We start from the raw sequence: 72,089 nt of genomic DNA on the forward strand, positions 1-72,089 counted from the left end.
TGAGCAGTGTGGATCTGATGAACAGTTCTTAGCTTTCCCCCTATCATCCAGCATAGCTATAATAGAGCTTTGTCCTAAATATGTGGTAAACCTATAGTAGCATAACTATTTATTGAGATATTTATATCCTGCTTTTCACCCCAATGGGGGCCTACAATAGTTTACAACATCATTCTCCCCTCCTTGATCTTAGTCTCACTTACGGTTGCCAACCTCCAGGTTGGGACCTGGAGATCTCCTGGAATTACAACTGATCTCCAGACCAGAGAGATCCGTTTCCCTGGAGAAAATGGCTGCTTTGGACTCTTTGTTTTGTTTTTTGTTTTGTTTTTTTATTTGTAGTTTTTTTTAAAAAAATTTAACTCGCACATAGAAACAAACAAATACAAAATATAACTATTTAACATCACACATTATGATGAATTGGATCAAGAGGTAATGACTTTGAGGATGGTAGGTTAAACCTTTACCCATTGGAACGTATTGAGTAGTTAAAACAGGTATTTAAAATCGGGAAAAGCCAACATATCAAATTTTTCTATGATTGGAAACCATGTTTCTAAGAAAAGTGACTCGTGGTTGAGGTTTTCCATTTGCTGTACTTTTTCTGATATTTTTTCCATAATCAGGAAGTCTTTAATACGATTCAGCCATATTGCAACTGTGGGAGGATTTTTGTTTCTCCATTGTGATGCTATTGTTATTTTTGCTGTAGAAATAAGAATTTGTATGAGCTGAATTCTAATCTTGGGAATTTGGGGATCATATCCTTGATTTAGTAGTATGAGTTCTGGTTGTTTTGGTATGGAATAACCTGTGAGTAAGAGGATTTCTCTTAGAATGTCATCCCAAAAAGAATTAATATGCTTGCATGACCACCAACAGTGTATGTAGGTACCCAGACTACCACATTTTTTCCAACACTTTGGAGAGGAGTTATTAATATGATTTAATTTCACAGGAGTTAGATACCACCTTGTCAACAGTTTCACCATTTCCATCTTGACAGAAACTATTCTTGATGTATAGCTGTATGATTTCCAGGTTTGTAACCAATGTTTGTCTAAAATTATTTTTCCACAATCATTGTTCCACTTAGTTAAGTAGGTAATAACTCCTTTTTCTAATGTTTTCCCCAGTAAAATATGATAAAGTTTTGAGATTAGGCCTTTTTGTCTATTGGTATGTAATTTAACCAGAGTTTCAAAATCAGTTAGGGGTTTTTTAAAAGCTTGTATAAATTGTTTGTTGTTACATAAATGTTTTACTTGGAAATATTCAAACCAGGGTAACTTAGAGCTAGTACCAGCTTCAATTCTGGATTTATCTAATAGATGTCCTGCTTTGATGATGACTTCAAAAGTAATTTTTCCATTTGTCTTCCACCAAGTAAAGTCATTAGTGCTTAAAGCTGGCTTAAACCATTTTTGTCCTTTAAAGGGGGATATTCTAGATGGATGGGGCGCTAAAGTTTGTTGATATTTGTCCCAGATCTTTATACTCAAATTAAGAAAGGAATTCTGAGTTGTTCTTTTTGGTCTATCAGTGGGATTATTCCAGAGGAATTCAAATATTGCGATTTGTGTTCCCCCAGAGAATTCCAAGTCTAACCAGTCTGGGGCAGGCTTATCTTTCATTAATACTATTATATTTTTGAGGTGAATAGCCTCAAGGTAGAGGCGGATATCCGGGACATCTAGGCCTCCTTTCGCGGATGGAGACCGAAGTGTATTTAGTGAGATTCTTGGTTTGTGATTATTCCAAATGAACCTTTGGATCTTATTTTGCCAATACTTCCAACAGGAGTAAGAAAACATTGATGGGAGAGATCTAAATAAGAATATAAAGTGGGGAAGAATTAAACTTTTAATAAGGTTAATTCTTTCTAATAGGGAAAGTTGTATTCTTTGCCATTTGCTTTGGACTCTTTGGCATTCTACCCCACGGAGGTCCATTCCCTCCCCATATCCCTCCCTCCCCAGGCCCCAACCCCAAATCTCCAGGAATTTCACAACCTGGAGTTGGTAACCCTGTTCTCAGAGCAATACTCCTGTGTGGTAGGTTAGGCAGAGAAGAGAGTGAGTTACTACCCTGAGGTCACCCAGCAAACTTCTATGGCAGGGTAAGAATTTGAATGAGGGGGTCCCAGATCCACTACACCACCCAGGCCTTCACAGAATATCATTCCTGTGTCATAATGCTTTCACTGCATGATCCCTCATCCTCTGGATCTTTCTGGGAAGTGAATTTCACTGAGCTCCATAGAACATACTCCCTAGATTGGAGCTGAATGATGTTATTTGGAGCTGAATGATGTTCTTAGAAATAAAAGTTCTAATCTGTTCTTGGAATAATTCCCAGTGTGTCCTCGGCATTTCTTATAATAATCTTAATATAGCGTAGGATAGATGAACCATGTGTTTACATATAGTGCCTGTGCAGTAGCAGAACTGTGAAAAGATATTATACACACTTACATCAGTTGATTTTGTGTGTGTGTGTGTAATATGTAATGCAGGACTCTAGTTTCTGTATGATTATTGGAGCCCAGACTAGAAAACTGCTGGGTTCTGAAACAACTCTATGTGGTAAAGCCTGTATGCCTCAGTGTTTTAATTATTTGTTTTTTGGTGCTTATGACAGAAATATTTTTTGCTGGCATTTCGTTTTTCTCATGTACATTAAGGGGAGGCCCAGTGGGAAATAGGGAAAACCCTTAATGAGGTTCATGCTTCCTGCCAGGTCTCAAGGTAATTCAGGCCTCCCTGTTTCCCTACACGGCTTTCGTAACGCAACAAAAAGATTTGTATAATGACCATTGCATCCATTCAAGGGCCACCATGAATTTCCACCCGGAGAAGGGAGAAGTTTCAGCGTAGCACTTAAAATAATTAAAATGTTTATTTGAAAGTCAAAACAGCACCAGCCATAAATAATGATTTTTTCTTTCAATTGACTGTGCTGAGTCCCCACTGAACACTCCTGGGATGAGCTTTATTTGTTCCCTGTTGGGATTAATCCATAAATGCCGCTTCCACATGGAACTCATCCAGTCTTCGCTTTCCCTTCATTGGTCTCCCTGGAATTGTAGCACAGCCTGAAGATCAAAATTAGAATAATACCTTTTTTTTTCCCCAAGGGAAAGGGCTTAGGGGTTTTAATTGGTTGTTCAGAATTTTATATTGTCAACATTGCTCTGATTATGCATCCAGTTCCTCAGACTTATGAAAGATAGGGAAGCACATGTATATGTATACTTGTTGCTTTTTCCAAAACAAAAACAAAAAACTGGATAATAATTCTTCAAAACCAAATACAAAAAATCATGTAATTCAGCTTGAATCATCTTTGTTATAGTTTCTAATTAATTCTTGCTGATCCATTTAGCTCAGAATAGCTACCGGTAAAGTAAGAGCCTGAATGGTAGACTCTAGTTCGAATCCACGCTCCGCCATGGAAGCTTGCTGGGTGACCTCAGGCCAGTCACACTTACCTGCCTCACAGGGTTGTTGTGAGGATAAAATTAATGAGAGGAGAATGATGTAAGTCACTCTGGGTCCCCGTTGGGGAGAAAGGCAGGATAAAAATTAAATACAGTTGCCTGCATGACAGTCAAGTAGATGCGGTATCAACTGCCGGCCACAGCTGCTGGCGAAACGTCAGGAAAGAAAATACCAAGACCACGGTTACACAGCCCGGATAACCTACAAGAACCAATGAACTCTGACCGTGAAAGCCTTCGACAATATTTTGAACTGCAGCTATTGTTTGTTTGACACGGAAGTTAATAAAAATGTTCTTTTTCAAACCTACAAACAATGGTGCAGAAAGCCTGGTTTTGATTAATAGAACATAAGAAAGGCCCTGCTGGATCAGACCAAGGCCCATCAAGTCCAGCAGTCTGTTCACACAGTGGCCAACCAGGTGGGGGTTAAATCCCCCTTTCCCTTTCCTGTCATAAATAGGGGATGCAGCCAATGAAGATTCTATTGCCACAGTGTCACTTGGGAAAAAAATGGGTGGGTTTTTAGTTAGTTGCTAGATGCTGGCTTGAGGTACCCAGGGTTGGGTTAGAGCCTTTATCCTCTTCAAGGAGAGGGTGGGTGTTAGAATAGTAACAGACATACAATTAAAGACATTGGTGTTTAATTCTGTTGTGTCCTAAATTTCTGTCGGGTTTTTTTCTGCTCGTTTCCATGTGGAGTTTGTCGTGCCTGGTTGTTTGGGTATATTATCAGGCGCAACCTCTCTATAGAAAGAGGGAGACAAAAGAAGTGGGGGTCCTTCTGGCTCCATCAAAGTCAGTATTGTCTTCTCAGACCGGCAGAGGCTCTCCGGGGTCTCAGGTAGAAGTCCTTCACATCACCTACTTGCCTAGTCCTTTTAACTGGAGATGCTGGGGATTGGACCTAGGACCTTCTGCATGCCGAGTAGATGCTCTACCACTGAGCCGCAGCCCCTCCCCTTCTTCTCATGTTAGTGGGCTTCCTAGAGGCCCCTGGTTGGCCACTGTGTGAACAGACTGCTGGACTTGATGGGCCTTGGTCTGATCCAGCAGGGCCTTTCTTATGTTCTTATGTTCTTCTCCTGGTTCCCCAAAGGATCTAGTGAAACTAGCCCATGTACCATGATGCCATACGAATTTCCCAACAGGCTTTGGCAGGGGAACTTATGACATGATGACATCATGTCCTGCAGAGAGTTCCTCTAATATTATGGGGAGAGGACTGACCGTATGGATTTCATTTTCAGTGAACCCTGTGCCATCGATACTCTTCAGCTCCACCCACAGGCGTTATCTCAAATCTTTTAACTGGAGATGCCATGGAATTGAACCTCCTGCATGTAAAGAATGTGCTCTGTCACTGAGCCATGGGCCCCTTTATACAGATCACAATAGCATGGCAGGAAAACTGTGCAGAGTCTGTTTGCTGGCTGGGGAATTACCAAGGAGTCACCATGTTCCATCTACCATGTTGTGTAGGGATTATAATTGCGCTTGTTCCTCAAGTGTTTTCTACCATCTCCAGAAAGAATATCTGATGTAACGCAGCTAGTATTCCTAAAATCATGGCGCTTCACTGCAGTGTGAGGTTAAAAGGTCTTTTTACCATTAGGGTTCTGGCTTTAAGCGCTTGTTTTCGTGCGTGCAAAGGATTTTTATGCACCCCCTGGCTGGCCAGTTCACTGTTTGGGACTTTACAGCTGTATTGAGAAGCAAACCCTTTCTCTCTTCATGCTCCAGCCTCTCCGAGATGTTTGTCTTGTGCAGATTGTCACATCACATGGACCCTGGAGTAATTTCACACCCTTCTCTAATAAAGTCCTCTGGGGCTGTCGTGTACTTCCCCCATTATCCCTCCCTGCTTGAGCCTCACAGATAATTGATGATGCTTTCGTTAATCATCTCCCCCGTTTCTTTTGTTCACCAGGTAGCTCGGCCTGAAAAAGATCCTTTTCATGTGGAATCTGTGTCTTCTCCTAGGTAATTGATCGCCGCACGCCCAGGGACGACCCCTCCCCCGCCCACCGCTTCCCGATTCTCAGCTGAGTGGGAGCAAGTGTCATGAATAATCAAAAAATGGTGGCCGTCCTGTTGCAGGAATGCAAGCAAGAGCTGGATCGGCTCTCCCTGGAGGTGGCGGACCAATCCGAGGGAGTCGCAAGCAGGCATCAGCAGAATGGAGGTGAGGGCCCCGCGAAAGGGTACCAGGTGCCAGAGAGCCAATTGCACAGAGCTTCCGCCATCCCCACCATGCCCTATTTTTTTTTTGTCTCCCAGCAGACAAGTGTCAAAAGATTACTGGATTTCTAGGACATGAATGGGATGTGAGCTAGAAGGCAGGCAGGGGTAGGAAGCCTACTTTGTACCAGTGAATTGCTGTCACTTCTCATTTAAAGCTTCAGTAAACATGAGGCTGTAAGGAGCGGTTTTCGTTTGAGAAAAACAATGTGCCCAAAGTTTGGCGATGCACATAAATTTCAATTATAACAAAAATTAATGCAACTTCTGAATGCTGGCTGTTATTTGTTTTCCTTTCGCTGAAGTCCATCCATCCCCATCCCTGAAGTTTTTGACAGCTTCTCCCAACACAGTTTTTTGCTGGTACAAGATGGAGAATTCAAATCTTTTAGCACCTTCAAAACGTGGTTTTTGAAACGAAAATACATTGTGCATATTGAAGGAACATTCTCTGACATCTGATATTTTGAACAAAAGTATGTAAATGCCAGGAGTGTGATAGAAAGAATCTGGTTTTTGACCATGCTTATTTTTAAAAAATAAGAAAATTAACTTGTGTCATCTGACTAAATAGGTGCTTGCCAATAAAAGGTCATTACACAATAAATATATTAATTGTTATGGGGCTGCAAGACTCTTTGACTTGAAGAGTTCCATGGCTGCGATTTTGGAATTTATTACTCAACAATGGTAAAATTTTCACGTGTTAATAGTGACATGAAACAGTTTCATTATTTCTGCAAGATGTTTTTGAGTTCAGTGGGTTGGATCCCAAGGATCCAGCCCACGAATGGGGGCACTTGCCCTCTTGCATCTGCAAAAGACATGGAAGGAAAGTATTGCCCTTATCGCAAGTGGTCCATAGGATCTGTAATAACTCCACAGCACCCAATACCAAAACAGGACAGAACCTTATTAGAACATAAGCTAGGTCTGGGCCCTGCTAGGCCGTAACCAGCCGCAGCCAGCAACCAACGACACAAGTGAGACATGAAACTAAAGCAAAGACTTTTACCTTAAGAGATCATGTTAAAATAACTATAACCATACAATAAGGGAACATCAACAAATTCACAACTGTCCACAATATATCAGGCTCCGACCCACAATCTTGTGCTGTCAAAATTTTGAATGTGTGACATATTAGGTTGCCAGTGCTTTCAACCATTTCCCCCTCCACCCTTTACTGCCTGAGTAGAATAATTCTTTGTTAAGAAGATTATTATATATTAAACCAATCCATCTGAATGTTACTCTCTAACTTGCTGAGAGCCAGTCTGAGAAACCTGGATTTTCCTTCCTGTCAGACAAAGTGCATGATACACCCAGCCTGGTTCTCTTGCTGGTTTGAATCGCAACTGCCTGTTTCTGTGGGTATATAAATCCTGTGAGACATGGGCATCTTCTGCTTATGTTCTGTTCATTTGGGCTCCAGCCTTCTCTGTCTGTGGCACTCTGACATTTGTGAATATAGTTTATGTGTGAAGGCGGGTGTGTGTCTCTTTTAGATGTCCTTTCATTTCACCCCACAAAGAGCACTTTTGTTTCCTTGTCACAAATTCCTTTCAGCTTTATTATCACTCTTTAGAATGGGCTATTGAGCTTCTAATCAGGTAGCCCTTTCTTCTGCTTCAGTTTCTCCTATTAAACGCTGCAGAGCATGATAAATAATCGGTTTAGTTCCAGATAAGGTACATCAGTGCCCTAATAATCACTAGATTAGCCATGGCCCTTCAGGTAAACTGCTTCAGGAAGTAAAGGATCAGCGGCTCAGGGTTTTCCTAGGATCCACCGCCCTTAGACTGCTCTGCTTTTAGACTGCCCATAACATTAATAACATCACAGTCCATGTAAAATTCCACAATCTGGGATTATTCTGTAGGAGGTTAAGAGAGTACACCAATATGTCTTTTTTCCTGGCTGGTTCTTTTTTAAAAGCCTATCAAATTCACCAAAGCCACATGCGCTTATGACAGTGTACCAGGAGGACAGGAGTTTAAACCAAAGGAATTTTTGGTCTTGAAGCCCTGAAGGTTGTCTTGTTTCCCAGACAATATTGTCATCAAATTATAGTGTATTTTTCATGGATGGATGGATGGATGGATGGATGGATGGATGGATGGATGGATGGATGGAAGGAAGGAAGGAAGGAAGGAAGGAAGGAAGGAAGGAAGGAAGGAAGGAAGGAAGGAAGGAAGTAATTATGTTTGTTCATCCCTGCTATGTCTGCATCTCAAGGTCATTCTTACCATCCTGATTTAATAAATGACTTTGCACACTTCCTCTTTGCAGAATGTATTTTAACATCAGGAGTACACATCTGTTCTCCTTAATACTCTTTTAACATTACTAATATGTACTACAGTGACATGTAGAAGAAGAAGAGTTAGTTTTCATATGCCGACTTTCTCTAGCACTTAAGGGAGAATCAAACCGGCTTACAATCTTCTTCCCTTCCCCTCCCCACAACAAACACCCTGTGAGGAAGGGGTGGCTGAGAGAGCTCTTAATAGAACTGTGACTAGCCCGAGGCCACCCAGCTGGCTTCGTGTGTAGGAGTGGGGAAACCAACCCGGTTCACCAGATTAGCCTCCGTCGCTCATGTGGAGGAGTGGGGGAATCAAACCCGTTCTCCAGATCAGACTCCACCACTCCAAACCATTGCTCTTAACCACTACACCACGCTGGCTTTCTCACTACTTACTACTCAGCCATGAAGTTCACTTGATGGTCTTGGTCTAGTGCTATAGGACCATAAGGACAAATCCTTCTGGATTAGAGCAGAGGTCCATCTAGTTTTGTATTCTGTTTCCAACAGTATCCAGATAACTCTGGGCAACTTACAAGAAGGGCAACAAGACAAGGGGTTGGATCCATCCAGCTGTTCTACTCAATTTCCCTCCTTACTACAGCCCCCGTCTCACATGGCTTTTGTCCATTCAGATCTCATAACTCTCAGCATAGCATTTTTGGTGGTCAAAGGGGACTCCCCACCTCCCCATTTCACCAGCGGAAAAGCTGCTTGGATCTGAGTGATCCTGAGCCCAGCTTTTTTTTGCTGGGGCGGGTGGGATATAAGTTTAATAAAATAATAAAAATAAAATAATAATCAAACCCGGTAACCCTTCCTTGCTGTTTGCCTCCAGCATCTGCTATTCAAAGGTATACTGCCTCTGGACTTGGAGGTTCTGATTAGATCCCATGACTAAAGGCCACAGGATAGACTCATTACCTCTGGCCTTAACCTACTTCACAAGGGTATCGTGATGCCAAAATACTTCTAAGGGTTCCTAAGAAAAAGGCTGGAATGCAGATATAAGAAATAAAGTTCTCAGCATTTATTTAGTGCCAAGAATCAAGCTATTAAGTTGCTACTTTTGCACACTCAGCCCAAATTTCTAGGGAATGCCTTTCTTCTGTTCCTTTCTGTCTCCTGTTTTTCTCAAAGCAGTTGCCGTATGTGTTTCTCTTCCTGATAAACTCCTTCTTTTCATGGCAGACAGCTTCAGTTTACCTGCAGGGCAGAGCAGAGGAAATTACCTGATGACAGCCTACCATTATTACTCAAACCTTGGGAGAAACAACAGATTGTAGCCACTGAGAAGCAAGGCGGGGAAGAGAATGCTGCAGGGGAGGGGGCAGGTTGGGGGTGCCACCTTGTAACCTTAGTGACCCAATCACTTTATCTGCACTTTGACCTTTGCAGCTTTTCTCCCTGATGATCTGAAGACCCTAATCGAAGAGGCAAAGGAAATGAAGTGGCCCTTCGTGCCAGAAAGATGGCAATACAAACAAGCCATCGACCACGAAGACAAAACAAACCTAAAAGATGTGATCATTGCAAGACTGCATGAGTTACTGGTATGCCGTGCTAGACACCTACCCCTTAAAACCTGCACTGGGATGGGCAGTGAGCTAACCAAGGGCAGGCTTCCCTGTTACCCAAATGACCCCCATTCTTCAACTGTTGCTTCTGCCAAAGGACAACTGCGTTCCTGGTTGCACTGAGGTCAGTGGCTGCATTCTCCTCGCCCTCAACAGAACTGAGGTTAAGGCTGCTTCCACAGGGGCCTTCGGCTCCACATTCTACCCTCACCCCAACTGCAGCAGGTTCTTTTTTCTTTTTTAAGCTTTCACACAACATTCTCATGCAATTGTCCATAAGAACATAAGAAAGGCCCTGCTGGATCAGACCAAGGCCCATCAAGTCCAGCAGTCTGTTCACACAGTGGCCAACCAGGTGCCTCTAGGAAGCCACAAACAAGACGACTGCAGCAGCACCATCCTGCCTGTGTTCCACCGCACCCAAAATAATAGGCATGCTCCTCTGATACTAGAGAGAATAGGTATGCAGCATGACTAGTATCCATTCTAATAGCCATGAATACCCCTCTCCTCCATGAATATGTCCACTCCCCTCTTAAAGCCCTCCAGGCTGGCAGCCATCACCACATCGTGGGGCAGGTTTTCCCTTTCTTCATAATATTTTTTTCTTTAACTCAATTCTGGTCACTGTATCTCAAAAAGGATATTACAGAGTTGGGTAAAATACAAAAGAGGGCAACCAAGATGGTTAGGGAGGTGGAGCACCTTCCTTATGAGGAAAGGCTGGAGAGTCTGGGACTTGTCAGTGTAGAAAGAAGGCAGATAAGAAGAGACAAGATAGAGGTTTATAAAATTGCACATGGGGATAGAGGGAGCTATCCCCCCTCTTCCATAATACTAGAACTAAGAGCATGCAATGAAATTGTTGGGAAACAGGTTCAGGACAAACAAAAGGAAATTGTTCTTTACTCAATGACTACTTCAACTGTGGAATTCTCTGCCAATAGAGGTAGTGGTAGCCATGAGCATAGATAGCTTTAAAAGGGAATTAGACAGATTCATGGAGGAGAGGTCCATCACACCATGTTCCAAATGAGGCCTCATTATAGGTTTATACAGGTTTATACAGGTGCATTAGAATTTTAGGTGTTGTATTTTCAATCCCTTTCCTAATAATCCCCATCATAGACTTTGCCTTTTTCACTGCTACTGCACACTTGGTTAACATTTTCATTGAGCTACCCACTACGACACCAAGGTCTCTTTCCCTCTTGATCTCAGCAAGTTCAGGCTATATTAGCATATACTTGTAGTTGGGATTTTTTGTTCCAATGTTGGCACGTTGTTTCTCACTTACCCAATTTGTGGAGAACCTCCTGGAGCGCTTCACAGTTGACCTTGGTTTTCACCATCCTGTATAATTTTGTGTCATCTGCAAACCTGGCCACTACATTGTTCATCCCCAGTTCCAGATCATTTATGAACAAATTAAATAGCACCGGCCCCAATACTGATCCTTGTGGGACCCCACTGCTTACTTCCCTCCATTGAGAGAACAGTCCATTTATTTCTACTCCCTGCTTTCTTTCATTTAGCCAGTTTTTAATCTATGAAAGAACCCGTCCTCTTACCCCATGACCCAGGAGTCTTTGTTGAGTTAACTTGTCAAAAGCTTTTTGAAAGGCCACATACATAACGTCTACCAGGTCACCGTTATCTACATGTTTCTCTAACCAAATATTTCATAGTAGCTTTTGATGTTCACCTTTAATTTTGCTGGATGTCGAGCAACTGCATGCATGCATGGTATTTTTGCTGTGCATAGGGATCAATGGATGGAATCTTTATGTCCAGGAGGGGCCGTGGCTCAGCGGTAGAGCATCTGCTTTGCTTGCAGAAGGTCCCAGGTTCAATCCCCGGCATCTTCAATTAAAGGGACTAGGCAAGTAGGTGATGTGAAAGACCTCTGCCTGAGACCCTGGAGAGCTGCTGCCAGTCTGAGTAGACAATACTGACTTTGATGGACCAAGGGTCTGATTCAGTAAAAGGCAGCTTCATGTGTTTCAAGAGCAGTATCCCATTGATCCATTTGCAGACACAGAATTGCCTGCCTTCCCCTTTTTTCCAGCTGGAATAAACACAGAAGTTCTTTCATGTGTGCATAGGAACTCAAACACTACCAGAAATAGCTGGAACAGCGCAACAGGTAGAGTGTGTGTAAGAGAGAGAAGTTGTGGTCTGTAGGATGAATTGACAGCAGGGGCAGATTGACCATCAAGGCCACCGGGGAAATTCTTGGTGGGCTGATGACTGTACACTGCCAGAGACAGCCTAGCCCCAAAAGAGGGGCAGCCCTTTTGCCTGTTTGGTTGACTCAAAAGAACATAAGAAAGGCCATGCTGGACCAAGGCCCATCAAGTCTAGCAGTCTGTTCACACAGTGGCCAACCAGGTGCCTCTAGGAAGCCCACAAACAAGACAATTGCAGCAGCATTGTCCTGCCTGGGTTCCAAAGCACCTAATATAATAGGCATGCTCCTCTGAGAATAGGAGAGAATAGGCATGCATCATGGCTACTGTCCATTTTGACTAGTAGCCATGAATAGCCCTCCGTGAACATGTCCACTCCCCTCTTAAAGCTTTCCAAGTTGGCAGCCAACACCACATCCTGGGGCAGGGTGTCCCACCATTTAACTATGTGTTGTGTGAAGAAATACTTCCTTTTATCTGTTTTGAATCTCTTACCCTCCAGCCCCCTGTGGAGCAGGCAAGCCACTGCCACAAACCCACACAGGGCCAGGGCAGGGGGGTGGCTCACCATGGGGGTTCATTGCCCCACAAAAGGCCAGAGCATCTGGCTCACTCACTGCAGCAGTATGAGAGCTGTTTGTTGCTCCTCCCCCCACACACACACACGCACCATTGATGGGGTGGGTGGGGCCTTTCCAGAGCCCTTTTTCTTGCCAATCCACCTCTGATTCATAGTAAGAATGCTTCTGAATTTCCTAACAATTTGTAAGATGTAGTTTCTTTAACAGATTCTCAGTGCTCAAGGCACAAGTGAGGTTGTCTTTTTCCTCCATCCAAAAATAATGAAATTTGGAAATAAAATTGGTGCTAAAATAAGAGGCCAGTTTTTTGCATATCAATGGTGTGAATTGTGCTTCATAATACATAAATGTTTCGAAACGGTGTCGAGTGTAAAACCTATCTATCTAGGGCATTTTTTAATCCCACTCTTTCTTTGAGGAGCTCAGCAATCATCCCCATTTTATCCTCTCAAGAACCCTGTGAGATATGTAAGACTGGGAGTAAGTGACTGGCCTGGGGCTACCCAGCAAGCTTCATTGCTGAGGAGGGATTCAAATCCAGGCCTCCCAGACCTTTGTCCAACACACTGAACACTTGCCCAAACCAACAGCCCTCTGTAAAAATGTTGCCAAAGAAACAAGCAGAAATGAGAAAACTAAGGAAGAAAACAGGAATAGTACAGAAAAAGCTCACAAGGAATTCATTCAAACACTAAAATAAATTCAAGGGGCATAATAACGTCAGAAAAGCCATGCTGGATCAAACCAAGGCCCATCAAGTCCAGCAGTCTGTTCACACAGCGGCCAAACAGGTGCCTCTATTTGGACATCCGTAGTTAATAGGTGACAGCCTGGGTTACTGCCAGATGTCATTTGCCCCGAATGCAAAATGGCTTAAAGAGATCTGCCCTACTGGAGCTTTGTAAGAAAGCCCTTCTTTTCTACTTCCTTGTGTACCCCTAGATAAAGTGGGCGGGTTTGTTTTTACACAAATTCCAGCACTAAGTGGAGTTTTATTGTAATTCTGAATTTGTTTTGGTGTATTTTCTTCCTCCTCCCCTTCCCCCCTTCCCCCCCTTCCCTTTCCTTTTTGGTGTGTGTGGCCTCAGACGGAAATTTATGGTGGAGGTTGACCCTTTTACAATGCCCACAAAGCGTTCAGACCAGAGCGCATTTGTCTGCTCTCTCCCAGGATAAACACCTGCAGTAAACTCCCCAAGAAACCTGGATAGATGGGAGATTAATGCGGCTGTAATAGCGGAGCAGTGCTTGCAGGCATTATCCTCTCACCCCAGGTAGATGAGCCTTCTCTGCAATGATACCAATTATTTATTGCCGAAACATCTGTTGATAACTGCAGCTGCCCCGGCCAAACAAAGCATATCATGGGGTCATAGACTATAGGGCCCTACAATCCTACCTCATGCTAGTTTGAGACTATTCAGCAACGCACCCCAAAGTCCATGGGGTTACCCTCATCTTCAATGTTTCATCCCGCCTTAAAAATACTTTCTAACGATGGCACTCCCTTTTCCCTACGGGCTTTGAAGTATTATTTCATCTTCCTTGGTAATTTATATTCCAGCGCTATTGTATTGTGGGGAAAAAGGGATACCACTTGTTTTGTTTCCCATTTAATTGTGGATTGACTGGCACTTTGACCCATATTATTAGTATTAGTCAAGAAAAGGGTTACCCCTGTTCTCTTTCGTTCCCTTTTTTAAAAAACTAAAATTTCAAGGCACAGTAAAAAGTTTCTTCAGAACTTTGATCGAGCTGGTGAAGGGGAAATTATGCTGAAGAGTGTGCAGATTGATGGGGGAGGATAAAATTCTGAATGTTCTCTTTTCACCAGGGGAGGGGGGGTGTTGAAAGACTTATTTTAATTCCCTCTGAAAGAGAAATAAGCCTTTGTTGATATTGTTTAGGGGGAACTTTTAACATGTTTCATCTGAGTTTATTCTAAAGTGGTGAGATGAGAATAAGCTCTCCAGAGGAATGAGCCGGTGTTTGTAAAGTGCTTTGGGATCCTTTAATGGAGTGTTTATTATTCGGGCAGGCCAGATTTTTGTGATCCTTATTCACAGTGTGCAGCATCTTTCTTATGGAGTAGTTTCACTGATCTCCAAGTATCTCTACGAGAGCACTTGGGTGCCCGGTCTGGAAGTTTGACTTAGTCTCTCATTGTTACAAGCCGTGCTTTGTTTGCAGGCTGTTGCTCTGTTGAGTATGCAAAGCAACCGATGCTGCTGACATCATCCTTTTAAACAGCTCAGCTAGGCATTGGCTGCAGGAACCTATTGTGCAAAACAGCCAAAAGCGAAAAATGCTCATAAAAGGAAGTCTGGGGTGGGGGTGGGGGGAAGAAATCCAAATCTGCCAGATGTAATGGGAAACAGTCATCTCACAGCAATGTGAAATATTCGCCTTGAATAACAACAACAACAACAATAATAATAGCAATAATAATAGCAATAATAATAATAGCAATAATGTGTGTGTTATATGCCGTCAGTTTGCTTCTGACTTATGGCAACCCTATGAATTAATAACCTCCCAATCGTTCTATTGTTAACATCCTTGCTCGGGTCTTGCAAACTGAGGGCTGTGGCTTCCTTTATTTATTTCCTTCATTAGCTATTTATTTATTTATAGTCATAGAATCATAGAGTTGGAAGGGACCACCAGGGTCATCTAGTCCAACCCCCTGCACAATGCAGGAAACTCACAACTACCTCCCACACAAACCCCCAGTGACCCCTAGAAGATGGCCAAGAGATGCCCTCCCTCCCATGAACTGCCCAAGGTCATAGAATCACATGAACACATGCTACCATGAACACATGAAGCTGCCTTATACTGAACCAGACCCTTGGTCCATCTGTCAGTATTGTCAACTCAGACCGGCCACGGCTCTCCAGGGTCTCAGGCAGGGGTCTTTCACATCACCTACTTGCCTAGTCCCTTTAACTGGAGATGCCGGGGATTGAACCTGGGACATTCTGCATGCCATGTGTTCATGGTTACCAACTCTGGATTGGGAAAGACCTGGAAATTTTGGAGGTGGAGCCTAGGGAAGGGGGGTTTTTGGGGTGGGGCAAGATCTCACTGGGGTATAATGTCATAGTGTCCACCCTCCAAAGCAGCTGTTTTTTCCAGGGGAACTGATCTCTGTCACCTGGAGATCAGTTCTACTTTTACCTGGAGACCAGCATCTCACAGTTCAAAAGAAACAGAAGATGAAGGGAAAGTTAGGGGAAAGGGACAAGGAAGAGTCTAGAGAGTCTGTCAGGGAATGGGAACGAAAGAACCCTGAATGAATCAAAAAGGTGGGGTATAGCTGCTTACTTGAGGGTTGGAATTTTCCTGTATCGGTACTGACTGGGTTTTTCTTTTAGTCTTCCAAGTGTATTGGGAGAGGGGGAGTTAACTCACAATTCACAATGCTTCCCTGCTCCTCCTGGGAGGATAGAGAAAACCAAGCATTGAGAGTCAGCCCTTCAGGAGATTCCAGCCTCCTCTGCCTGTTGGGATGGTTGTAGGGGGGTGAGCTCCAGATTCCAGACAGTTGGCTTCTTCACACCTGAGCAGCTGTAATGCGAAACTCTAAAGGGAGAAGAAAAACTAGGAGAGGGGGCATGACAGAGGTGAGGAAGCACAGATTGGTTGGAAAGATCCACCAAGACCTTTGACTGCTGATCTACTTTGCTAGTAACTACAGCTGAGTTTTCCCCCACATATGAAAACAGCAAAAAGACAGGGTCTGACTCAGAGCCACATGAGAACATCTCTCTCAGCAGATGGTGGCATTGTCAGTTTGGACAGTACTGCTCACCCTTCCCCATACAAAGGAATGCTTCCAATTTATACCAGCACTCTTGACCTTTTGCTTCAGAGGTGTATGGGGAGGCTCAACCAAATAACCTGCCAGTCCCACTCTGCGTGGCAACCTTTTGCACGAGCAGATCCTTTTCTGCACCGAATAAGACATATTTGTCTACCTTGTGTATCCATTGGATCTGGATTTGTTCCTTACTCACATTTCAAGGAACAGTATTGGACTTAAGCATATCATAAGATCGCAAGCCACGCTGTTTGCAGAAAAAAGCAGCCGCCCATCCCCTGACTAGTTCATCCCTCATGTGGTATTGTGAACCAGTTTAGTACTGTTTCTGTGGGTAGCTGCATTGATTAGCAGTATAGGAGCTCAGTTGAAGTCTGGTAGGCCCTTAGAGACTGACAAGATTTTTGGGGTATGAGCTTTTGAGAGTGAAAGCACCCTTCATCAGACATTTGACAAAGGAGGTTTGACTCAAAAGCTCATACTTCAAAAATCTTGTTGGCCTCTAAGGTGCTGCTGGACTCAAACCTAGCTCAGTTTAGTGTAGGTTACAGGGCTGAACTAGGAATGGGAGAACCAAGTTCAAATACCCTCACTGCTATGATATTCATGGGTAACCTTGAGCCAGTCATCTGCTCTCAGCCTTACCTGCTTAACAGGGTTGTTGTGAGAATAAAAGGGGAAGAGAAAACCATGTAGCTGAACTCATTGGAGAAAGGGAGGGATTAGATAGATAGATAGATAGATAGATAGATAGGCAGGCAGACAGACAGACAGGCAGGCAGGCAGGCAGGTTTTTATATGCAGACTTTCTCTACCACTTAAGAAAGAATCAAATCGTCTTACAATCACCTTATCTTCCCCTCCCAACAACAGACACCCTGTGAGGTAGGTGGGGCTGAGAGAGCTCTAAGAGAGCTGTAACTAGCCCAAGGTCACCCAATTGGCTTCATGTGTAGGAGTGGGGAAACAAATCCAGTTCACCAGATTAGCCTCTGCCGCTCATATGGAGGAGTGGGGAATCAAACCCGGTTCTCCAGATTAGACTCCACCACTCCAAACCACCACTCTTAACCACTATACCATGCTGGGTATAGACAGGCAGGCAGGCAGGCAGGCAGACAGATAGATACTGCATTCTGATTCTGTTTCTTTGAAGGCCAAGGACTTTCCAAAATATTTTCCCCACTGGTATGTCGAACTGACTCCTCATTCCTGTTACCTAGCAAAATATGCTATCTCAAATATCAAAAATCATAATTGATTTTGTTTAAATATTGACTTGCTCTTAAAGTGGCACACGTGAGCCACTCTCATTGAGTTAGTTTCCAAGGAATAGGCAACAAAGCATACTTAAGGGAATCCAGCTGAGATGCTCAGAAAGGGACCGCCTGTGTCAGCTTCTCCTCTCTCTGTTCAAGCAAACTTACTCCGGAGTCAGAAATCTTGCACAGGCTGTTACCCCATTTATTGCTTTGCAGCACCCACTCAACAATATGCACAGTATATTAGAAGTAGTAGTCACCCAGGAAAATATCGAGAATCAGATCCAGTTGGCTGTTCTCTCAGGAGACGCCAAGGAGTCCATAGTCTCATTTACTGATCATCCTAATTCTGGCTCATTGCAAATTCCTTCACCGCCTTCTGTTTTGGTCATCTTCCTAAGTGGATGTGTGCAAGAAACTTCCTATTTGCACATTTCCTATCAAACTCCAGCGGCAGATGGCTTCAGTAAAAAGTGTTTGCTCTCTTCCTGGGAGCAGCTGCAGTTGTCGGCAAATCAAGGTGTCCTGGCATTGAACCTAACGTTAGCACCCAAATGAAAGGTGTAATACTGGGAGGAGCTAGATCACTAATGCGGGAAACCATGAAAACAGCACACCCATCCACTCAGCCCTTCTAAGCAAAGGCCCTTCAATAAAAGCTACTTTGCATCCCATCACCCCCCTGCACTCCCACCACCCTTTAATTGGTGTATAGAAATCCATCGCAAATCTAATTCTGTCTCCACCTGACTCTCCTTCCCAGCCGTGCAGTTCCTTTTGTGCCCCTAAACTCAATTACACATACAGATTTGACAGCGCGGAAACAGATGTTCAGGCAAAGTACAATTCTTCTGTCTCTCTCCTTCTTTCAAGACATAGATATCTCCTGAAACTATGTCCACTGCAGAGGGGGGTTTTTTTGGGGGGAAGGGGTTTGCAGATTTTTATTTTTTGGTTAGACGAGGCTTGATCCGTGCTTTCCCTCATCGTCCCTGGTTGTGCTTCATGCCTTTACATTACATATGTACATTTCTCTCTCCAGATTGTCAGTTTTGGTTGCTTTATTGTAAATGATGGTAACTTGGGGCCAGTGCACCTATGCACACTTATAGAGACAGATAGCTTTTATGTGGGGTGCACAAAACCTTGGGACACTGGAGAAACTGCAGTTGTACAAGGCTTATTAGTTGCCTTGAGCCCGGCCCCAGCCAGTGGATTGAAGGCGGGGTATAAGTTGAAACATAAATAAATAAATAAATAAATAAAATATTCATAGTATCTCAAAAATGAAAATCAGCAGAAGAATCATGAGATTCTCTAATAGATAATAGCAAATTCAATTTTACAAAATTAAAGAAAAAGAACTATAACATTAAAAAGGAGGGATGGCCCTTTGGCAGACACTGTCCAAATGCAAGGGACAAGAAATACTATCTGTAGCACAAAGAAATTTGGAGGTGAATCAGGAGGAGGGGGAGGAGGCGAAGAAGAAGAAGAGTTGGTTTTTATATGCTGACTTTCTCTGCCACTTATGGGAGAATCAAACTGGCTTACAACCACCTTCTCCTCCCCTCCCCACAACAGACACCCTGTGAGGTAGATGGGGCTGAGAGAGCTCTAAGAGTGCTGTGACTTGCCCAAGGTCACCCAGCTGGCTTCGTGTGTAGGAGTGGGGAAACAAATCCACTTCACCAGATTAGCCTCCGCCGCTCATGTGGAGGAGTGGGGAATCAAACCCGGTTCTCCAGATCAGAGTCCACCGCTCCAAACCACCACTGTTAACCACTACACCAAGCTGATTGCTTGATGATGTGTGGATATGATCGTGGTGACACCAAGTACAGCTCACCCAGAAATTAGCCAGTCTAACCAAATCTGCCACACGGGAGAGACTGTAGCAATCCTTTATTTTGATTGAAGACCACAGGAGTAGTATATATTTTTGAGACCAGAACTTCTAGTTGATCTTGAAGTGCGTTGGTGCTCCACAAGGCTAGCCTTAACCATGGGCATCAGGGGCAGCTGCCCCAGGCCACATACTGAGGGGGGCCTGACTACCCATGCCCACCAATGGAGGGGACAGCCAGCTTGGCGGCTGCAGCCGCTCACACCACTCCCATCCAAGGTTCTAGCAGCTGGCTTCCAGTGGCAGAAGCCAGCATGGTGGTTAAGAGCAGTGGTGGTTAAGAGCAGTGGTTAAGAGCAGTGGAGAACCAGATTTGATTCCCCACTCCTCCACATGAATGGCGGACTCTAATCTGGTGAACCAGGTTAGTTTCCCCACCCACCCCCACATGAAGGCTGCTGGGTGACCTCGGGCTAGTCACAGTTCTCTCCAAACTCTCTCAGTCCCACCTACCTCACAGGATGCCTGTTGTGGGGAGAGGAAGGGAAGGCAATTGTAAGCTGCTTTGAGACTCCTTAAAGGTAGAGAAAATCAGGGTATAAAAACCAACTTCTTCTCCCACTGCCTCCCTCTCTGGGGCACCTCTTGCTTGAACTCCAGTGGCAAGGGGTAGACACAGCAGGAGGGTGATAGGGAGTGGCAGTGATTCTGGGGCCCCAGAATCACTAAGATCACCTGTTGCGCCCCAGACTGTATTTTTTGTTCCACCTACACATGCAGAGGTGGTGCATATTGGCAGTACGTTCGCACACTTCCAAATTCATCATGGTTCTATATACAACAGTACCAGCAGTGCCACTTTCAGGCAAAATGGATTTGGAAGCATGCTTTGGACTTGCATACTATTTATCACTGTGTACATGTGTACAACATGTTAAGGCTGGTCAGGCAGGGTTTGCAAGACTGTAACAGAGTAGAAGACCTGAAGACTAGTAGTAGTAGTAGTGGTAGTAGTGGCGAACAGTGGCAACAATAGCTCTTTCCTATTGCCTTCATCCCTGCTGGATGGAAAGGGTTTTGAAGTAATTCTCACATCTTGGAGAATCAAACAGGAGTCCAGTGGCACCTTAAAGGCTAACAAAATTTGTTTCAGCATCATCTTTTGTGAGTTGGAGCTCACTTTATCAGATATATGAAGTGTGCATCCATAGGAGCTATATTTATGCTTAAAGTCACAAACAACATATATCTTCCATGCACCTAATGAAATGACCTCTGAGTCATGGAGCTTACACTGGAATAAACTGTTAGTCTTTAAGGTACCACTAAACTTCTGTTTGATTTTGCTGCAACAGACTAACAGTGATGCCCCTTTCGCATTATGATTATACCTTGGAGCATCTGGGATTTTATTCCACAGCTACAGAAATTATGCAACCTTCTTGTAGTAAAACATGTTGTTGTAAAACATGAGGACATAGTTTTTGGACCATTTGATATGAACGCAGCAGTATTTTTGTGGGCTAATAACCGTTGTTCTACTTGGCAGCCAGTGAAATGTCTCGGGTATTATTTCTCAGAATACTGTTAGAAAGAAAGAAAAAACAGGGTTGCAGCAGGATCAATTGACACCAAGTTAAATTTATGAGTGCATGGCACAGCATGCCGTCTTCTTTTAAGGAGAAGGAGGGGGGAGGAAGATGATATTCTTGCCCTGTCTTGACTTTTCTCCATTTTGTGTCCATTTGGTTTTGGAGAGGGACACAAGAGGTTTCGGCATTGAGCGGAGAGTTAAATTATGCAGCTGCCAGGCCCTCCAGAATAGGATACTTGGTTTAGATTTTTTCACAATGCTATTGAAGTGCTTATTTTCCTCCTGAAGAGACACAAACAGATGCAAACTTCTGTAAACACTTTAGAAATGAATTCAGTGAGTTTGGCCTCTCAGCGGTGCTCAATGGCTGACAGAAAAATGTCTAATTAGTGCAAGTGGAAATAATAGGGCCACTTGGATTCTTTCCATCCTCCTCCAAGTCTACTTTTCCGAGGAACTCAAAGGGTCTTTTGTTCGATGGGTCACCCTCTCTCATGTTTTTGTGTTCCAGTCTCTTAAGGGAAGACGAAGCAGAGGGGAGGGGGGAAGATTAGGCAATGGCTCAGTGCTTAAATATATGGTGGCTTCAGGAGTAGCGAGAAGAATTTGTAGCCGGCAGCAGTAGTTCTCAGGTCCTTAAAGATGAGGATTCCTCCATTGTTGAGAGGCGCACAGAGAATAGGAATGCCTTTCAGCTGCTGTCCTTTCCAAAACAGCATCCTTCCGCCAAAAATGAAGGCATTTTTCAACCACGTGTCAACCGAGGAATATTATGCCAGCAATTGATGATACCCTGGTCTTGTGTGGTTAACCGTATATTTCAAATTGCCATCCGCTGAGTAGGGCTACTTCTGTTCCTGAGGGAGGCAGACCAAGCTGTGATGGTTTGAAACAAGACCTACTGCAGAAATCTTTTAGTTCCTCTCTGATGTTGTGATTAATTATCTTCAGAATGTTTTCACACATTTATTAGTTAAATCTTGATCACTTTTCACTTTCTGGGAGAAATCTGAGTGACAGCTCAGTGATCAACCATGAGCTGTATATGGAATCCTGGATTTGTAGTGCCATCTTAAACAGAGTTACACCCTTCTAAGTCCTTTGAAGTCAGTGGGTTTAGAAGGCTGGAACTCTGTTTAGGGTTACACTGCTAATTCCTGGCATGCACAGTTTAAAGGATTTCAAGTAGCAAAAGTTCCAGTCAGTATAGAGATAAGCCAGGCCTAGGCCTACTTATCTAAGTAGATACAACACAGTTCCTAACACTTTATTATCACGATATCAGAGATTTGATGTGTCATGTCTGTGATCCACCACCTGCTTATCCTGAGGGAGGGGGGGTACAAACAATCAGTTGACAGAAGTTCAGTTTGACGTGACTGGCGTTATCTCATGGCTTAATGGCTACTTCCAACCCCACAGAACAATGGTTTCCAATATATAAGGCAATCTCAGGGACTTGTTGACAGGGAATGCCTAACTCTTCAGTACAGGTTTTGATTGGCCTAAAGACAAAGTGCTGATTACTCTTTCTTGATAAGTGTATTACCAGGTGTGCGCCCCACACTTTGGGAAGGGGTTGGTGCTCAGGGGCAGAGCACATGCTTGGCCTACTAAAGTTCCCAGGCTCAGTCCCTTGCATCTCCAGAATCAGGGCTTCAGAATTTGAAACAAGACATTTCTCACGAGGAGGCCTATCCTTATGTTACACGATGACTCCTGCCTTAGAAAACACTTTGGGGATTATTTAGAAAATGTTAAATGGGCAGACTCAGTATATTAACACAGGTTGAAGACCTGACAAAGTAGTGATGGAAACACTCCCGTATGGAGGTCGGGATGAGAACATAGTCCCCTTTGTTCATGTATAATAGTATGTTCTGTGTAAGGCTGTTGCAATATCTGTACTGTTATAGCTGAGAAGCTGTTGTGTTGAAATCAGTTGAGTTACCCTGGAATGAAATCCATTTTCTGGATTTGATTCACACAACAACAGAGAAGTTGAAAGAGAGACTATAGATAAAAAAGTAACTGCCCAACCCTTTCTTTTTTCATTTCTTTTCTTATGTCTGGATATTACTTCAGTTTCAGATCATTCTTTCTGTTTACCGCTGGTTTATACATTCATTTATGCCTAAGGATGCCAACCTCCAGGTGGGGCCTGGAGATCTTCTGTAATTGCAACTAATCTCCAAACTATAGAAATCAGTGTCCCTGGAGAAAATGGCTGCTTTCAAGGATGCATTTTATGGCATTATACCCCACTGAGGTTCACCCTCTTCCCCAAACCCTGCCTTTTCCAGATACCATCTCCAAATTTCCAGGAATTTTCCACCCTGGAGTTGGCAACACACCTTTTATATTGCTGCTGGTTTCAAGAGGCATGCATATCTCCTAATTCAAGCTACTGTGTCATCAAGAACTCTGATGAGATTTTTGGCTTCTTATAAAAGTTTATTGTAAAAAAAATCATCTCTAGACCAGCCCTAATAGAGTTGATACAGTGATTTATAAAAACAGACATTGCAGTTTGCAGCACAAAAGATAGAAGAGAAGTGTTTCAAGAAATGAATAAGTAAATCAATGCTCTGTGTAAAGGTGATGAGAGGATGGGTAGGGGTTTCACAGGCCAGACTGTGAGTCTGGTGGGCTTTCAGGTCCAGAGCGGTAGAGTGCCAGGCTGCTCCTCTTTGAGGGCTGTAGGCCGGCCCTCTGGTCTGTAATTCTGCAAGATGCTCAGGGCCGTTGCCCAGGTTCAGCACTGTCATTTCTAGAATCCCAATAGACAGCTCCTTGTTCTGCTCTGAGGATTTCGGAGAGTGTTGCTGGTCTGAGGGACTATTCACACCTCACATGGCAAGAGCGGATATGTAACTAACTAATCTATGATGAGACCACACTTGGAATACTGTGTACGGTTCTGGTCACCACACCAAAAAAAGGATATTGCAGAGCTTGAAAAGGTGCAGAAAAGAGCAACCAAAATGATCAGGGGACTAGAGCAAGTGTCCTATGAGGAGTGGTTAAATCGCTTAGGGCTGTTTAGCTTGGAAAGAAGGCAGTTAAGGGGAGACATGATAGAGGTCTATACAATGCTGCATGGTATGGAGAGAGTGGACAGGAAGAAGCTCTTCTCCCTCTCTCACAATACAAGAATTCAGGGTCATCTGCTGAAGCTGGTGAGAGATTCAAAACAGATAAAAGTATTTCTTCATGCAACACATAGTTAAATTGTGGAACTCCCTGCCCCAGGATGTGAGGATGGCTGCCAACTTGGAAGGCTTGAAGAGGGGAGTGGACATGTTCATGGAGGAGAGGGGTATTCATGGCTAGTAGTAAAAAGGGATACTAGTCATGATGCATACCTATTCTCTCCAGGATCAGATGAGCATGCCTATTATGTTAGGTGTTGCTGCAGTTGTCCTGTTTGTGGGCTTCCTAGAGGCACCTGGTTGGCCACTGTGTGGACAGACTGCTGGACTTGATGGACCTTGGTCTGATCCAGCAAGGCCTTTATGTTCTTAACTACTCAGGAGACATTGAGAAAAGGTATAGCATAGACACAGGCCTGTATGCAAATACTAATACTGCTTTGGACACAGAAACAAAACCTTGCAGAAAACATGAGTTTTCAAATGCAAAAAATCAATTTTGTGGCCAACTAACTCCACCCACATTCCTGTTTAAATCCCCCAGCTTCCTATCCCTCCCTTACAACTGACTTGCCTCACTGGAGAACCTTCGGTGATTGCTGATGTTACATTTGAGAGAGCATTTCAACACGTGCATGTGAACCATTCATGTTCAGAAGGGGAGGATTAAGCATCTTCTCCCTATGTGCCATGGTCCTGATCTGAACTGGGGCCCCAATTCACATCTATTTTATGGCGACCCATAGGGTTTTCAAAGCAAGAGATGTTTAGAGATGGTTTGCCATTGCCTGCCTCCGCCTCACAACCCTGGTATTCCTTGGAGGTCATCCATCCAAATACTTGCCAGGGTCGACCCTGCTTAGCTTCTAGCCTGGGCTATCCAGGTCAGGGCTGAACTGGGCCCTGAAAAAAGATTTTCAAAAATTGCTGGGGGTTTCACGCTTAGAGCAGTTTATTTGACCGGACCCAGGGTGGACTGACAGCACTATCATGTTCAATGAGGCCCTTTGTGTGCACGGAAACTGTGCCATCCACTGAGAGGACTGGGAAGATCTGCTTATACCGGAGCTTCCCCGTAGTGCATGCTGTGGTCTTAGAAACTCTCCTGCTAAAACCACAAATCATGAAAATGAACATTTCCTCCATGAAGTACAGTTACGGAACCCATGTAAAGGATTTAGCAAAGAATATCTTGGATTCTGGCCTGGAGAATTTTCATTTTCATTTCTCCCTTCAATGAGAAGGAGAGGAAATCTGGCAACCAGTCACCCATTTCCCCCAAGGTAAAGACAAGGCATTTAGACAGATGTCACAGCTTCTGCAGGGATTTCTGGATACCCAGGAAGGCTCCGTTCTTCTACTGAGCTAACCTGCTGGCTCCTAACTATGTGTTCCTTCATAAACTCTGCTTATTCTCCATGCCAGTGAGAGGGATCAGCCAGCGAGGGGGATACCCAGGGAGTTAATACCATTTTTTAAATCATTAAAGGCCACCTGCAAAGAGAAAACATTGGATTGCTGACCTAGTTGCTTCTCTGTGATGTACAAAGACATGTTTGATCTGGTCTCCTTACTGTTATATTAATGCAACTTGTTGATGTTTAGGGCTTGACTGACCCCAGGGAAGTCTTGGACTCCTTTGGGAATTAGAAGAGAAAGGACAATAATAACATGTCTACATTCCTTTTTAACCTAAAAAAAAAAAAATCTGAATGTTTATAATGTTTATTCTGAAAATAGAAGGAGTACTGATGTGCTTTTCAGAAATGTCTATAGCAGGTAAATTTCACTTTGCTTTTTTTAATCAGACAGACAGATAGATAGATGTGTACATGCATAATAATAATTGGATGGGACCAATTCAGTGGACATTTGCAGCTCTCTAGTGAATGGAATCAGCAGATCTAGGAACTTGGCTGCATATTACAACACAACCAGATTATAACAGATCTATAGCGCCATAGATGTATGTCTAGCGGGTCACTCGTCCTTCAACATGCAGCTGATGGAAAGCCGATCACTGAGCTTTGGATTATGCACACAGCCTCACTGACAACATTGGATTAAAAATGAATGGCCCCAAACCAAGCTAAGTAAAATTGCTGCTAACTACTGAAGATAATAAATTATTTTTGAGAATGTGTTTCACACTAAACAACAAATCATCACTGTGATATGAATCAGAAATTCATCAAGAAGCACAATTCCTATAATGCAGCTGTTTTTTTCTTCTTCTCTATAATGGCGTAGAGTTGTTTTAGCATGGCTTGATTTGAGCCAGGGCCTTAACCTGGAGTTCAGGGAAAGAACATGAGAGGGCCTGTGGAAAGAACGAGAGTATGTGTGAGAGAGAGCCCATCCCCACCAAATGCCATGAAACCAGACCAACTGACACATAACAGCAGTTAGACGAAGGGCTTTCATGCCAGAGAGCACAAGAGGATTTATGAGTAGCATCTTGCAATACAATCTTCAGCCCCAGAACGACTCTGTTTAGAAACTGAGCATGAGCAAAAACAAAGAGAGGTAGGGAAATGTTGCTCATTGCATAGCAGGCTAAAACACCGGGCAGAATGTATCAACCTAGGGCTCATCCATAAACTATGTCACACTTTTAAAAGACTGTTTTAAATCCCAACCCCTGTCCACCCACATCACATGCTGCCCCATTTTTCACAGATGCCGCCTCCCTCCTTTGCCCCGACTTTGCTATTTCCTCCCTCCTTCCTTTTGACAAGCAGCGTACTTTATGGATGGTCCCTTAGAAGCAGCCACGATTTGGGGACTGCCTGTTCCTCATCCTCACGTGTTTACGGTATTCTTTCCAGGTTTCTTTGAAAAGCTCCATCACTGCCAGGGACTACGCGACAGCCGCTGCTATTGTGTTCCTCATTGACCGCTTCGTGTATTGGGTGGATGGCTCCAGCCAGCTCCTTCAGATTGCCAAAAGGCTGCACAAGCTACACCCTACAACACCAATTGCCCCTCAGCTGGTGATTCGCCAGGCCCGCGTCTCTGTCAACGGAGGTAATGAAAAACTCGTCACGAGGCCTCTCTGCTGAGTTCCAATTAGGCGCTACTTGACTTTCAAGAGGATACTTTGTCCTGTTCCAGAGATGACATTCTTGTGATCCTGCTACCATCTTTCTGAACTGACACCCTTGTCTTGCCCTCCCTGAGCTTTCTCCCCACCCACCTCCTCAACAACATCCCTCCCACCTCTTCTTCCCTGCACAAAGTGCCTGGCATAAAAGGTTTCTGGGGGGAAAGCAGGGGAGAAAATTGTGAAGGGGTGTGGAAAATACTAATTGGTGCTTTTGTCTCTTAACAAATCTGCCCTGCTGTTTCAAACAGGGATATGTGAATTGCTGTACTTCCAAAGCAAGAGCCTCTAAACAGTAGCTTACAATCCTGGCATTTTCTATGCACAGTCCCATTTTTTGTAAAAAAACAAAAACAAAAAACCGAAACCCTCCGGCCACTTGACTATGCAAAGAATACATCTGACAGACCTAAAGGTTTTTTCCCCCTTTTGTTTTATTTCATCTTTCTTCTCATTATATGAAAAGCATGGTTAGAATTGGACTATTTTAAAGTCCAATATTCTATATTTCTGATCATTTAGGAATGACAAGTTAAATGTAAATTGATATTAAAGTACAGTTTACATTGTGGGGGTGGGGGCGCAAATAAACTAAATGAAATTACCATCTACCTTCAATAAGTATGTCTCAGAAATGATAGGCAGGTGTAATGTTCTCATCCTCATATGTGAGCACTAATACCTGATCTTGCAATTACTTGTTAAATCTTATAAAAACGGAAATTGGTCCCAGGTTGTTCACTCCCTTACATAACTCCAAAGTCTCTGGATGCCTAAAACATTTGGAAGTAGCTTTATCTTTTGGCTCATGAGTCCCTGGGCCAGAGAAGTAACATATGTCCATTAAATTCCTCTCAAGGCCTCTTTGGGTAACTATCATCCTGGAATTCAGAGCAAAAGCAGCAGGTCAAGGAGATGGATCCCAGCCTCCCTAGACCTGCCTTTTTAGAGTAGCTATGGTAAACTGCAGTACTGCAGTCCAAGGTGTGCTCACGACCTGAGTTCAATCCCGACAGAAGTTGGTTTCAGGTAGCCGGGTCAAGGTTGACTCAGCCTTCCATCCTTCCGAGGTCAGTAAAATGAGTACCCAGCTTGCTGGGGGAAAGGGAAGATGACTGGGGAAGGCATTGGCAAACCACCCAGTAAACAAAGTCTGCCTAGTAAACGTCGGGATGTGACGTCACCCCATGGGTCAGGAATGACCCGGTGCTTGCACAGGGGACCTTTAGCTTTTTTTATGTATAACTCCCCAAGTTGTACTAACTCTATAAATGTTTTTTCTACCTGACATCATTGGAAGTAAGGAATATTGGGAATGAGGAACAAAAGCTACAGTAGAGCCTTTCGGTTTTGTGAAGTCTCGTTTGCATAGCTCTTTTTATTTTAAAATGTCTTTTTTCCTATTTCCAGGTAAACTATTAAAGGCTGAATACATCCTTAGCAGCCTTATTAATGACAACGGCGCAACAGGTATCTGTCAGTTAAGGTTTTTATTCTCCTTTGAACTATAACAATTAAATGTACTAACTGTCTCATTCAGCCTTCCAGCAATAAAATAATAGCAAAGTGTCTCGAACTAACTTCAGTTAGATGTATTCAACGAGTCTTTTCCTTTTATATTTCAGGAGTGTGGAAGTATGTTCAGGAAAGTGATCAGATCCTTGTTCAGTCAGTCTGTATGCAAATCAGAGGACAAATTCTGCAGAAGCTGGGTAGGGTTTTTCATCTGACTCATGTAGTGGTTTCTGTGGTTTCACCTAATCTGTCAGTGGCACATGTTGCTTTTTAACTGTGTTTTACGGACATCAAACATTCCTTATCAGTAAAAAAAACTTTCCCATGTAGATATATGCCTAGCTTGTGTATATCCAGGTAGTACATATTGTCAAAAAAATCCAAATGCTGAACCTATTTATCTCAAATACTCTGTCCTGTGCTAATTCAATATACTTGCCTTAAAAAGCTTGCCTTACATAATTTATTCTACTTTCTAAAAATAAGATTTGAAAACCACATTTGCCAAGAAAGGCAGAGAGTGGAGTGAGAAAATAGCATGGAGATTGTAGCTGGGTGGGTACCAGAAAGCAGGCTACAGAGATGACCATGAGAATCCCATCTGGTTTCAGCTCCTTCTCCTGATATAACCCACATAGTTCTGAACTTTCTACCAGAGCCATGAATGCAATAAATTGCTTTAAAAAAACAAAGAAGGAAGGCAGCCTGAGATTCTCAGAAAAATGACAAATTCCTTCCCCCCCCCCTTTTTTTTGGCTGTCAAGTCACAGCTGATTTATGGTGACACCGTAGGGTTTCAAGGCAAGAGATGTTCGGAGGTGGTTTGCCTCCACATCACACCCCTGGTATTACTTGGAGGTCTCCCATCCAAGTACCAACCAGTATCAGGGCTGAGAGTGTGTGACTGGCCCAAGGTCACCCAGCAAGCTTCCATGGCTCGAGTGGGGATTTGAACCTGGGTTTCCAGGTCCTAGTCCTAGGTCCACTACACCACTCTAGCTCTCAAATTCTGTACTAGAATCCTTGAAAGATTTTCTGTAGCAGATTATGTGACAATTGCTACTCTGGATAAATCCATATTGTCAGCTCATCAAGAACAGAAATAGGCAGTCTGGATAGTGACGGTTAGTCCGTTTCAAACAGATAAGTAATCACATGATAGCTATAGTTTGCATCATAAAAAAACTTGATTCCTATTATTACTTGATCTTGTGAACTGTCCTTAAAATATGTCCCTGACAGATATCCTCTCTTTTTAAAAAATATTTAAAAAGTTATCATGAAACCAAAGAATATTCATGAATAGTTCCTATACCTAAAAATCACAAATCTGTTATTTGATCCTGAAATCTGCTTATCAAATCAGATGAAATCTACTGGATTAAAGAAGTGTATAAGAACATGTATTTGTTTTTTGAATACTGTTGACCTTCTCTTCCCCCCCCCCTGCCCCCCAATAATTCAGGAATGTGGTATGAAGCAGCAGAGCTGATTTGGGCCTCGATTGTAGGTTTTTTCACACTTCCAAAGCCAGATCAAAAGGTAATGATTTCACTTTTTAAAACTAATCTCCTTTTGCTCATGTACTGTCTATAGAATTCATTTTGAGTGCAACCTTAAACTCAGGTCTATTAAATGGGGCTCACATCTCTGGAAAGATGTACAAAATCCATGTAACACTATTTATCAACACCACCCAAAATAATGCAAAACAAGTAGAAGCTTTTGAGTTCTCCAAGACTGTTTGTCAGGCTGGATGTTAAAAAACAAAAGGGAAGAGGCTATTTCAGGCCATCATCTTAACGCCTTTTTGACTCTGCATGTCTGGAGAGTCCTGCAAGACTTGGGAAATGTGGGACACAGGGTAGAGATGGTAGGGACACGCATTCAGGTACAGCCAGAGTGAAGCTGAATACACATTAGAGAATCTCCCAACAAAGATGGTTAGCCCGAACCTGAATACCCACCCAAAAAAGTCAGGTTTATTCAGGATTTCAGGATAGAAGAAGAAGAATTGGTTTTTATATGCCTACTTTCTCTACCACTTAAGGAAGAATCAAACCAGCTTACAATCACCCTCCCTTCCCCTCCCCACAACAGATAGCTGCTGGTAAAGGTCTTCAGGCTTGTTTCTCCCACCCCTCCTTTGAAGGTTTCCCAGGCAGTAGGATGGAGGGGGAAGAAACAGTTGCTTGAGATTGTTTTGCTGGGCTTCTGGGGACTGCCATAGGTTCTGTTGTGCATGAAAAAGTGCCCCCCCCCCCAAACCTATCTTAATCTGCTGGTCTTTTCTGAGTTGACATTTGTTCTTCTGGGCATGCAAAAGTGCCCCCCTTGCTTGAGATTATTCTGATGGGCTTCTGGGGATTGCCATAGCTTCTGATGCTCTTGCAAAAGTGTCCCCCCCCCCCCCGCTTAAGATTGTTCTCCTGGGCTTCTGTGGATCACTCTCAGATCTTTTGGGCTTGCAAAAGTGGCCCCCTTTTCTTAAGATTCTTCTGCTGGGTTTCTCTGGTTTCGCATTAGTTCTATTGGGCTTGCCACATTGACTTGTGGTTGTTGTGGTATTCCTGAGTTCTGCATTGGTTCTGTTGGGCTTGTTGTTGGTTCTTGCATGGGAGGCATTGACCAGTGATTGCTGCAGGCATGCCTGTTTCCTTTTGCCTTGGAGAAAGCAAGACTTTTCCCCCCATTGGAAACAATGCAGGATGGATGGAGGAACCTTTGGGGGTAGGAGTCCATAGAACTGGACCCTTGACTCAGTCTTCTTAAGACTTGGGGGTTCTTCTGTGGACAGGGACCAGCAGCTGCAGAGCAATTTTGGTGCATCTAGCTTCAATAACAGTCCCCCACCCCCAGAGATATTCCCCATAGGCGATATTGGAGCCAAGTAATATTGGATTCCTGAATAAAACCCGAATCCAAATATTATACCGGTATTTGGATTCTGAAAAATCGGGAATACTTATATTTTTCAACTCCAAATATACCCAAATTTTAAAAAAATGTGGGTTTTTTTTTTATACAAACCCCTAGGCCCATGTTTTTCTCAGAAGAAAATGGTGGAAACAACAATAATGAATTTTAAAAGCGTGGCTAATCAAATGTCTCTCTAACAACAAAGAGAACACACAAGTCTCTTTAAAAGCTGAGAGCAGAGTTTAAAATCTAGCACTCCATATATTAATATATCATAGAATCATAGAGTTGGAAGGGATCACTAGGGTCATCTAGTCCAACCCCCTGAACAATGCAGGAAATTCACAACTACCTCCCACACACACACACACACAGTGACTCCTACTCCATGCCCAGAAGATGGCCAAGATGTCCTCCCTCTCATCATCTGCTTAAGGTCATAGAATCAGCATTGCTGACAGATGGCCATCTAACCTCTTCTTAAAAACCTCCAGGGAAGGAATGCTTACCACCTCCCGAGGAAGCCTGTTCCACTGAGGAACCGCTCTGTTTGAAAATTCTTCCTAATGTCTAGACAGAAACTCTTTTGATTTAATTTCATCCTGTTGGTTCTTGTCTGACCTTCTGGGGCAACAGAAAACAACTCGGCGCCATCCTCTCTATATGACAGGCCTTCATTTTTATGTGATGGTCTAATTAAAGAGTTGATGGGAACCAAACTGGTAATGTGAATCTAGACAGCACAGTCTTATCCCAGGTCATCTGAAAATGTGTGTGTGTGTGTGTCTCTCTCTCTCTCCTTATGTGTTTTTCTTGCAGGGGATTGCATCATCATTGGGTATTCTAGCTGACATCTTTGTTTCCATGAGTGAAAATGATTATGAAAGTTTTAAAAACAACACTCAGGTTGACCTGGTATGTATTAGAAGTGCATAGATGAACATCCTTTAACTAACCTCAAATTGTCTATCATCATCTTACACTGTGCAATCCTGAATTGGGGGGGGGGGCTGGAGCTGCATAGGAGCCAGCATGACCCTGCGCCAGCATCTGTACCACTTTGCAACATGATAAGTGGCGCCTACGCTGGCACGGGGGCACTATTGCTAGCCCCTTAGGCACCGGCGCTGCTATGTTCCTGGAAGCGAGTAGCAGCGCTGGCATTGGGGGGGCATTCCCAGGGGTGGAGCTGCCTTTAGGCAGCTTCCAAACCTCTTTTGGCCTGAGAACATCCCTTTGTACTGCTGTGGAACACGCTAGCAAAATAGCTGGCATAGCCCCATGAAACTCAATGGGCAAGTTTCACAGGTTTTTTTAAAAAATGTGTTTTAAATTCCTTTTTTCCAGCCAGGAAGCCTCTCAGGAGGGGGCATGGCTGCACCATTCCTGGCTGTGGCATAACTACCCCCCTTCAAGAATGGGCTGCCCATCTAATAGACTCCACCCTCCAAAGCAGGGGAGCTAGGGTTGCCAACCTCCAGCAGAAACTGGGGCTCACCTGGAATTGCAACTGCTCTCCAGATGACAGATCAGTTCCCCCTGTTGTTGGAGATGTAATTTCTATCTCTCGGCTCATTGGGCTGGATCCAACCAGTTTTTCCTTAAAGAAAATGGGAGGGAACCAGGGATTGGTTGGTCATTATGACTAGGACTTTTCCTGGTGCACCGATGACCTCCTTTCCAACCTGGACTGAGCCAGCCAAGAGGCATCTGCCCAAACAAAATGACACCTAGCCCATGCAAGGCTCACATGGCTGGGGGAGGTGGTGACCAGTTGGTCCGAAGCCCTCCTGAGGCCTGCACAACCAGGGAGGAAGCGGTACCCAGCCTGTGCAATGGGAGAGAAGGCATCTGGCCTGTCCTCAGCCCAGCTGGCCTAGGAGAGGCAACACCTGACCCACAAGTCTTCCTGGGGGCCACCTGGCTGGGCTGAGATGGTGGCTGGCCCATAAGAGACCCACTTCATCGGGGGAGGCAACACCTAGCCTGCACAAGGTCCACCCAGGGGACATATCCAGATCTCCCAAGCTATGTAGAAAGGCTTCAAAAGAGGAGGCCGGCTTGCCAAGCAGGCCCCCTTCCCTCCTTCCCTCCTTTGAGGGAGTGGGGCTGCCCTGGCACAGTTCTGGCACTTCTGGGTCACAGCAGAAGTGACGTCATGGTGTAGCAGTGACAATCGTTAGGAACCCCCCCCCCCCAATTGGCCAGCCTGTTTCCACCTGTTGACCACCTAAGCATCGTTGGGCAGCGGGCAAAATTGCTAAGAGTTTGCCCACTGTTCGCAGGCACGAGGCAAGCCTAGGGAAGATGGTGTGAAAAAGCTTGTTGGATCCACCCCATTGTGTTCGGTGTTGTTTAGAATGTGTTGAATTGTTCTCCTTGATTCTGCTCTATAAGCTGCTTGTACATAGCAGGAATAAGGTAAAAAGTTTTTTTTTAAGTAAATCTGTTTTAACTTTCCTCCTGCTGTTTCAACAGAACCTTCTGAAAGAGTTTGACCATCGTTTGCTGTCAGCTGCTGAGGCCTGCAAGCTGGCAGCTGCCTTCAGCCAGTTCACACCGCTGTTCGTACTCACAGCCATGGTAAGTACAATAGGTAGGGTTGCCAGCTCTGGGTTGGGAAATACCTGGAGATTTGGAGGGTGGAGCCTGAGGAGGGCAGGGTTTGGAGAGGGGAGGAACTTCAGTGCCATAGAGTCCAATTGCCAAAGCGGCCATTTTCTCCAGATGAACTGATCTCTATCTGCTGGAGATCAGTTGTAATAGCAGGAAAGCTCCAGCTAGTACCTGGAGGTTGGCAACCCTAACAGTAGGCACTGTTAATGTTGCTTCCTAACTGTTGAAAATATTTTCTATCTACAGCTACAATCTGCTGTCATATCAGACTTGAGTCTAGATTTCCATTTCAGATGAAATAAATGAAAGCAAATGGTTAAGTGAACTATAATCTAGATTTCACTCTTCTGGAGTGGGTTATTTGGGACAACTGCTTGCTGTAAACTATTTGCTATTTGTCTCTAACAGGAGTGGTGTAGTGGTTAGAGCATCAGACTAGGATCTGGGAGACTCTTGTTTGAATCTCCACTCTGCCATGGGTGCTTGCTGGGTGACATTGGGCCAGTCATGCACTCAGCCTGTCCTACCTCACAGGGTTGCTGTGAGAATAAAATGGAGGAGAAGAAAATAATGTGAAAGCCATGAATGAGAAAGTGAGAGAAAGAGGGTTTGCAGCTGGTAGAAAATGTTAATGTACAAGATCATCCTAGTCATTCACAGATACAAACAAAATTAGTAATCGAAATTAACTGTGAAATTAAAGTTTTCCAGTGGTGTGGATTTAGATTCCTCCAAGCATCTGAATTTCAAATTTGACACATGAAAGGCCTTCTTCATTTCATCTGCCTTTGTATTCCAGAAAATCTATGGAACATGTTTGCTATTTTATAGCTACTCAAATGCATGCCCATCAGAGAAGCAAAAGTTCTATTTGTTAGAAGGAGTTGTGTAGTGGTTAGAGCATCAGACTAGGATCTGGGAGACACTTGTTTGAATCTCCACTCTGCCATGGGTGCTTGCTGGGTGACCTTGAGCCAGTCATGCATTCTCAGCCTGTCCTACCTCACAGGGTTGCTGTGAGAATAAAATGGAGGAGTGGGAAATGATGTGAAAGCCATGGATGAGAAAGTGAGAGAAAGAGGGTTTGCGGTTGGTAGGAAATGTTAATGTACAAAATTATCCTAGTTGTTCACTGATACAAACAAAATTAGTAATCAAAATTAACTGTGAAATCAAAGTTTTCCAGTGGTGTGAATTTAGATTCCTCCGAGCATCTGAATTTCAAATTTGACACATGAAAGGCCTTTTTCATTTCATCTACCTTTGTTTTCTAGAATATCCGTGGAACATGTTTGCTATCTTATAGCTACTCAAATGCATGCCCATCAGAGAAACGAAAGTTCTATTTGTTAGAAGCCAAGGAGTCCTTTGAAATTGGCCTCCTTAGCAAGAAGGATAAAGAGCTGGTCACTAGCAAGCAGGAACTTCACAGTTTTGTCAAGGCAGTTTTCTGCCTTACTAAAGTGCATCAGCAGCTCTATGGGGAAAGCATGGTACTTAGTCAAGTAAGCCAGTTATGCCAGGAAGCCTTGCAGAAACTGTTTGCTTATGGTTATTCAACACATCCTGAAGAACAAGACAAGGAAACGCTTGCCAAGGAGATCATGTGCCTGGTTATGTCTGCTAAGGAGAAACTGCAAGTGCCAACTTTCCCCAATTCAGACACCAAGTCTTACGTCCCAGATAGCTACAAAAAGGAAGTAGAGAAGCAGATTGTGAACGGTGAACAAAGCTTTGAGAAAATCCTCACGATGCATTCCCAGCATCATGCGTCTGTCTGTGAAGTTTTTGAAAGTGCTTGCAAGAGCCATAATACAAGAAAAGGAGAAGGCAAAACGGGAGCCTGTATAACAGCCATGAAGACCGAAACTAGAAATGTAGACACCATGTGCACCACAGAAGAAAGGTCACATCATAGAAAAGATCCTGTGAAAATTTCCATTTCCCAAAATGCGAGGAAGGGTCAGGAGGGCCTAAAGGGTCCAATGCGAAAGAAATTATCTCGAGTACCTGCAGTGGATCTCTCCCTTGATGAAGAGACTGAGGCTGAACATTCTGGAAATGTTGATGGTGTTTCAAGCTCGTCTCCGAGCAGGAGTGAACTGTCTAGTTCATTGCGATCTTGGGACAAAATATCCAAATCGAGTTCCTCTACTAGTTGGGAAGAGATGGATAACAATGAAAGTGAAACCGCCCAAGGAAAGGAAACAAAACTAAAAGGCTTCACAAGTAAGAGTGAACATCATTCTGCAGCCTTGACTGAAGGTGCCGAAGAAAAAGATGAAGATTGCAACCTTGGTTTGTTGCCTTCCAAAGCGCATAATCTCTCTCTTCAAGATACTCAAGACAACTGTACAGGTTATTTTAAACATCCCTTTGAGAAAAATACAGCTTCAGCTAATAAACAAACAGAATTAGACCCAAATTTCAAAGAAGGGCATTTGGAGGGAACAGAACATGAAGAGAATGCTTCAGAAGGCCCACTGACAGAAGCCAGTAACACCAACTACAAGAAGGGTTGTGATTCTTCAAGTAATTTAATAATTCCTTCTTCTAATGGACTTTCTTCTTCTAAACAAGATAAATTTGGAATGGTTGTCTCCCCTTCAGTAGTTGATTCCAACTGTGGGGGAAAAAACACAGAAGATCCTGACAGAGGCAAAAAAGTTATAGAACCAGGATCTAGGAATCACTGGCCATTGGTTGACCCAGAAGGTGAAACGGTAGACGCAACCGAAGACATACCAGTGAGTCCATGTCTACCTGGTAACAGCATGGCATCTGCTTCCATACACCATGGAATCAAACCAGAACGTGATAATTTTGTACAAAATTGGATTAATAAATCGGTTACAACAATGGCTGCAGGGGCCTCGTTTCAAATGCCTGACGTTGACTCCCAAGCAGATACAGTAGATGACTGGGAATTTGTTTCTGGTAGCAGAAGGCAGTCCATAGGTAACCATACTGACAAGAACATAACAAGGGATCAGCCAAGTCATAGGCCAGAGACTCTATCAGGGAGGAAGAAATCATTAGTCAATCAGTTCAGTGATTGTGCTACCACTGAAGAAGATGGAGGTGAAAAACGAAGGCACATTTTGACTAGCCATCACAGCTCAAGTTCCCTGAAATCATGGAGCAGATCATCCCAGTTTTCCAGCAGTTTTTCTGAGCTGGAGAATTCCTCACTTTTGAACTCCAGCGGGAGCTCTTTTTTCTTTATAGAAAGGGCCAAAGAAGAAGTCCTCCAAGCCCGCAATCTGAGCAACGATGACTATGAGAGGCTTTTGTCAGGAGCAGCACATACTTGGCTTGTGGAGCGGCTGAAAAATACCAGTCTCTTTAAGCCAAAACTTCTCCATAAAGCATACTGTAAGTACAACTTTCTAAACTGTACCTTTATATAATCACCTCATTACAGAAAATTTGCTCTACATTCTAACATTTTTTGTGCCGCCTCAAGCATTCAGATATTTTAATTAATGCATGAGCTACTGTGGAGTACATGAATGTCTCCTAAGGAGAAATGCACATATCCTCCCTCTACACCATGTGTAGGGCTGTCAATTCGGTGCATCCCAAACCGAAAAACCGCCAAATTTTCCCCGATTCAGCGGTTTCCGGTTCGGATGGAACCGAACTCAAAAAAAGGCGGGGAAAGGACGCGCCGAATTCAGCGAGTTCGGACGAATGCTGAATAAATTGGCAGGTTCGGTGTTCCCCGAACCTGCCTTTTCCTGCCTTTAAAGACCGCCCTGCCCGTTTTCTTGGGAGTCCCAGGAAACTGGGTGGGGTGGTCTTTTTTTTTTTTTTTTTTTTAAACGTTTTTATTTATATAATTAGAAGGGTACAGGAAGAAAAAGGGGAGGATATGTGTTGTATTTATAAGAACAATACATTATTGTAAAATATCTATGTAAAACATGGTTACAAAATAACATTCATTCGATTTACTTTTATCAAACTAATATTCTGTTATCTTATATTCAAAATTTTGGTTAACAATTATTGAAGTATAAAAAATAACATATAACTAGGTATCTATGTTATAATATGTTCAAATTAACTAAAATTCATGTAGGTATAAAAAAGCGCCCACTTCTCATCAAATTGCTCAGTAGATTCACTAAATGTTGGATTTAACTCGAAAGTCAGTGGTCTTTAAAGTGCTCTGCGCTGCCTGCCCAGGCAGCGCAGAGTACTTCCCCCCCCCCAGCTCAGCTGTTGGGCGCCCGCCTTTATTTGGCCGAATTCCCTGGATCCGAATCGGGGGAGTTCGGACTTCGGCATTTCCCGAATCAAAACGGGCTGAATTTTGCCGAATCCAAATTCTCCCGAATTCTTTTTTGTCAACAGCCCTAACCATGGGTTCTCAACAAGGGGGGAATTCCGCCCGGGGGGGATTTTAGGGTTCAGGGGGGGATTTTAGGGTTCGGGGAGGGGGAATTGGGACTACTATTCAGCAAAGTATAATGTCCTGTAGATTATGTACAATCTGTAAAATTGTAGTTTGTTTTTAATTTAATCTGCGACATTCAATAAAGTTTATGACTATCTTGGGAAGGGGGGAAATATATTCTGAACAATGGTGAAAGGGGGGAATGGAGCAAAAAAGGTTGAAAACCACTGCCCTACAGCTTGCAGTAGAAGCATGAAAAGAGGATGCCCATGTCACTCAAGCTTCTTTGCAATATGCAAAGCCACCCCGATGATATTGTTTAGCAGGGGCAGCCCTGCCATGGGCAGGTGACGCCTCCTATCTCAGAGGAGAGATTTTGGAAGATGAAGAAGAGTTGGTTTTTATATGCCAACTTTCTCTACCACTTAAGGGAGACTCAAACCGGCTTACAATCACCTTCCCTTCCCCTCCCCACAACAGGCACCCTGTGAGGTAGGTGGGATTGAGAAAGTGTGACTTGCCCAAGGTTACCCAGCTGGCTTCGTGTGTAGGAGTGGGGAAACAAATCCAGTTCACCAGATTAGCCTCCACCGCTCATGTGGAGGAGTGGGGAATCGAACCCGGTCTCCAGATCAGACTCCACCGCTCCAAACCACCACTCTTTTTTTTTTTTTGTGATTTATAACCCGCCCTCCCTGGCCGAAGCTGGCCATAACCATTACACCATGCTGCCAGGAATGGGAAGGCCATTCCTTTCCTTCTTTGCTCCCATGACCCATTGGTCCTGAGCAGTTATTTCTTAGAGGAAAATATGATGGAGAGATATTTGGCCACAGCCAATGTTATATTTGGATCCCTATCCATCAGCAAAAAGGAGACTATTATATCTCTTGTTATGAAGGCAGGAATTCTCGCCAATATGGGGGTAATCCATTTATCTTGGTGGTGTTTAAAGAGGGGGCAGGCTTTTTGTGGAGTATTAATCCATAGGGATAGGGTCGCCATGAGTCGAAGGCGAGTCCCACGGAGTTCTATAAGGAATACTGAGGATAGACTTGAATCCAGTGGAGTATAGTGGGCAGCTTTCGCACAGAGGTTTTTCTCTATTTTGGCATGGGGGTGGGGAGCTTCCGCACAGTGTTGTGCCATAATTGTCCTGTTTCCAGGTTTCCCCCACCCTTAATCTACTCTTTCCAAATCCAAAACCATAATGACCATAAGCCCCAAGAGCGGAGCACCCAGGGAAGGGAAAAGTCAGAAATAATGACTGAGGAAAGGGCACAGGGAACTCCCATCTGTGACAGCTCTGTCACCAATGTACATGCCTCTGTATTCTCCGGGGGTGGTGGTGAAAGTAATACAGAAAATCCTCACTATGTAGAAGCAGCCCTGGTTTAGCATCTTCCAGTCAGCTGTGAAGGTTGCTGGGTCATTTTGGGCCACTCATTCTCTCTCAACTCAAGATTGGGTTGTTGTGGAGATAATGTAGAAAAAAACTGGCATGCCACCCTAAGCTTTCTGGAGGAAGAGCAGGATAAATCTGTGGTAGATGACCGCTGTAATGTATTTCTCTATTTTTCCCATCATGCCATTTGGAGTTTCTGCCTTAGGCACAAAACTGCTTTCAGCCTTCTTATTTAGAACTTAAGTGATGTTGGTGTGTTCCACCTCCACCCCCATGGCCTTTCATTCCTGGAAAGCCAGTAACTATGTTTTGACACAGTCAAAAATAAAATTTCAAAATTTTGGACTCGAGAAATAAAACTTGACTAGAATATGTGGAGGAAGCATTGGTGCTTAGTAAGATACTTAATAAGAAACTATCTTTGCTTGGAAATTACTGTTATTTTCCCCATTGAGCTTAGAGCAATATTTTAACCTCTGTGGGGTAGACTAGGCTATGAAATACAGATTTGTGTAATACCAGCCAGTTTGCCCCACAGCTGGGTAAGGACTGGACACTGCATTTTCCCTACATCCAAACCCGCAGTCTAGCTGCCACACCATACCAATAGTGAATTTTTTAAACTTGTAATTTTCCACCCCAGACAGTGCATCTTCTTCTGGGATTAGCATGTTTCCTACAGGAAACCTCCGAGTGATAACAAGTATAACAGTATGAAATGTGTGTTTACAAAACTTGGGTTGTTCACCTTCACACTTTTGAGACACACATCCAGCAAAAGTTCTTTGTGATTTACAATGTGACCCAAAAGGCCATTGACTTCAGTGAACTTAGAAGGGTGTAGCTGTACTTAGGATTACACAGTTTGCCCCACTAAAAGCAATGAAATGGAGCCATGGGCAGAACGGACTATTAAAATGGCTCAGTGTTCATATCATTATCTTATGAAAATGACTTTCAGTTTTTTTATTTCGGAGTATAACCTTCTACAGTAGAAGACATACATTCAAATCCAGTAGCGCCTTAGAGACCAACAAGATTTTCAGAGAATAAGCTTTTGAGAGTCAAAGCTATCTGACAAAGCGAACTTTGACGCTCCAAAGCCTCTACCCTGAAAATCTTGTTGGACTCTAAGGTGCTAATGGATTTGAATCTAGTTTTGGGTTTGCCACCCTTCTGGTTACAGCTTCTCTTATTATGCAATGTATATTTGAGAAACATCTTCTCACGCTGCAGCAGTTCCAAAGCAAATTCACTTTCCCTTGCCACATTCTATGTTTCTGTTCATAAGTAAATCTGATTGCAATATTATACTCTAGAAATGGATGCAGCTTCTTGTGGGTCAGGATGTGAAAACACAATGTCAGCGTCCTGGGACTATATTTGAATATGGGCATAGATCGTGAAAGGAAAAGTTGAAAGCAGCAGGAAAAGAGGAAGACCCAGAGATGGATTGACTCAGTCAAGGAAGCCACGGCCCTCAGTCTACAAGACCTGAGCAAGGGTTAATGACGGGACATTTTGGAGATCATTAATTCATAGGGTTGCCATAAGTCGGAAGCAACTTGATGGCACTTAACACAGAGAGAGAGACCTTAAAAGAGAACATGTTAACTCTGCTGAGCTATTCTTGGTTACTGGTATAGAACTGTCTTGCTGAAGAAGTGGTTAATTCATTTGTCTCATTTTCCAGCTGCTCTTCTTTTGAAATACTCTAAGAAATCTGGGCTATGGACAGCCCAGGAAACAGCTGTATATATTGGAGACTACCTAAGGGTGGCCAAGAAAGGCAAACAAAGGAACGCTTTTTGGATACACTTTCTGCACCAAGAAGAGACTCTGGGAAGGTATTTCTCTAAGCCAATGTGAAATGATTATCATTCCAGAAGCACAGGGAACATTGTGGGAAATGTCCCTAGAATATCCCTCTTGAAGGAACATGCCTAGTTTTGTAGGGCAGAGCATTCTCAGCAATGTCACCAGAGTTCTGGATTGCCCTGTGGAGGCCCAGCAGGCTACATCTTTACAAGATTTTTGCAGGCCGGTCAAAGCCTAGCTGCTTTATCCCTTTCCCCATTATATTTTAATAATGATATAGCCAAAAGTCATGTATTTATTTATAATATGGATATATCCCACCTTTCTTCTGCCTGGGAACTCAAGGTGGTGTGCATATGGCTCCCAAGTGGCCTCCCATCTAAGCCCTGACCAGACCCGGGCCTGCTTAGCTACAGTAAGAGTGCTGTATCATGTTCCCTGAGGAAGCATTTTAGGGCCACCATCCTTACAAAGGAGAAGTCCCAGTGAACATAGTGGAACTTACAGCCAAATAAACAGGATTGGATCCAAAGGAGCTATTATGCTGGCATACTGGTAGAGGATGGGAGGGCAATTGATTCCCATTCATTTTTCCCAGTGCAGACCCCCACTTAGCCCCCCCACAGGCTGTTCTTAGCCAGCATGGTGTGGTGGTTAGGAGTGGTGTGTGGTGTAGTGGTCAGGAGCAGTGGACTCTAATCTGGAGAACCAGGTGTGATTCCCGACTCCCCCACATAAGTGGCAGACTCGAATCTGGTGAACCCAGTTGATTTCCCCACTCCTACACATGAAGCCAGCTGGGTGGCCTTGGGCTAGTCACAGTTCTCTCTGAACTCTCTCAGCCCCACCTACCTCACAAGGTGTCTGTTGTGGGGAGAGGAAGGGAAGGAGATTGTAAGCCAGTTTGATTCTCCTTAAAAGGCATAGAAAGATGGCATACAAAAACCAACACTTCTTCTTCTTCAGAGTCCCTTGACCTCAGATACAGAATTTGAAGGGGTCAGTGGACAGTAGCAGGAGAGAGGAGACAGAGAAGCCCTGTGCTGTTAGCTATGTGCTGTGCTGTGCTGCCAGTCCTTTGGAGCCAACCTTTGGTTTGATCAGTTTGTCGCACTAATTTTGGTAGCATAGAGAGACACACACAGAGTTCAATCTCAAGGCAATTTCCTGCCATTGTAAGCCGCCTGTGGAAGCAGTGTGTTTTTTTTACCAATTCTTCTCTCTCACTATAACCCACTGAGTTTAAAAACAAGCTTCTGTAGAACATGAAACCATCAGGGGGAGTAAAAATTGCCCTTCCTTCCCCGACTAATATTTTATTCATATTTTATTCATTTGTTTAAAACACTTTCAGTTTGGCTGCATCACACTGTAACTTCATAACTTTGTGATCAAATGGATGTTCTTTGGGGTTGGGGTTGGAGCTGTCGTTGCAGCACTGAGATATATATATGCACCATTTGGTAGGGCGGTCTTAGCCAATGGGCGACAGGTGCAGCCACCCTGGGCCTCACACTTATGGGGGCCCAAACCACCCATTGCCCCACCACCCTAGAGAAGGGGGGAAAGGAAGAAGAAGAGCAAGATCCTGCTGCTGCTTCCACCTGCCCTGTCTGGGGCTCAGGCAGCTGGTTTCTGGTGGCAGTGGGGGCTCCTACCCACCTTGCACATGGTGAGAGCCACCTCTTGCTTGGCTGCACAGAGGGGACAGCAGTGGGGAGGCAGTGATTCTTGGGACCCATCCTGGACTTTTGCCCAGGATCGCTAAAACCTTTGACATTGTTTCTGACAGCCTTTGGCCTTTGACATTGCTTTTAAGCTCGTATTTTATGGCTTCATGCGACTATGCACCACTTTGTCTGTTACTACAAAAGAGCAGTGAATCAGTTTTCCCAAAGGAGTTGTGCAGGTGTGTGTGGTGTGTTTTATATTCTGCATAGGTACGTCGGGAAAGAGTATAAAGAAGAGAAGGAGCTCCTTCACCACTTCAACGATGTGGAACGGCAAATGACTGCCCAATACTATGTGACAGAGTTCAATAAAAGGCTTTATGAGCAAAACATCCCTACACAAATCTTCTATATCCCATCAGCAGTGCTCTTGGTAAGGAGCTACAAGGCATTCAGAGGAGCCTATCAGGTGAAAGATGGCCAATGGCACTGGAACCTCTTGGGACCAATAGGCATGGTTCATGTTTAATGCCAAATCATGGTCTGGCATCACATGAGTGGGCCTTGGCCCCTTACACTACTTCCTCCCCTCATGTTCACTCCCTCTCATGCAGTTCCCTTCCAACAAACTCTAACTCGGATCCAGACTAGACATTTCCATAGGTGCAAGGATTTTCCACCCAGAGAGCATGACTTTCCTTCCTCCCCCACATTTATGGCAGCCTATAATGCCTCCCAAATCCTGTTCCCAAGGGTCCCCTCTCCTTCAGGAACCGGTATGGAGGGCATTTTGGGCTGCCGTGGGAGGGGGAGAGGGAATCATGTTCAGCAGGCAGAAATCCTGGCATCCGTGGAAATGTTAGTCTAGATCCAACCCTATGATTTGTGTTTTGTTCTTCAAATCAGAATGGAAAACCACACTCACAACCTAGTTTCGATTGTCTAATTTGGATCATAAGGACCATTTGCTGGTTCTGATGTAATACCAAATTGTGGTTGCCACAAACCAGGGAGGATTGCAGAGAATGAGGGAAGAGAGAAGAGAGCATTATTGTTATTTGCCTTCCTACCAACCTTTCCTTCTTTATTGTACTAAGGGCAATTTACATAGGATTCCCAAAACATCTCCTGTCAAGGAAAGAACCACACCCAGAATTATGATATTATTTTTTTAATTAGCTTTAGCATGGCTGTTGTATTGGGCGCCGTCTCCCCATTGTCATCTTTTGTTTCCAGGTACTAGAAGGTAAATCAATACAAGGATGTATAAGCACGGAGCCTTATATGCTGGGAGAGTTTGTGAAGTTATCTAATAACACCAAAGTTGTAAAATCAGAATATAAAGCCACTGAATATGGCCTGGCCTATGGCCATTTCTGCTACGAATTTTCTCAAGGCTCAGATGTGGTTGTTGATTTACAAGGTTTGTACTGCAAGGCATGAAATATTGAAATGTCATCTTTTATTGAACTAATGTGGTCCTTTCAAACCTTAGAAAATTCCTCTTCAGGGCATGTTCATTCAGTGCTGACATTTAAAAAGACTGAAAGGTAAGTTACAGTGTGGTTAAGAGCAGTGGTTTGGAATAGCGGAGTCTGATCTGGAGAACCAAGTTCGATTCCCCACTTCTCCACATGAGTGGCAGAGGCTAATCTGGTGAACTGGATTTGTTTCCTCACTCCTACACATAAAGCCAGCTGGGTGAGCTTGGGCTAGTCACAGCTCCCTTAGAGCTCTCTCAGCCCCACCTACCTCACAGGTTGTGTCTGTTGTTGGGAGGGGAAGGTGATTGTAAGCCGGTTTGAGTCTCCCTTAAGTGGTAGAGAAAGTAGGCATATAAAAACCAACTCTTCTTCTTCAAAAATGGACATGATGACTGAAAACCCAGTGGGTTGTATTTTGTGCTGCATCAGTGGAAGGCACAGAGAGTTGCTGATCTTCTCAGTTTTCCACTCCTCCCAGTAGTCCTTCTCAACTTCAGCCTTATTCCTAAAATCACAGGATCCACATGGACCAATAGCCACCCAAGTTGCATAAGGAAGGGGGAAGAGGATAGAATCATTCCCTATTGCCTTTTGCATGAGTGGAGCTCCATTCATAAAAAAGAATGAACAATTTTGCCCCCCTCCCCACTACATCTGCCTAACCCACAAGGCTATTTACTCCACATAGGTCCCACAAGCACTGGAATGAACTTTTCAGGGGTCAGAATAGCTGGAGGGAGGGGAAAGCCGAGAAGAACCATGGTCTTTATCTGACAAAGGAAGCTTTGACTCTCGAAAGCTCATACACATGCAAAAAACTTGTTGGTCTCTAAGGTGCTACTGGACTCAAATCTAGCATGGTCTTTAGCTAACCTTGCACTAGATCCAACCCAGTGATATTTTGGTTAGTTGGATTCCTGTAGTTCTGTTTGAGAGCCAGCATGGCGTAGTGGTTAAGAGCGGCAAACTCCAATCTGGAGAATCAGGTTCGATTCCCCACTCCTCCACATGTAGCCTGCTGGGTGACCTTGGGCCAGTCACAGTTCTCTCAGAACTCTCTCAGCCCGCATGGAGGCAGGCAATGCCAAACTACCTCCCAGTGTCTCTTGCCTTGAAAACCCTACAGGGTTGTCATGAGTCAGCTGTGACTTGACGGTGCTTTCCACTACCAGTTCTGTTTGCCTTACACAAACCTTTGGCTCCATCTGTACTCCACTGTGTTTTCCTTTAGAATATTATGCTTCCTAGGTTGCTTTGAGATCAGTCTTTAGCCCATTAAAGTGCCATGATTTAGATTTAATCATGTTTAATTGACTTCCGTTTTCATTCATTACATTCTTGGTAGATGGGTGTAAAAAAGCACTTACGGAAACCATTAGAGCACTTACATTTAAGCCATTTCATTGCTCTTTAAATCAGTGAGACTGAACTGATTTAAATACACGTTACCTTGACACTTCAGAGCTATCACCTTAATCAGCAACTGCAATCATCCTGTAGGTGATGTTGCAGAATTCTCTGCATAGAAGCCTGCTGCATAAGGAACCAAACCACATCAGCAGTGGAGTCCTGGCAATGATCCTCAAAGTAGTGCAGGAAAAAAGTGTGAATCCATAAATGCAGCAGCATGCATGCAGTCTACTTCTGTGATTCTCTGGGCTGAATTAAATCTGACACTCAGATATTACAGACATGGTCACGTGAATCTGCCAAGAGATTATAAACTGAAAAGAGAACCATACGAACAGCTGCTGTGCATGCAACTTTCTGGCCCAATCCAGCTGCCAGACAAGTAAAAAAATGATGGAACAAGAGAGACTTCCCCTGCCCTTCCATGCAAAATACCTGATTGGTGGGATTCAGTCTTCTTTTACTCAACTGCATGTACATTCTGTTCAACTGGGACTGGAGTGTAGTTGCTGATTGCATTTTTAGAAGTGGTTATGTTACACCCAGCTTGCAATAAATGTATTTGCTAGCTTGATAATAGCATCTCAGCAGTTTGCAGTAATGCAATGAACAGTTTCTGATCTACAATGCAGTTTAGCTAATTTCCACTCTTGTTATAATCAGCCTTTTTGAAAACATTAGTTCAACTAAAGAAAAAAATGTTTTGCCTTAATTTTTTCTTCTTTGCATTGGTATTTAAATGACAGGGATGTTTCCTCTGCAGTTCATAGGTCTGTGAAAAAGACCCATCTTGTGTTCAGTTTTTGATCAAGATTGTTTGTTACTTTGACAGGTTGGGTGACTGGCAATGGAAAAGGCCTCATCTACTTAACTGATCCCCAGATCCATTCCGTTTCTCAGAAAGAGGCATCATGCCTGACAAACTTTGGGAAGAAAGGGATTTACTATTTCTTCAACAATCAGCACACAGAATGCAATGAAATCTGCCGTCGTCTTTCATTGGCAAGACCTTCTGTGGAAAAGCCAAGCTGACTCTGAGTAAAAATTGGGGCCTTTCCCCCAAAAAACACTTCTGTCACATTTTGTACTGCCCGCATCTACACCATGATACTCATCCAAATCCCTTTAATTGTATTCTAATGTGTAACATTGTCATATTCTTAGCAATACCATCTATCACTCTTTGGAATGGTGGAGGCAGTATTCTCAGGAGCAAAATCCACAGTAAAAGAAAACAAAATGCAAATGTTATATATTTCAATGTGTCTAAGTAAATCTGCCATAACGTTTCTCTGGATTCAAGCCTGATTACTCTTCCACTGATGAAAGAGTAAGGAGGGAATCTTTTTGACACACACAACCCAAAGTCTGTGTCAAGGATCATAAGACTCTGTATTGCTTGGTTATGTGTAATCTGCTGTTCTATCACATCTACTAGTTTTATAGTCTTCTTGCTAAACAATAAATATGCTTAGTTATGAACTACTCTTGTTTGTGTGTGTGTGTTTGAGTTATTAGCATCATTACCAGACAATGGCATAGTTCAGACTGAACAACAAACTGTGGTTTGTACTGACTAAACCACTGAGTTGGATCCAAACTAATTTTTTCACTTATACCAGGCACTTCCCACCTCCCCCTGCCTGCCACAACCCACCATCCAAACGTTGGCCCAAAATCCTGCTTCTGGGGAACAGGAGACCCTCCAGAACACCATGAGTGGATCTGCAGTAGGAAAGGGGAATTGGTGGAAATTACCCTCTCCCCTTCTGTTAGCAAAAAATGTAGTGTGGACCTAACCCAGATGTTCATTGCTTCCCCTTCTGATTCATTACAGATCCTCCATTGACCTTCATATTTCCACATTAGCTAAGTCCTCCCATGTGACTGCATGCCTTAATAAATTATTGGGGGGGGGTTTGAAGGATGGATGCTGCAAAGATCACTGGTCACTTGAGACAGTAATTTTCTTTAACATACAAAGCTGTAGTGTAAGTGGAGACAAAGTTGTGATGGAACTGAAGATCAAAAGAGGGATCATTTTGGGGACCTGCCAATGAGAACTACCAGAGTGATTTAATGGTCTACTCACTCTACATTCTTTTCCTGTAGTCGTTTTTTAAAGGAGGAGCACAGTCAAAACTATGGCTTTATGCTTTGAATGTAACACCAAGATGCATTTGTCCAAACTGTGGACAGTTTGCAAAGCAACTTCAATCCACAGTTACAGTTTGTCATTCACTCTCAATCCATGGCCTGGACATTCCAACATAATGACAAACCATGGTGTGACTATGACCAAACCATTTCCAACCCAGGGTTTGTTATTATGTATGAAACATGCTAATATCTTACAAATGACTGAATTATCTTACAAATGAGTGACTGATAATGTTGAAAGCCCTTCCTACATTGAGAACACCTGACAACCAACGTTGGTTTGTGCCAACATTTTTACTGGTTCAATTTTAAGGGGGCTCCATTTTCCCAGTTCAGTGAATGCTACAGTGTGCATAAAGAAATCCCATGAAATGGGTATTTTTGAGCAGAGATGAGCTGTCTATATGACTGTGTTGTTTTGAATTAAATATCAGGTGGGGCTTTTGGTTCCACCTTGGCCTCCAAAAACCTAGTTTTGAATCTTCATACAAGGAAATTAAACGCTTCTCTGGAATGTCAAATAGGCTGAAACAGAGATTATTCATGCATTTTTTAAATAAAGTGGCACAGCTACCAAGATAATATCTTCTGTAGAAATGTGTCCCATTAACAGACCAGATATGCCATCCACTGGCCCTTTTCAGCAGACACTTTCACCCCCAAACATCTCTTATTCCAGCTGCCTGGACTTCATTTTAATCTAACTGCTTTCATGGAGCCATTCTCAAATTCTGAGAGGGATGCTTTGACCAGTTCCACAGAGTTTGGGGCTTCTTTTTGTCTGTATGTGTTGCATTCTTGCTCGCAGCTATATGATAGATTCAGACCATTCCTGGTTTTGACACTCGTCCTCTTTGAATGTTTTGTGGTACGCGTGTTGTCCACAGGCGTCAACACTGCTTGCCCTGGGTAAAAGCAGCAGCTGCTTTTTTCCTTTTACTTCTTATGAAGCAATCTTTTGTGTTTTTAGATCAAAGCTTGTAATTCATGGATGTGACCTCCTTGGACTTTTGTCAGCTAGCACCTGGAGAATTGGAAAGAAGCAGAAAACGGAATTATGCCATTTCACTTTTGAAACATTCATTGGGGAGAATTCTAGCGTCACAGATCACAACGCTATTCTGCCCTAGAGCACAATCCATAGTGCATTTGCCTGTGCAAGCCTGATCAAAACGAACGGGCATGGCAAAATTGCACTGCTGTGCTATAGCACAACTCCTGTTCCTTTCAGTGGGGCTGCTGTACAAGAACTTCCTAGTGGATTGTGAGCCTGGACTTTTCCCCCTTTCCCAATCTTAACAATGGTGGGATCTCCGCTATAGACCAGACATCTGTTTTATGCCACCCTGTCATTTGGATTTCTTTTGAGCAGGTCTAAAGGCCATTTCACATGACCTTGGGAGCCTGCCAAAATGTGAGTTGACGATTCAAAGGCTGAGCTTGGGCAGAGAAGAGGCTGTGTGGCTGTTTCACCTAGTTCCTAATATTTTTAAAAATGCATATATTCAAATCTCTGTTTTTAAATGCCATTGTGGGGCACAGTGTGTGATATGGACACACAATCCCTATTATAAACAAGATTTACACTTAAGATACAGAAGTCACTCAAGCTGTATGAATAAGCCTAGGATGCATAATGATCAGCTCATATCACAGCAGGTATCCCTCCAACATCACATTTCAAAGGAATCTACTTTCTTCCTGTCACGTTTCTTCACTGTCCAATTTTCACAACAATACATAGTAATAGGGATAGGGAATACTAACTTGATCTTGGTCGCCAGCAACACATCCTTACACTTAAGAATTTTTTCTAGCTCCTTCATGGCTGCCCTTCCCAATCTCAATCTCCTTCTGAATTCTTGGTTGCAGAACAAATAAGTGGGTTCTAGATCAAATCAAGCCTGAACTGTCCCTAGAAGCTACAATTACTAAACTGAGGCTATTGTACTTTGGTCACATAATGAGAATGCAAGAGTCACTGGAAAAGACAATAATGCTAGGAAAAGTTGGAGGCAGCAGGAAAAAAGGAAGACCCAACATGAGATGGATTGACACTATAAAGGTAGCCAAGGCCTTCAGTTTGCAAGACCTGACCAAGGCTGTTAGCGATGGTGTGTTTTAGAGGACAGTCAGAAGTTACTTGACAGCACTTAACACACACACATTCAGAATTATATTAACCTGTTCTTAAAATATTGGGCTTTTTATGCAAATTGTGCATACTTCTTCTAGTACAAGGGGGTTCATGATTTCCATGGATTCTGTCCTCCAGTTGCAGCCTTCTCCCTTATTCCATCCCATTCCAGGGGGGGGGAGAAGAAGAAGAGGAGGAGGAGGAGGAGTTGGCTTTTATACGCTGACTTTCTCTACCAGACTTTCTCTGTGATGTAGGTGGGGCTGAGAGAGCTCTAAGAGAGCTGTGACTAGCCCAAGGTCACTGAGCTAGCTTCATGTGTAGGAGTGGGGAAACCAACCCAGTTCACCAGATTAGCTTTTGCCACTCATGTGGAGGAGTGGGGATCAAACCCGTTTCTCCAGAGTCCACCACTTTAAACCACTGCTCTGAACCACTTCACCACACTGATCCTCAGGATTATTTTTCAGAGGGAGGGAGGAGGTGGGAACGCCCCCATTCCATGGGCAGAACTCATCACAGTAGTCTGCAATCAAACCATAGTGATGAAACAACTAGAGAGACCTGGTACAAACAGAAATTCCACTCGTGTTACTATTTTATTTATTTAAGTATTTCTTCTCACTGGCATCTCAAAATGTCTTACCAACATGCATAAAAATATAATTTAGACAAGCAAACAAAAACAAATATACAGTACATCAGTTCCTGAGCTGGTCCTGAATTGACTGGGCTGGCTCACTCATGGCCACTGGCTTTGAGCCATGGAGTAAGAGCCCAGAACCTTTGGCTTTGCCATCCAGCTCATGCCAAAAGGCCCGCACCTTGGGCCAGGGCCAGGCTGAAATAACTATAACAGGAAAGGAGAGATTCAGCATGGTGTAGTGGTTAAGGTTTCGGACTAGGGTCTGAGAAACTCAAGGTCAAATCCCCACTCATGCCATGGAAGCTTGCTGGGTGACCTTGGGCAGTCTCACACTCTCAGCCTCGACCTTGGAAGTATTTGGATGGGAGACCCCCAAGGAATATCAGGGTCATGACACGGAGGCAGGGGAGGGGCTGTGGCTCAGTGGTAGAGCATCTGCTTGGCATGCAAAAGATCACAGGTTCAATCCTCGGCATCTCCGGTTAAAGGGACTAGGCAAATAGGTGATGTGAAAGACCTCTACTTGAGACCCTGTAGAGCTGCTGCTGGTCTGAGTAGACAATACTAACTTTGATGGACCAAGGGTTTGATTCAGTATAAGGCAGCTTCATGTGTTCAACGGCAAACCTGCTTTGAAACAGGACATGAAGTCAGCATAAGTCAGCTGTGACTTGACAGCAAAAACAGGAAAGGAAACAGACACAAACGCCGGTGTAAGGTGCCCAGACGCTGGCACGGAGAGCTCTTACACCGGCGCAGGCCTTGGCAAATTCCTGAGTCCTGAGCAACTTTCGCCTGGCTGCCGGAGCAGCTCAGGAATGCACAGTTACAATCACAATCCCTTCCTCTCCCCACAACAGGCACCTTGTGAGGTAGGTGGGGCTGAGAGAGTTCGGAGAGAACTGTGACTGCCCAAGGTCGCCCCTGCAGGCTTCATGTGGAGGGGTGGGGAATCAAACCCGGTTCGCCAGATTAGAATGCACCATTCTTAACCACTACACCACACAGTTATCATAGCTTCCCAACACGCAACAACTCACAAGAAACCTTTTGTGTGGCTTGTTGACTATTGTTAGTATCTTGAGTACTTCTAGATTTCACGTACTTCAAAGGTGTATTTATAACTCTCATGACTACAGAGATAATGGCAAAAAAAAAATCACGGTCTATGATTTTGACTTGTAAAATAAATGCAGCTTGTTTGGCAACTGCCTTCTTCATGCAAATCGGACCAAAATGATAGTGTACCATTTAGAGGACCAAATTTTCTATAACCCTCTACATCGTGATGCATTTCCATCACAAGCATTGCTACTAAACAACCACTGCCCAGATTAACGTTGACTCAAAGGAACAATACCTTACAGAAATAATGCCCAGAGTCCATCATACCTCTTTGCAGAATCCAAGTTCAGTTGCTTGGATGCTGGGATGAATTGCTATGCTACTGGAAACAGTCAGCGGAGTTCACCATAGGACGAGAAGCAGATGGTTCTGTTTTGCATTGGAACTAACAGCTGAATTGCAGCCAAAAAGACAAAATTCCTAGGCTGAGTTCCTCTACAGTAGCTATTGGATGTGTTAGCAAACAGTTCCATGTCTACAGGTAGCATTAACTCTGAATTCAGTCAGAAGTAATTATTTTATTTTATGTACTTTATATCCTGCCTTTCACCCCAATGGGAACCCAAAGTGGCTTACACCATGCACCTCTCCTCTATTTTATCCTCACAACAACCCTGTGAGGTAGGTTAGGCTGAAAGTGTGTGACTGGCCCAAGGTCACCAAGCAAGTTTCTGAGTCACCAGTGGGGATTATTAACCATGCAATCAATTGCATTACACTGCAATTACTTTCTGATAACTTGCAAGTGAGCCCGAAGCATGTGATGGCCTAGAGAGTCAGTGCATGCCACTTGCCTTTAGGTTAGCATGGGGGGAAATTAACTGTGCAATCCTATGTAGTCTAAGACCAGTGAAATGAATGGGCTTAAACTGGACTACTTGCATAGGAATGCACTGCTAATCTTCATGTCCTATACTACAGGATAGTACTTGGATGGGAGACCACCAAGGAAGTCCAGGGTTGCTATGCAGAGGCAGGCAATGGCAAAGCACCTCTAGTCTCCTCTTGCCTTGAAAACCCCACAAATGTACAGTGAAACTCGACCCTGCTTCAGCTCAGTTTTGTTATTAGTGAAATACCTTAAATAACCTTTTCCTGCTGTGCTGCTGCTAGGGGTGCATTAAATAGTTATATATGCATAGTGAGACCCCTGAGGCAGACAAAACCTTGGTCCGTGAGAGCCAGCATGGTGTAGTGGTTAAGAGCTGTGGTTAGGAGCAGTGGACTCTAATCTGGAGAATTGGGTTTGGTTTCCCCACTCCTACACATGAAGCCAGCTGGGTGACCCTGGGCTAGTCACAGTTCTCTCTGAACTCTCTCAGCCCCACCTACCTCACTGGGTGTCTGTTTTGGAGAGGGGGAGGGAAGGTGATTGTAAGCCTGTTTCATTCTTCCTTAAGTGGTAGAGAAAGAGAAAAACAACTCTTCTTCTTCTTTTAATCCAAAATTGAATCATTTACCCAATCCCATGATCATGATATTCATTTTAAATCAAAGTAAGCTGCTTTTAGGGTCATCTTCATGATGTAATTTGTACCTATACTTCAACAGTGAAAGATCACTAAATCAACTAAATTTCTTTGTTACACTAAGAAACTGGAAGGAATACTTTCCGATCACAGACACATTTATCAGAGTTCCTTCAGCTAATTTGGGGGGGCAGGAGGCACTATGCTAATAGAATGTATTTAAGAAATTTAAGAAATATATTTGTTTTATTTAGGAAATTGGAAGAAATGCTCTTTCATTACAGACACATTTAATAGATTTCCTTCAGCTAAGTTTTTTAAGAGGGGTGACAGAATGGTAATATAACCTAAACTCTAGCACTTTAAGAAAATGTCGCCCTAAGCTTGACCTGGTTGGTATAAATGGAATAAAATAAAATATTATTAATGTATTAATTAATTAATTTAGGGAATTTATCTGTCCCTTATCCAGATAACCTGTTAGAGGCAGCTTGAGGTGCATGGTTATTTGGAGTATTTTAAAATACTTTTGAAAGGGAACAATTACTGATCAGAAATATTTCATCCTATGCAGTTAGGCTTAACAAATCCCTTGGCTTTTGTTTCTGAAACTATCAGGAAGCTCAAGCTTGCCTCTTTGTGCTGCTATTGTTTTCGAAATTATATTTGTGCCCTGTTGTTTGGTATACAAATGCCCTTTCACAGCTCAGAGCCAGATAAGAAACTATATGCAAACTGTTGAAAACTGGAGAGAGAGAGAGAGAGAGAGAGAGAGAGAGAGAGAGAGAGAGAGAGAGAGAGAGAGAGCAAGGAGGGAAAAAAATGAATCTCTTCATTATGGTGCATAAACCTTCAGGGTTGGGGAGCTTTGCAGCTGCGCAGGAAGAAAAATGCATTCAAAAATATAATGCTGGTGTGAATAATCCTTTTCTGGAGTCTTGCTTGCAGACGGCTCCTGCTTTGTCAGGTGAACTTGAACTGGGACATCAGCTTTGCTTTCCTCTCTATTGCACAGTGTCTATCACCCGAGGGCATTCAGCATCTCGACTGTTTTTAAAAGAGTGCAAACAATCCATCAATGAACCCAGAGTCACTTTCTCATAGAAAAGTAAAATCGGCATGTGACAGTACACTCCGCTCCAGGGTTGCGCAGATTAAAATGATACAAGATCGCTCACGTGTTCCTGGGAAGATTGTGCCAGCTTCCTTTTTCCCCAGCCAAGAAAAAAATGGGTGCCTGCCAGATTTAGCCTAGTATGAAAAAAGTTATCAATAAAGCTGAAAACTTTGTCTGCAGAAGAAAGGTGTTGGGGGTTACAGACTCAATGCTGCTGAGCTAAAATCCCTCTCACACACGCATTCTCCCCCCCTCCCATTCACCACTTTTGTTTTTTTCATATCTTCATACGATTATTTCAAAAGTAGGGTGAGAACTGGTCCATACTTTAAGCATTTACTGTGTGTATCCAAGTTTATGTTGGTGTTTCTTCCAACAGCCTTGTAAAATATCCTTTTAAATCCATAATTGAGACACTGGCCTTATCAAGGTTTCAGGGTTGTGTATACAGATGTTTAGAGATTCATACACAGGAGCATAAGATCCATCATTAATTAAAGCCCGAGAAAACACTGCTAACATACTTGTCACATAAAGAAACTGAACCGACCGAGTGCCTTCACTAACATTGAAATCCTAAGCATAGTTACACCCTTCTAAGTACACTGAAGTCAATGGGCTGAGAAGGGTTTAACTTTGCTTAGAATTGCGTATTAATATCTGATGTGCCATGTAAATTGGTTTGGACACCCATGTGTTCTATATCCACAAAATTCGAGAGACTTTGTGCCGCTACATCTCAAGTTTGATTGGATGAGGTTGGACTTGTGCTAGTAATAAAATCACAGGAGTTCTGCCTTAAAAGGTAGCAAGCCCAGCACCCAGTGACAAAAAAGAGAATAGTCAGTGCAACATTGTAGTAGAGGTGAGATTTCCCCTCCTTGCTCAGTGATACAGTCCAAGGGGCAGAAGCAGATTGGCTTTTTAAAGAGATAGAGTTGGCTGATAGAGTTGCCAACTCCAAGTTCGGAAATTTCTGGAGATTTGAGGGCAGGGTTTGGGAAGGGCAGAGATCTTGGGGTATAATGCCATAGAATCCACCCTCCAAAGCAGCCGTATTCTCCAGTGGAACTGATTCCCGTCATCTGCAGATCAGTTGCAATTCTGGGAGATCTCCTCGCCCCACCTGAAGGTTGGCAACTCTAAGTGAAGAGAGTGCTGCAGGGGCCAATTGGTGGCATTTGCTGCAGGGTTGTCCCAGTCTGCTCTGGCCAAGGGGGGTGTTTGCATGTTTATTCTAGAATAATAGAACCATAGAGCTGGAAGGAGCAATACAGGCCAGCTAGTTCAACCTCCTGCTCAATGCAGGATCAGCCTAAAGCATCCCTGACAAGTGTTCCTCCAGCCGCTGCTTGAAGACTGCCAGTGAGGGGCAGCTCACCACCTCCCTAGCATTCTACTGCTGAACCAGCTGATACCATTCTACCTGTTATTTAAACCCATTATTACGAGTCCTATCCTCTGCTGCCAACAGGAACAGCTCCCTGCCCTCCTCTAAGTTTCCTGCCTTTTTATGCATGGCTGTTTCACTCCCTGTCACCCCTCTGATGACTTCACTTTTTAAGTGCATTCAGACCTTGTTGAATTCTATCTCTATCTTCCAGGGTGTTCACTACTCCTCCCAATTTGGTGTCATCTGAAACTTTAATGAGTAGTCCCTCCATACCCTCACCCAGATCATTTATAAATATAATGAAAAGTACCAGGCCCAGAACTGAACCCTCCTGTAGCACCCCATTGGGCACCTCCTTCCAATCAGATGAAATGCAACTGACAACTATTCTTTGGGTGTGGTTCCCCAACCAGTTCTCTATCCACCTAACTATCCTAGAGTCTATTCCACAATCCTCCAGTTTAACCATCAGAACATCATGGGGAACCCTGTCAAAGGTTTTACTGAAATCCAGGTAAACAACGTCGAAGGAGTTCGCACTGGAGTTGGCAACCCTATCACCAATACAGGTGAAATGGGGAGTCACCTAGGTCTCCTAACTTGAAGAGGGACCAAATTAGGTGGAAGTAAATTTCTTTTCTCTAGATTTCCTCTACATTGAATGGGAGGACACCAAAGTCATAGGTCACCTAGGGAGACCAAAACCTTTGTCGTGCCCTGCTCTTTGCAAGCCTTTTGCATCCCTGAGATCTATTCTAATTAATTTTAAAGCATAATTCTGGCGTGGTTTGGCCCCTTGGCTCTCCCATTTTTTAAGGCAGTGTACCCTTGAAAGTTGACTATATGGATAACTGGCTCTTCCTATAAAGTAGTTTCAGACCCCTGTCTGGCATCCAAAAAATCCAAAAAACCAACCCTTAATATTTTCCTTTTACATCCTGTTTATTTCAATAACTTACTTCTAAGTAAACACTATTGGCCTGATGGATTGCACAATTGGTTTGATGTCAGTCAAGCTGTATCCAGGTTTGAGGCTAGGACCCCATTTACCTGTAGCAAGGCAACAGAATAAAATAGCAAAATAAAATGGGTTGGATCCAGCCAGCTTTCCCACTCATTCTTGCCCTGCTCCCCTCTTTATTACAGCCCCCATCCCACCTGGCTTTGTCCACACAGGTTTCTTGATCCTGCAGGTGATCCTCTTCCTCCCATTTTCACCTGCAAAAAAGCTGGTTGGAGTCAGTGCAACAAATGCCAGTATTTCTTCAGATGTGGCTCTCAAGAATATGAACATGATGAACACACTAGTTTGGACCACAGGCGGGGACTCACAGTAAATTCAATTAAAACAGAGATTTTTTTCTTTCAGAAATTGAAATGACTTTTTTTTTAAAAATCATATTTTCATTTCAGTTCTGATGTTCTGCTTGTATTTTATAATCTCAAATAGTCAAGATTCGATGTTGAACCCAGGATCTAGGAATGCACAGATTTTAATCACAATTTTATATTTAATGCAGTATTTAATACATCTGTGCAAATATAAGCAGTAGGCCCAACCCAAACAAACATAAGCATTGTTATGTGTTGCTGATCTAATTAGGAGCAAGATGTTTATCTTTAGCTGCCCAATATTTACACATGCGCATATACCTTAGATTATAGTTGACCAAGTAGGGTGGCCAGGTCCCTCTTCGCCACTGGCGGGAGGTTTTTTGGGTGGAGCCTGAGGAAAGCGGGGTTTGGGGAGGGGAGGGACTTCAGTGCCATAGAGTCCAATTGCCAAAGCGGCCATTTTTCTCCAGGTGAACTGATTTCTATCGGCTGGAAATCAGTTGTAATAGCAGGAGATTTCCAGCTACTACCTGGAGGTTGGCAACCCTATGACCAAGGTTTCCCAATGTGGTGCCCATGGGTACCATGTCACCCACCAATACTTCTCTTGGCATTGGAGTCCCTCCCCTCTCCAAACCCCGCCCTCCTCAGGCTCCACCTCAAAAACCTCCCGCCGGTGGTGAAGAGGGACCTGGCCACCCTACCTATCACCCAGTATTAGCCAATTTTGCCATTCGCTGTGATCCTGGGATCAGATCTCCGGCGAATTATGAAGGTCTACAGTACACAAACATTAAAAACTCAATCAAAACAAACAGTGCAAACCTGTTATGAATGTCATTGCATAATCTTGAGAAACTTAGAGAGCTGCCTGCATAAAAACAGGACATTGAGGGGAGGATACAACTATACCTTTTCCTTGCTGAAAAATCAAGACAAAAAGCCAATGCAAAAAATAAATATCTGAATGAAAGGCTAGATTTCTTCTCAGACCCAGAGTCACAAAGCCATGGCAATGTCCCCTCTCCCCACTTATCCTCCGCTTCATTCTTCACCTGGCTCCTAAGTGTATTAATATTTGCATCACTGCTGCTTCTCAGCAAGCGTGAATCTCGGGTGACACTTAAAAGGGAAATGGTGTTAATTATTCATTTAGCAGAACGGGCAGAGAAGAGGTGGCAGCAGGGGGATCCGCAATCCCCTTTGGATTCCATGTTGCCTGATATGTGGAATCTGTTCGGACGATGAAATCATCTCCTAGCCCAGCTGTGCTGCGAGAGTTAAATGAACTGCGGCTCTGCAGGAAGTCACTGTTGAGGGTCTCCGCAGCTGCTGCCACCCACCTTTCCCAGTACTAGTGTGGTGCTGCACCAGCAACATCTAGCAGCACAGCCAGCATCAGTGTACCCAGAGGTGGGGAAGCTCCCAGGTCCCAGAGCTTCTGCTGGGGCCCATGGTCCCTGACCCCCACCTGTGTACCTCCCCACCACATGTCCATTGGCCCTTCCCTACCCATTCCCCCAAGGGCTTCACCACCCATGCTCCCACCTTCCCAGCACTGATGGAGAAGTACTTCTGGACGGTGTGGCATGCCTAGCAGCCACAATAGCAGCACTACCAGCTGCATGCACCAACCAGTGCTTTTGGGGAAAGAGCATTAATGTGATGCAGGTGAGCTGTGTGCACAAGGGGTGGGATGGCTTGTAAACGGTGGACTCTGATCTGGAGAACTGGGTTTGATTCCCCACTCCTCCACATGAGTGGCAGAGGCTAATCTGGTGAACTGGATTTGTTTCCCCACTCCTACACACGCAGCCAGCTGGGTGACTTTGGGCGAGTCATTCTCTCTCAGCCCCACCTACCTCACAGGGTGTCTGTTGTGGGGAGGGGGAGGGAAAGTGATTGTAAGCCAGTTTAAGTCTCCCTTAAGTGGTAAAGACAGTCGGCATATAAAAAACCAACTTCTCCTCTTCTTCTTCTTCTAAGCAGGGGATAGATGCAGAGGGAAGTGGTAAATGGTCGTTCTGATCTCCCCTTGCTGGGGGAATGCTTCCAGGAAGGAAAGCATTGCAAGGATCTCACAATTCTAGCTGGTGACTGGGCCAATCTAATCTTCTCACTGGTAGAAAATGAGGTGTTGGAATGCAGAAAGGGTGTAGAAGAGGAGGGGTATTCCTGTGGATAGGGGACCCAGAGGGTGCAGTAGATTACTGGCAGGAAGCCATACAGTCTGAAAATATTCAATAAGATATTAAGTGGATGTGAGAATGTATCTGGCCTGCATCTACATATAATGTCCTTGCTATTGAAGATGAATCTGGTTCTAGGTTCTATTCTAATTTGTCTGAGCAACTATAACTGGCAACTATATTGTTTGGGTAATGTACGCTTTTTCTCCCTGATAATATGCTCCTGAGTCCATATGAGGGATTACTTTAAGCCCATCCAAGCCTTCTTGATTGTAAACTCTACAACAGCTTGCCCTTACTACTCTTTGCCTTCAGTGCCAGGGACACAAGCCAACTATGCCAGGGGATTTCTGGGCACAGTCATTATGTAGAAGCAAAGGCCATCAAAATTTAATGGAACAAACTTCTGGGCTTTTCCAACGGCTTCGAACTGGCCACTGTTGGAAACTTGTTATTGGACTGAATAGTCTGATTCAGCAGGGTACTTAATGATCAAGTGATGCTTTTTAGGATCTGAGTTATTATCTTTTGTAACAGTCTCCCCTGGTTATTATCACTCCGACCTGATTGTCTTAATCTTTTGCTTCGCTATATTTTCCCTTCCAGTTTAGTCCAGTAATGTTTCCCTTCCATTGCACTTGGCGCCTTCCACCCGATGCACAGGGGAGGGTTTTGTTCCCTTCCGTTACTCAACAACACCAGTTGATCTCCGAGGAGCCGTCGCCCAAAAGGGCCACAACTCATGAAGCTGGTGGTGGGCGAGAGAGGCAGTTCCCCCTAGTGTAGGACATCATGTTAATCAGGGTTGATTTGTAAATGGCGTCTCCCCCTCACCCCCCTTTGCTTGACTCCCGCTTTTCTGCTCAATGGCGCAGATGCTGCTTTGTGCTGCCTGAGACCAGGCAGCTATTAACAGCAAATCCAGCGAGGGAAATTAATGAAGGAGGCTACTGATAAAAGACAGCTCAGGACAGCCAGACCAAGTTGCTCCGAGCAGTAATTAACTTTTTTTTTAAACCACGAAGGTAAATATTCTATCAGCGATGGTCCACGCTCTCTTCTTTTTAATAAAGGCGGGCAGGGGACCTGCTCTGATCTCAAGAAACTATAAGGCGATCAATTGTCCTTGCCAATAAGAGCGATTTTTAGCTCGTTGCTATGATTTCCTTCTCATTTTAAGTCCCTGGCCCAGAAAATGTGGAGCCGTTCTCAAGAGGCAAATGGAGGAATGACCCAAGTAAGATCCTCCCACTGGTTAAAATAATTCAGGAAGATTTAATTTAAAAAAAAAAAAACCTCTCTCAAACAAAATGTATGTACCAGACCATGTTACAAATGGGTTGATCCCTGCCTCCCACCCCCACACCAAGACTATGGGTGTTTTCACACATGCCAAATAATGCACTTTCAATCCACTCTCAATGCACTTTGCAAGTGGATTTTACTGTGTGAAACGGCAAGATCCACTTGCAAATGATAGTTAAAATACATTGAAAGTGAATTGAAAGTGCATTATTCAGCACGTGTGAAAGTGCCCTAAATTTGTATGACCATTCTCTTTAATTGGGATTTTGGATTTGAAAACCCAACAAGACCTTTTCAGACATTACAATCACACATACTAGGTGCCTACCAACCATGCAAAACAGGAGAGCATGCTACTTGTGATCCTCCTAATATGTCTGGTTATCATGCAGTGTGAACAGAGGCAAGGTGCATATTTACCATGCATACACCGCTTCAGTATGCCCAAACTGTCCACTGGGTTTTTCAGAGTTTGCGTCCACACATACTGAGGCTGTGTATGCATGGCCCTGTTCCCACAACACAGAGACTGCACATGTCAGGAGGATATCATCTCCAACCCCACATCTGTAATATGGGGGCATAATAACATTGTCTTGACTTATAGGGTTGTTGTAAGAGAGATAATGGGTTGGAGCCAGCCAGCTGTTTCACTCAATCTTGCCCAATTTCCCACTTTACTACAGCTTTCACCCCATGTGGATTTTTCACCTGCAGGTCCAATGGTGGTCAGAAGGGACCACTCCTTCGTTTTCATCAGGAGAAAAGTTGGTTGGATCCAACCCAATGTGCATGCATGGCTTTGAGCCTTCAGCGCGCACTATATAAATGCTGAGGATCATGATCCTTCTGTCATCAAAGGTGTACCAATGTTTCAAGAAGAACTGATGCAAGTATCCATTTGTATGACTCCTACAAAAGTTCTGTGCCCTCTTACAAGGATAGTTATTTCTTCAAGCTCAGGAAGGGTTTGGAAATTAACTGATCTGCTCAGACAAAAATGGAATAATATGTCAGATCCTGAGTGTGGTGTTGTGGTTAAAAAGTTAACTAAGACCTAGGAGACATAGGTTCAAATCCCTAGTCTGCACTCTTCAGTGAAACTCACTTGGTTACCCTGGGCCATTCATTCTTGCTCTCCCTACCTACTTCACAAGGGTTCCTGTGAGAATAAAATGGAGGAGGAATTCTTGGAGGAAGGGCGGCATTAACAATGTATTACAATATTCAGATGAAACATTCTTTCTGTACAATGGAACAAATCCAACTATCCTCCAAGTAGCCCTCTTCCAGCCTTTTCCTCCAATGAACGAGCCCCTTCAGTTGGAGGAAATCTCCTAAAATGAGAGAAAGGCTTCCAGAGAAAGATGGAGCATAAATATTTTAAATAATAAATAAATAAACTTAGCTCAGTGGAGTGGTAGGATAGGGGTAGGATCCATCCCAGTGAGATTAAAGTCCACATTGGACCTAGGATAGAAGCTGTTCACAGAGTCAATGCTGGTTACAGCCACCTTTAAATAAAATATGAGACCGGGGAGGGGGGAATCATCTCACGGGAAAAGTCAGATTAATCTTGGAACCAAGTTGAGACTTTGAGGTGTGTTTTCATTCAGACATCCCAGTCTAACTGAGGGGAATGTAGTCACACAAGCAATCATTTATTGTTTGTGAACTAGTTTCTTAATTAGTTGTGAACCAGAAAAACTATAGGTTTGAGATTAGGGAAAGCATTCCCTAATCTCATAAAGATTAGGGAAACATAAAACACATATTAAAATGTAAACATATATATTTATATAAATATGTTTATTCACACACATACAGTTTCTACAGCATGCCCCTGCAAGTGAAAATGCATTGTTTGGGTGTTTTGGTCAATGAAACGAGAGCATTCTGTTCTCTACAAGATTGTTCACACCTATGAAAATCAGATTAGGGGACCCGGTTCCTTTCTGCTCTTCAACTGCCCGATTGTCTCGTGGAGTGCAGCTGTCCGGAGCTGCCTGCCGCAGACTCAAAGTCTTCCCCATAAGCCTCCTGCGCTTGCCTGGAAAACACAGGCTTATCCTCCATTTAACCGTCAGCCTTGCTTCTGGCTCTGTTTTATTCCTTCATGCTGAGTTTATCTGATTACTTCAATCGAGGGAAACAGAAGGCCCGTTGACACCCTTAAGTGACGGCCTCAGACTCATGTGTGGCAAAAGAGCGTCAACGGTTTAATGAAGGGGCAGAAAGAAGCTCTAGAGAAACACTGCGACGGTTTCACTATAGCTGCCGTTGTGCACGTTTCCGTCACGCAAACAAATGGAGAGTGGGGATGTACAACATGCACTCCCTTTTCTCGAGATGTTAATCTTCTGGGAAGCCCTACCGCTGCAGGCACTGAAAGTATAAATTATGACTGAGAATTTATCTGCTCCGCTGGTTTGATAGTCACTCCCTCTTCCCACAAAGAGCTGTAGTTCTGTGAGGGAATACGAGAGGAAGGCTAGAAGTTCCCGATACTTGGCAAACTACAATTTGCAGTATTCTTTAGGGAAATCCATGACAGTATAAGGGGTATAAGCCAATATGTTTGTAGTAGGGTTGCCAACCTCCAGGTACTAGCTGGAGACCTCCTGATATTGCAACTGCTCTCCAGCTGATAGAGATCAGTTCACCTGGAGAAAATGGCCACTTCGGCAATCGGACTCTATGGCATTGAAGTCCTTCCCCTCCCCTCCCTCCTCAGGCTCCACCCCAAAAGCCTCCCGCTGATGGCGAAGAGGGACCTGGCAACCCTAGTTTCTAGTATAGCTAGATTTAGAGATGACCAGATTGCAGAGTTCAGGTCAAGGTCCTAATAACATTTCTCACCACTTGCAGTATGTTTGAACTAGAGGCTTCATATGCCATTGTGCCCCACTGTGGTGTGCCTTCCATTTTACTGCTGCTGATTTATTTGTATATGCCAAAATCCAGCCCCAACTGAGCCCAAACAGTAACATGTACGGTAGTCTACAGATTAAGGCTGCTTGGTATTTGTAATGAATTTACAATCACATTCCAGACATGATGGTTAATACAACTCAATGAACTATGGGAAGGGCATTTTCTGTGGTGGTACCTTGCCCCTGCAATAACCTCCACTTAGCTCACCTGAAGCTCACCTGAGGCCTAAGCACATCTTTCTACCCAGGCTATTAATTAGAGGTTTTACTGGCTTTTTAAATGGTCTGTTGCTGTTTTATGGATAGCTTTTATGCCATTATGTCCAATGGCTTCTTTTTACATTGGTATGTTGTTTTACTAGTAAGCCACCACAAGCAGGGCTCAGAAGAGGCAGTAGCAGAAGAAAAGTTGTTTTTAAACCCTGCTTTTCTCTACCTTTAAGGAGTCTCAAAGTGGCTTACAACCACCTTCCTTTCTCCACCACAGACACTTTGTAAGGAGAGTAGGGCTGAGAGAGTTCTGAGAGAACTGTGACTAGCCCCAAGGTCACCCAGCAGGCTGCATGTGGAGGAATGGGAAAACAAACCTGGTTCTCCAGATTAGAATCCGCTGCTCTTAACCTCTATAGCAGCACAGAAAGATCCTAAATAAATAAACTACAGCCAAACTCAACACGATTGAGCTAATGGCATGCACAACCTCCGCCCCTCCCCAAAAAAACACAAATGGTTCCTGCTATTAGCAACTTACAGTTTGGGACCTGGTTTACACCTGCCAGAAAATGAGGTGGTAGAACGTTGAAGAGGAACTTTGGACTACAGGTAATGGATTCCAACTTTGATTGTTTCTTTACATTTTAAAAAGCCCACACAAATAGAAAACTCTAACAGCAGGAAGAAAGCTTTCACCCCTCTCTTTCCTTGCTGTGCTGGTTTTCTATTTAATTTTTTTCTATTTTTAACATTCAGGAGCATTCCACAACGTGGACTATCATAATCTTCTCTACCTGATGGTGAGATGTGGAGAGATCTCAGATCCTGAACTGGCAGCTCTGTCACAAACAGAAAGATGATCTGATCCTCCCTTAACATTGATCTCTTGTGTCTTGTCTGATTCCGTGTGTATATTAGGGTTGCCAACCTTCAGGTGAGTCCTGGAGATCTCTAGAATACAGAGATCGGAGAGTTCCCCTGGAGAAAATGGCTGCTTTGGAGGATGGATTGTATGGACAATATACCGTGCTGAGGTCCCTCCCCTCCCCAAACCCAACTTTCTCCAGCTCCACTCATAAATCTCCAGGAATTTCCCAACCCAGAGTTGGCAACCATAGTGTATATGCTTACTGTTGGGGAGGGTGCCACCTCTCCCTCTCTTTGCCTCTTAACAACCTTCAAAACCTGGGAAGGGTCAAAGCCAGGGCATCGGCTTCTATCACTTCCCATCTTTGCAATCTTGCCTACTAGCTAATGCAAGTGATGAGTTCAGTTTTGTCTCCTGCTGGGCATGAAGGCTGAAGGTCACCACCTGCCTCCTGAAGGGGGAGGACCCATAGACTCTTCTATCTCCACCTACCCACTCTGCCTTAAAGCATGTAAGCTGCTTCTGGTCCTGGTTGGGGAGAAAGGTAGGGTATAAATGAAGTGAACAAACAAACAAACAAAGGCACAAGCAAAGCCTTTCCACTTCCCTCTGAGCATGCGCATGAATAAAGGTAATGGAATCGCTCAGGGAAACAAGAACTGCATAAACGAATCAGAAAACCTTCCCAAAGCCAGTAAGGCTGGAAATGGGAACACTGTGCACAAAAATGGTTCCCATCATCCCTATCACATGCAGATCTGCTTAAACTAGGGTTGCCAGGTCCCTCTTTACCACCAGCGGGAGGTTTTGGGAGGCGGAGCCTGAGGAGGACGGGGTTTGGGGAGGGGAGGGACTTCAACGCCATAGAGTCCAATTGCCAAAGAGGCCATTTTCTCCAGGTGAACTGATCTCTATCAGCTGGAGATCAGTTGTAACAGCAGGAGATCTCCAGCTAGTACCTGGAGGTTGGCAACCCTAGCTTAAAATGAGTTATTCTTTTCTCCCCGCCCAGGTTCTCCTGCTTAACACTGCCTGGGAAACTGAAGCCATGAGACTGGAAGACTTCTGCCTGTTTCTAAAAGTTGGAGGAGGGATTAATCATTTAGACAGGAGCAGACTGGAGAATGAAAATGACCCTGGAGCAAGCCGAGGTAGGATCCCCCTGCAGTGCTGCAAGTAGGGTTGCCAGCCTCCAGGTGGGGGCTCGAGATTCCCCTGCTATTACAACTGATCGCCAGGTGACAGAGATCCGTTCCCTTGGAGAAAATGGCTGTTTTGGCAATTGAACTCTATGGCATCAAAGTCTCCTCTCCAAACCCTGCCCTCCTCCCAACCCGGAGCTGGCAACCCTAGCTACAAGCCAGCAGCTCCAGCTGCTCAACAGCTCCAGCCGCTGGCATTGGCTCACTGCTTGTCTCCTCCTGCAAACCGGAAGCAGTTTGGGAGAGGCCACTGGTAATCTGACAAAGATCACCCTTGTCGCTGATGGGTCCAGGACAAGGGGACTCTGGGAAAACAGGCAGAGTTGCTAGGGAGTCGCTGTATTTGCTCCTGGCCACTAGGGGCCCGCCAGGTTAAAGGGCCGTTCACCCCTGGAGTCTGAGATGTATGAATAGTTACAGCTTGACTAGCTGCATCTCAGCTGCATGTCCCTAATCACCACCATGCTCTGAAGAGGTCATGAAAACATTCCCTGTGTGTCAGGCCTAAATTGCTTACAAGAACTCTCCCAAATGGAATGCAGCATTTCCAATTCATTGAATCATAGAGTTGGAAGGGACCACCAGGGCCATCTAGTCCAACCCCCTGCACAATGCAGGAAATTCACAACTATCCCCCCATACCCCAGTGACCCCTACTCCATGCCCAGAAGATGACCAAGGTGCCCTCCCTCTCATCATCTGCCTAAGAATCAACATTGCTGACAGATGGCCATCTAGCCTCTGCTTAAAAACCTCCAGGGAAGGAGAGCTTACCACCTCCCGAGGAAGCCTGTTCCACTGAGTAACCGCTCTAACTGTTAGAAAATTCTTCCTAAAGTCTAGAATTATTTCAGGTGGGTTTTTTAAAGGAATTTCCTAAGGTGGTCAGGCACACAAAAACGATGTTGGATCTCCTGACACCAGTGGGGTTACATTACTGTACGAAGGCAGTAAAATAATTCCAAGAAGCCTTGCTGTCCCAAAGGAGGACATTCTTTTGTGTAAAACTTACCCATTTGTACATAAAATGCAAAACTGCTAAGTATCACAAGCCAAAGTGGAGATTGCAAACCTATCTTTGACTTTAAAAAGGGAAATGTTACAACAAAGTCACCTTGGTGGTAGGGGAAAGCGCCTTCAAGTTGCAGCCGACTTATGGCCCTGAACAACTTCTTTGGTGGTCTCCCATCCAAATACTAACCAGGGCTGAACCCGCTCAGCTTCCAGGCTAACCTGGGCCAACCAGGTCAGGAAAAGTCAGCTCACATTACCGGCCATTCTGAAGATGTCAAGTGATTTTAATGTCCAGAAGTCAACATGATTTTAAAATCCCTATGCAGTAATGAATGAATATAAATATGGGGTTGGATCCATTGGCGAAAATGGGATGAGGGACTCTCGTCTGTTGTGGATCCTGGGAGCTGAAAGAACAACAGCCCCGTGGGACAGGGGCCTGTGAGAAGGAGAGGAATTTGCCAAGATTGAGTGAGAAAGCTGGCTGGATTCAACCCAGTTCAAATCCAGACTGACAGCGCAATCATATGCAGAGACACTTCCGTTGAAACCCATTTGAGATTATTTGGAGCTGGAAATGTTCTATGCTCAGATTTTTTAAAAAGTTAAAATCTCTGAGGTTGGAAGCATGCTTTCGTGATTAAAGGCATCAGCTTTCCGATTTATAATGTTTTCTTTGCTAAGGTCACAAAACTTCAACTGTCTGAGTTTCTGAGGCTTTGCTATCTGGCTTCTTACATTCAACTTTGTATTGTGATCTGGGACAGAAAATGAAGGGAGTCACAGCTGACCAACAACTATTGTAATACCCACGGCTTCTGCCTTTGTTACGAAGCATTTGTCTGAAGAGGGGCGGGGAAAATATCTTTGTTGAAGATTACACAGCCAAATTATGGTTGTGTGTCAGGAACACTCTTTTTAATTATGGTGATATGCTGTGAGATGTATGCATTACCAGAAAGAAAGCCTGTGCCGGCCCTTGGGGTTAGGCCTTTGTCACGCTGGCACCGGGGTTGGCTTCTGGTAGCTATTCTTATGCCAAGGAGGGCAATAAACCCCCTTGAGAGACATAGAACTGCCAGTTGAGCTTTGACAGCCCGGAGAAGCTTTTATACCCAACGCACAATACACAAAGGGATCATAAAGATGTTTTCAAGGAAGATGACCTCTTTGTCGGGAGAAATTAAGCTTTTATGGCTGGAAGCTGCTATGGAAACAAGCAGCCCCTATTTTCCCTCACTTACTTGGAACTGACAGTTGTCAGTATATATTTCCCTTCACGCACTCAAACCAAACCCCATGAACATTCTTGTGGGACACCAGCAACCCCCATGTGTGGCCACTTCTACACAGGGCACTAAGAAGCCTCTTTGAGCTGATCTTATGGGATTTGCCCTATGAGTTAATATGATTAAAGCAGGATCAGAACGCTGAAGGGACATTAACCAAATGTACACAATGTTATAGATATGCACTGGGAGACCTATGCAAGCCAAAGCTGGTTTCAGCATTGTAGCCCAACATGAACACAGCCCCTAAAATCTCTGGGAACGAATCTCCAAAGTTATTCAAGATATAATACTTAGAAAGCAGGAGGTCTCCCAGTAATGACATATTATTAAACTGGAATAAACAGGATGTACAAAAGGAAGACAGTTTATTATGGGTCCGGGTTAAACATGTCTTTTTATATATGGTGCATGCCACATAAAGCTGATTGTAATGTCAAGGGATAATTGGCATGAGCCAGCACAGATATAAACCAAAGAGAGAACATCCATATCACTTGATGGTGTCTCAAGCACAGTATTTCCAACAATGAGCCCATTCACACATTCAGCTGCAAGTCATCAAATGTTAGGTGATCAAGTGATAACAAAGCAAGGCATGTGTCATGGCAAGGTTATATTCAGTTAAATAACATCGATTCTGAGAGGGAAGGAGGCGTGGTATAGTATAGCCCAATCTTTTCAGACCTCAAATGCTAAGCAAGGTCGGTACTTGGATGGGAGACCTCCAAGGAAGACTCTGCAAAGAAAGGCACTGGCAAACCACTTCTGCTTCTCCCTTGCCTTGAACACTCCTTGCTGGTCGTGACTTGATGGCACTTACATGCACAATGTAAACTCCAGAGCAGATGAATATTTGCAGGCCTGCCTATGAATAACTACCAGGGGAAAGTAGAGCAGAGTCACTGTGCAAAGCAGACCCATTGAGTTTAAGTGCTGTAGAAGGATCTGATGAGCATCCTTTCATCATGTTGCTGCTACATTACCAGCAGGAGAGAAATCTAAACTATAAAATTCCAGGTCTAGAGGGTTGGCCATGTCAGTCTTCTTAGCTGCAGCCAAAAGGTGAAGCGTTTTGTGTGTGTGTAAGGTGCTGTCAAATCACAGCCAATTTATGGTGAGTGTTGTGTATGTATTTAGTAGGGTAGTAAGCAAGGGGAGACCTAGGAGCTTGAGTTCCGCATGAAGGATCCTAAACCCTGCTCGCCCTATTGGCTAAGCAAATGGATCCTATTGGCCCTAAGCCAGCATGTCCCATTGGTCACCGAGAGGGTATTCCCCCCCTATCACGGATTGGGGGGGAGTGGCCGCAGGCGGCCAGGGGGGCATATAAGCAGGGCACGTTCCGTGTGTAAGTTAGTTCTGTGCTGAAATCAAATAAAGCTGTGTTGTTGAACTCCGTCTCTGATCTCGTGAATCCTTCCCACGCAGACTTAACAGTGGCAACGAAGACTGGGGAGCGGCCCAACTGACCTGCTGACTCACTCTCGTTCCGCCGTTCACAGTGACCGGTAGGCAGCCCGGTCCGCAACGCTGAATCACATGCTGGCTGACCCTGGTATTCCTTGGTGGTCTCCCATCCAAATACTTACCAAGGGTGACCATATTTAGCTTCTGAGTTCTGATGCAATCAGGATAGCCTGGGCCAACCAGGTCAGGGCTAAAGGTTTATATAGGGAGCATTTAAAACTACGTCACACACAGAGATCTCCAGTTTGAGATGATATAATCCATTCTACTGCCTCAGGAATTCAACTTAATTCTCACACTGCATGTGTAGCCAAGGTCTGTGTCCTAGCAGAAGACACATGTGTGCAGACCATCTCTTTCCTTCATTGGCTCTGTGCAATCTAGGCTCTTTTTTCACAGGACAGCAGTAAAAATGGGGTTTTCCCATTGTGGGGCATCCCTTGCAATGAAACACCCTTTAGCTATGTAGGCCTCAGCTCTGTTCTTAACAGCACAAACTCAAGGAGAAGCAGAGTTTGTTTTAATAATTGAAAAGGGCTGACTGAGGAGCCGGAGATTGCCCTTCCTTACTGCCCTCAACCCATCTTTACCACCTGGCTTCAGGCAGCACTCCTCACTTCATCAAGCCTGTGACAAAAGAAAGTACTTCTTCACACAGCACACAGTTAAGCTGTGGAACTCATTGCCACAGGATGGCACTCGATGCCACCAACTCATGGAGAATAGGGGTGTCAATGGCTACTAGTCATGATGGATACCTACTCCCTCTAGTACCAGAGTCGCTGGGGAGTTACTACTACCCCAGTACCAGTTGCTGGGGACCATGGATGCTGTTGCAGTCATCCTGCTCATGAGCTCCCTAGAGCAGGGATGTCAAACATACAGCCCATGGGCCTGATCCGGCCCCTTGACAGTGCTTATCTGGCCCACAAGCCAGCTGAGGCAGCCACCCCCTACCCCCGATCTGGGCTGGTGAGGCATGGCTCGGCCGACCAAATGACATTTATGTGATATCCGGCCCTCGTAACAAATGAGTTCGACACCCCTGCCCTAGAGGCAACTGGTCAGCCACTGTATGGACAGAATGCTGGACGAGATGGGCCTTGGGTCTGATCCAGCATGGCTCTTCTTATGTTCTTGTATTCTTATGCTCTAAGCCTCCCGCAAGCCAATCTGGCTGAAGCAAACTCAGCTGTGCTGTTGTATTGCAGGCACGGTGTTTACTCAGTCAAAAAACAGGGAGTTGCCTCACTACTTCAGCTGCTGCCTGTGAGCTGTAAATGGGAAAGACCCTCATTCAACTGTCACCTCAGCCATAAACATGCTAGGTGGCCCAAGACAAGCTACTCTCCTCCACCGGCAATTTAAGTTCTCCTATCTGTGATATTGGGATTAATTATATAGACCTACCTTAGAGGGTTGTTATAAGGATTACAGTAATGTGAAGTGCTCTGAAAACTGCTGCATCAACTACTATCATAATTGTTTAATAAGTGGATCAGGTGGGAACATGAATGAAAACGTCTGCTTCTCCTTAGATCTCACTTGTATTTACTGCATTTGTACCCCCCTTTTCTCTCCGACAGGGAGAGAAGTTGGCTTACAACATTCTCCCCTTCTCCATTTTATCCTGAAAACAGCCCTGTGAGTAGGGTGGCCAGATCCCTCTTTGCCACTGGCGGGAGATTTTTGGGGCGGAGCCTGAGGAGGGTGGGATTTGGGGAGGGGAGGGACTTCAATGCCATAGAGTCCAATTGCCAAAGTGGCCATTTTCTCCAGGGGAACTTATCTCTGTCACCTGGAGATC

At 44.1% G+C, this 72,089-nt stretch overlaps 1 protein-coding gene across 1 annotated transcript; it reads left to right on the forward strand.

Annotated features, from left to right (window-relative positions):
• The first annotated feature begins 5,557 nt into the window (after positions 1-5,557).
• ALPK1 (alpha kinase 1) lies at positions 5,558-47,454 on the forward strand. The gene is made up of 14 exons (XM_056855707.1): positions 5,558-5,687; positions 9,450-9,604; positions 26,904-27,102; positions 28,589-28,648; positions 28,804-28,890; positions 30,159-30,235; positions 32,432-32,527; positions 34,091-34,195; positions 35,503-36,493; positions 36,620-37,603; positions 41,729-41,882; positions 43,794-43,956; positions 44,760-44,946; positions 47,250-47,454. Exons 1-14 carry the CDS (start codon positions 5,567-5,569, stop codon positions 47,447-47,449), a joined length of 3,579 nt encoding a protein of 1,192 aa, XP_056711685.1. The 5' UTR covers positions 5,558-5,566; the 3' UTR covers positions 47,450-47,454.
• The last annotated feature ends 24,635 nt before the right edge of the window (positions 47,455-72,089 follow it).

Source organism: Euleptes europaea, chromosome 9 (genome assembly GCF_029931775.1).
Source record: "Euleptes europaea isolate rEulEur1 chromosome 9, rEulEur1.hap1, whole genome shotgun sequence".
In the NCBI taxonomy this organism is placed as follows: Eukaryota; Metazoa; Chordata; class Lepidosauria; order Squamata; family Sphaerodactylidae; genus Euleptes; species Euleptes europaea.

Bases quoted from the DNA above. Each gene is read 5' to 3' on its own strand.
- ALPK1 (XM_056855707.1), top strand. From the start codon at position 5,567: ATGAATAATCAAAAAATGGTGGCCGTCCTGTTGCAGGAATGCAAGCAA. The intron at 9,605-26,903 runs GTATGCCGTGCT...TATTCTTTCCAG, and splicing joins CAAGACTGCATGAGTTACTG to GTTTCTTTGAAAAGCTCCAT. The intron at 28,891-30,158 runs GTAGGGTTTTTC...CCAATAATTCAG, and splicing joins ACAAATTCTGCAGAAGCTGG to GAATGTGGTATGAAGCAGCA.